General features: G+C 39.2%; 1 protein-coding gene across 1 annotated transcript; it reads left to right on the top strand.

The window, feature by feature from the left end:
* Window positions 1–21716: 21716 nt before the first annotated feature.
* Window positions 21717–48413, top strand: LOC135467080 (cholecystokinin receptor type A-like). Its single transcript, XM_064744840.1, has 3 exons — window positions 21717–22183; window positions 45679–46084; window positions 47827–48413. Exons 1-3 carry the CDS (start codon window positions 21717–21719, stop codon window positions 48409–48411), a joined length of 1458 nt encoding a protein of 485 aa, XP_064600910.1. The 3' UTR covers window positions 48412–48413.
* The last annotated feature ends 23676 nt before the right edge of the window (window positions 48414–72089 follow it).

Raw genomic sequence — 72089 nt, 5'->3', positions numbered from 1 at the left:
TTTTTTGAAAACAGACAAAAATCAGTTGAAATTAAGAAACCACATTAAATACAGCTTAAATACATTCAATATATTTTAAAGTATCGTTAAAGCTTTACCAGCTTTTGGGGGGATATGACAAAAACACACAATCTATTGTTAAATACAAACGCAAAGAACATAGTTCACGGAGCCCACACAGGAGAGATCCATTGGATAGCCAGATATATGAAACCTAAGATACGTTCCCCGTGCAATAAACTATATTCTATGCGTAGATCTTCATACTGACAATCTAGCATGTCGGCTGACCAGACATGTTAGATTGAGATATAATCCAATCACTACAGGTTTTATGGGCGAAAATCGCATGCTTAACTAGCGACGGCCGGCGGGCGAACGATGCAAAGCCGTCCATGGAGATGTCGTATCGAAAAATGGAATTGAATTGGATATTTATACTGTACGTTTCGCAACCACCTACCTGTCCGAAGTTGTAAAACTTGACTTCACCAGTAATCCCCCAGTTTCTCTATGTGAGTGAAGCGCCTGCTCAGCCCTGTTAACATCACCACGACTATGTTGTGGAATTTGTAAAGTGACTGTGTGCAAAAATTCTTCTTCCACTTACAGCTTATGAGAAATTCTTCCACCATGCAGGAACGGCCATCACACTGGCAGCAAACACAGTAAATATGGTAGATGCATGTACTTTGAAGAATGAGTTTATTATCACTTAGCAATAGGGAAGCAGCAACTTCAAGTAGCTGGAGATTCTGTTTGGTGGATTAAGGTTATACGAACGGCAATATAATAAAGCAGTATACCCGAGGAAACATGAAGAGGACGTTTTGGTAATATGGAGATTTATTTCAGATGGACGTTCACGCCATTAAAATGTATTTATTTATTTATTTGATTGGTTTTTACGCCGTACTCAAGAATATTTCACTTATAAGACGTCCAGCATAATGGTGGGTGGAAACCGGGCAGAGCCCGGGAGAAACCCACGAACATCCGCAAGTTGCTGGAAGACCTTCCCACGTACGGCCGGAGAGGAAGCCAGCATGAGCTGGACTTGAACTCACAGCGACCGCTTTGGTGACATGCTCCTGGGTTATTACGCTGCACTAGCGCGCTAACCAACTGAGCCACGGAGAACTCACGCCATTAAAAGGGCGTGCGGTTAACAGTGGTCAGGGTTTCAGAGAAAACATTTCACAAGATTTTTTCTGTGAAGCTTTGCTTGCAACAATCCATCTTTCAAACCGGCACCGCAATGGCATCCTTGCGAAAAATTAAACTTCATTAAACCTAAATCTTGGTGCACGTTAGACGAAATGGAACAGCGCTGGGAATATCGACATTTGATATTTAAAGGCCATTAGCGCTATAATAAAATGGTTTAAACCTATGTTTAAACTATGCTAATTGCAAATGGTTAGTGTTTTTAATATTTACTGCAATATCTATGATCTTTAATTCGTCACTGTAAGTTTGAAAACAGGGTTTAAGGTTTCATTGTATATATTTTTTCTGACTTTGACCGTTGAATTCTGTAACGTCAAAGTCAATGTTAAACTCTCCTCGGAATCATAGTATTAAAGTCCTTCTGTCAATATACAGCTGAGAGAGCGGTATAAGCATTCTGCCACTTAACTATATCATTTTTAAGCCGGTAGTTTAAAGCAGATTGCCTTTCCTTTCGAGTAGTTCCAGTCGATCTCTTGTTTTTTTAAGAGTACACCTTAAGCGTGCCTTATAAAATATGGAACAGGCGGAACAGAATCAGTAACGGTTTAATAGGGTTGCAAGCAATAAAACCTGCTTAGTCATCTATTGATATAGAAACAATATGATGAATGCAATTAAATCTGAGTGCGTGGCTTTAAATAGGATACAGAATTCACGAATTACCAAAAATTATCAATTATTTCATATGCAGGTTCTTTGCACTTGTTCTTCGGTAAACAAGCCGCTTCCCGCAAACATTGTGCTTCAGACATCCTTTAATTGTGACCGGAAATGTGCCATCTATTCAATGAAAAGAAGACTTTTTTCTGTTTTCTGTACTTTACACAAATCAGATAATATATGAATTATATGATTAAAAAGGCTGACAAAAATGATTCAGTAATATGGTCATATGTGTGCTCGGGTGAAGCACATAAATATCCATCAGAGGACACGTCTATGGAGTACTGGCAGGCTGCGTGTGGTCAATATATCACAGAAATTACCACGATTGCAACGGAACGATCTATGAGTACGATTTTTACGCTGATTTTAGGCAAAGATAAAGCATCACAGACTTTAATTCGCTTTCATCAAATCTTAGCGTCATTGTTGGAAGTCAACTTCTGTAGTTTGAGGTTCCACGGTGATTTATGACGATAAATACAAGATCGCGTGCATGTCAAATTTCTTGCAGGTGAAAACTTGAAACGGCTCAGAATATATGGTTCACTTCGCTTACAGACACGTGGGTTTCTACGTTGATCACAATGCAATCATCATGTGACAGAACAGTGGGGAGGAGGGATCTATAGGACCAATGGGGTAGTACCATAGCTCAGTACAACGACTCGGAGCATCTCACCAATGCATGCGGTCGCTGTGAGTTCGAGTCCAGCCAATGCTGGCGTCATCTCGGGTTAGACCCGGATTCCTCACACCACAATGCTGGCTAACAGCAAGCAAATAAATAATTAAATCTTTTGTCCGTTTCACTTCAGACAGTGTAGAGACCCTTTTATCAAGGCAGGCAAAAGAAAGACACAAATCCAGACATGATACTTTTACGATATGGTATCAATTAAAAATGTGGCTTCTGTAATTTCATTGGTCAGATTTCTATCCATTTTCTGCAAGCACTAAGCAGACTGAAAGAACGATTTTTTAACTCACCGAGTATAGGCGTAGTTTACAGAGCAAATAACTGGGCGGCTATAATGTACAGTGTTTTTAGAACCCAGCTGTTAAAACTTACAAAGTGAATATGTGTCTCTGTCTGTGATATTATATGTATATATTTGGTTAGGTCATGTTATTTGTATATGTCTATATTGCATACGTCTGCTCTTAATCAAGAAATCCTGCTGATTTCATAGCAAATCGGGCGGAAATAATTCCGAAACAGGATAGCCATCCGGTGAAACTAGTACAATTACCATTTTCCAAAATAGCTCTCCTCCAGTTAAAACCTCAGCAGTCACGTGTAGTAAAAACGATGTATGACATATAGCGTTTGTCAGCGTGACCTCAACAGAGTAGAAACTTTTGGGAAAACGAAGACATATCTGATTCGGTGCTCACAATATTGCATTTGGTACTCACAGTATTGCATTCGGTGCTTACAGTGTTGCATTCGGTGCTCACAATATTCCGTCATCCTAAAACTCTTTAATCAACATGTTCCATCCATTTCTGGCCCTTTTTAATCTCAAAAGGTCGTACTCTTCTAAAAACCACCGCCGATAAAACTCGTGGCCTCTGCTCTCCTTCAATGTAGCTTTTTAGCTGAAAAGTACCCACTGCCATAAACATTCCATAACACTCTGCTTCACTCTGCTTTAATTTGTACCACCCAAAATGAAGATTTTTTCCCAGGTTTGTTAAAGTGGAAGAAAATCCGGAGGCAAGGTCAATGAATAAATATTGTTGTTGTATATAAAGCGGTTAAATTGCCAATATCTTATTTCAGCTTCAAGATACTGTAAATTCAGATTAGCATCGTAGAATGTTATCTTGATAAAAATCGAAATAAATAATATGCATACATTGTTTACCTGGTCTGTTGTTGGACTTCTGAACTGTTGGTGTTCTTGGAACATGTTACAGCTGCCTTCATTCTTCATCTGGGGGCACGTTACTCAAAGCATTATCATGTTATACAAGAAAATGTTACAACAAGAAATGTTGGTTGAAATATTTACCCGATCAGTTCTAGGTAGCAACTGTTCTATGCAGGCAAATGGAATGGATTAGTTCAGTATTATAATGCATCAATTACAATATCATTTAAGGCTTCGCGAGACTCCCGTGTAAAATATCTTTTACAACTTGCATATCTTATTGCTTTTTCTCCTCAGGTTCCAGAATAGAAGATCGACTGGTCAGGACAACCCAGACATACCACAGCGATCTGTCGAGACAATTGTGTTAACGTATATCGCTTCGTAGCATTTGTTAAATCCTGTATGTGGTGTGACGTTTTCAGTCAACGTCACAAGGTATTACCTCGAAAACTAATGTGTCAAGGTTATTCCATCAAACGCCTTCACTCCAAGTTTCTTAAGTTTTACAATGAGTATCATTCTTTTGTAAGTTTTTATTAACCGCGTCTTTAAATATTGTGTTGTGCTTTTTCATTTGTTGATGAATCAGCCTCTGACCTACATTTTTCCCTCCGAGTACGATATAACCTGCACTGCAATTCAGCCCAGCGTCCTCGGGGCTCCGGTGATTATTTGTTTAGTGTCATTGTACATAGAGTATACTTTCTGACAAAAATGTATCGGTGTTGTATACATGTTTACGATCAAGCCATCCAGATTTTTCTTCACGTTAGTCTATAGATACGAGCGACGGAGATGTAATGGAGTTTATTTGGAGGTCATTTACTCAAGTCTACTTGACAACAGTCATCCACTCTGAAGGATTTTACCGGGTTTGGAGATATCGGCTGTCATGCCATTCGACATTCGTCATTTGTACTCCATTTTCTGTACATAGCACTTTCTGAGCTTGTGTTTTGCCACTTGCTATTTTTTGGGACATTATCTTGGAGCTTCCATCGCTCGTTGTTTCTCTCTGAGATTACGCACATTTTATCCCAGTTTACCCTGAAAGTGACTTTGTATATTTCCGAGGAGTAAAAATTCTTGTCGCTATTCTAAAAGCACACAACACCTACTATCGACGTGTCCAGTACTAAAAAGGAAAAGAAGAGACAGTCAGTTCCTTTTGTTAACTCTAGTTCTGGGGCTACTAACCACTGGGGCCACAAGTAAAGATAGGTGGTGTTGGTCCTATGGTTAAACCACACGTTAAGGAGCTAGGGCAAACTCCAGAGACATAAAGGGGATTCATGTCTGATGATGTGGTTACTGGTAATGGAGTTAGCTCCTCTCTTCGTATACTTAGGGATACTGGGGCTAGTCAGTCTTTGATGTTGGCAGATGTGATTCCTGCACATTCTGATAAGACTAACAGTCATGTTGTGAACCAGGGTATTAATGGAAAGTTTATGTTTGTTCCTTTACTGGATGTTACCCTTACTTCTAATGTGGTTACTGGTTTAGTAACTGTAGGGGTTGTTAATACTTTGCCTGTGGAAGCTATTTCCTTTTTGCTGGGTAATGACTGAGCATCAGATAAAGTTAAGGTGTGTCCTCATGTCTGTAATGTTGGGGAAAATACAGAAAAACTACAGGAGGAGTTTCGAGGTATATTTCCCTCATGTGTGCTCACCAGGTCACAGAAACGAGCTGGGGAGAAGGAAAACAATTATTCTATTACCACGGGGGACTTAGCGGTTGATATAAGTTTGGTTGAAACTTTCTGCATGATATTGATGGTGTAGAGGGTGGTTAGGAATTAGACAGACCTGTGTTCTCTCGATCTGATGTGGTTAAGCAACAAGTCAGATCCTGAATTAAGGGAATTAAGTAAGCCTGCTTTATCTGTGGAAGAAATAGCAGAGGTACCTGTTGGTTATTACATGGAGGATGAGCTGTTGAGATGAAAATATAGACCCCTTCATGTATCAGTTAACGATGATTTGGCAATGTTAAATAAAGTTGCCTTGCCTTTAAGTTACAGAAAGAAAGTACTTAGCATGGCTCATGAGATTCCAATAGGTGGACATTTAGGCATTAGAAAGAGAGAAAGTAAAATCACTCGTCATTATCACTGACCTAAGATTCATAAGGATGCGGTTAATTTCTGTAAGACATGGCACACCTGTCAGCTGGTAGGAAAACCACAGCACAGTGTAAGACCCCCGCCCTTATTTCCCATTAATGCTCCTGGTTAACCTTTTAGTAAGGTACACATTGATTGCGTTGGTCCATAGAACTAAGTATCTTTTGACTATTATGGATACACCTACTAGATTTCCGGAAGCTATCCTTCTGAATTAGAGAACAACTCCTCAGATAGTCTGTTATAGTTTGTCACCAGGTATAGTTTACCTAAAGAAATACAATCTAACCAGGGGTCAGATTTTGTGTGAGGCTTATTTCAGGAACTCATTCAATCGTCGTCGTGTTTCTTTGTCGCTCTGTCGCTGATCTGAGAGCTGAACAAGTTCTCCCATAGTGGTACCTTACACAAGTAAATCTAGACAGAGCGTCTAGGATCTCTGACACTCTGCTTCATGATTGTGTCTTATTCCGCTTATCTCAGGGCCTGGCTAAGAGATCTATATTCATAGTGTTTAATTAGATAACCACCTTCGATATATGAACAGTTGCAATCAATGCTCGACTGAGATACATATTTCGTTACCGGCAACGTATATTCTAGCATGGTGGACGATTTGAATACTGATTTCACTCAGTCGCCTGGAACATGCCTTACTGTAAAAGACGTACAGCATAGAGAGTCAATTCAGAGCAGCGACGAGTGTGACAGTTGGCAGATGGTCAATCGTAACCAGTGAAATATAGCCTCTTATCATTCTAGCTGGTTGTCTAAATGCATAAACAGTTGCACATTACACGCCCCCTAGCCCTTCTAACAACATTAAGTTAGCGAGTGGTTGGGTTTAAGGTCGTACTTAACAATTTTTTCAGTAATATGACGACAAAGGAGTCCTTAAGGGCATGTAATGTGCAGGACTTATTTCCAGCTCTTTTATCCAGTGCTGTTTTACTGAGACGACTAACTGAGGGTAAGTAAGCAGCCTCACCCAAGCCATTATACTGATACGAGTCAACCAGTCGTTGCACTATCCCCTTAATGCTGAACGCCAAGTAAGGAAGCTACAAATTCCTCTTTTTTAAGATCTTAGGTGTGGCCATCCTGGATCTACCGCCTCCCGAAGCTATCGGGGCTGGTCTAACATAATTGAAAACTATTGACTGCTAAGCTTCTTTTTGCACTATTCCGTCCTTTTTTCACACTTTTTATATTTCCTACTTCTTTGGTGGTTTGAGTTATGCGTCGTTTTGTCCTCATTCGTTGACAATTTGATATACGAATGTGTGTTTCGATGCATAGATTAATAAGCTTTGTGTTCTGATTGCAAATATATTCAGTGAGAACTTAATAGTTGGTTAAGAGACATGTGTCAGTTGTAAAACGAAGAATACACGTATACCAATAGATGTTCTAACTGCAGATTTGCATAATTGAACGTTTCCCGGAGAACATGTCTACCAAAATACGGATTCATGACGGAAATACATTCTTGTCTAGCCCATTGTCCGATGGAACAAACAATGACTGATTATGGACCCGGGTGAATTCAAGCAGTAATCTGGTTAAGTTCTTCATCAGCAGTAATACAACGAGCTGTTGAAATCACCCATATAATTGATCTGCGTCCTTATTTCCTGCAGATTCCCCTGAGTGAGTGTCCGTGACAGACCAAAGGCGATATGGATCCTTAATCTCGCTGGGGGAAAAGCTCTAGGGCTACCTCATAAACACAGTCATTCTTGCCATGTTTTTCCAGAGCCCTACCGTAATCAACACGACTGTAGTCAGTCACCACTAAATTGCCTTTAATATATTATTATGGGCAGTCGTGCTGGATATAGTTTGTTACACAAAATCATTTGGGAACCTGTAATGATTTATTTATTTATTTGATTTATTCGATAACTCGAGTTATAAATATCGAAAAGGCACATACGTTCTGTTTTATGTTAAGATTATGACGGACAACGAAGTTAAATAAAATTTCATAAAGACAAAAATTGGCAATTGGAAAAACGATGCAAATATAGACTTCTTTGCTAAGTCATTGCCTTACAGATGCTGCGCCCAAAGAGGGATACATTAAAATTTAGAATTGTTACTGAAGTGAGAAGAGAGTGGATAATCTCGAGAGTGAAGCTATTCTTGTAGATTTTGTAGTAATATGTCGGAGACCACCTATTGTGTGGAATAACAGGAGGTTGTGTCAGTGTGACACACCGAGGTTGGACATTTAACATGTATTAATATTAATATTAATTCTCCAGGAGATTAAATATTCAAGAGAACTGAAAATAACTGGGAGAACCGGAGACATTCTGCAAATTTAAGTTGAGATGACTGTCTAGACCATGCAAATATTTGGGTAACAAAGTGGTTGTTTTAAATTTTGTATAGAATGTTGGTTTTTTTTTTTTTGCTCATGTAAAGAAAATGTGATTACACAGAGAAAATTTCATTTTCTGATGTGATGTAATTTGTTTGACCAGTTGTTACAAATCCATCTGATTGATTCATTTCATGAAAAAAATTCAGCTTTTCTTGAGCTCCGATTTCCAAACCGTTTTTATGTCTTGTGACGGTTACGTAACCACACTATTTTTATTCAGTCAGCTTAAATCAATGTGTTATTAATAGTTTCACTCTTAATAAGTCTGTAATTGCGATGTCAAAGCACAGTAGAGATGACAGATAAATGGCAGTGTTACTTTACTAGGTGGTATACACAGATGTCTGTACCGTCGAGATTTCCATACAGGCGCAAAAACGACGTTAGTTACACGTACATTAACGTAATAGAACACAGTAGGGAATGATGGCCTCAGCACTGTTGCCTCTGTGGGTTGAATGATTCATTCGCAACTGATGAAAGTGCTTCGTTATCGTCTCTGTCGGTGTCATTTCATATTCCGGTAAAACCATTGTTGTGTTTTTGTACGAAAACAAGCACAAAGATAACTCGGATACTATTGTGTTTACTTTACATTGCATGAATGTCTGAATGAATAAATTAATTTTTGTCGCCATCTACCATGACAACATCTTATCGATACACCTAACCACCATCTTAATCCTGGAAAATACGATGTAAATACCAATTAAATAAAGGAACGCCATGCCGCTGACATTGTATGTACATCACATTCATACATTGGCAGTATGTATAATTCACATTCATACATTTACGGTGTTTGTCCCTCAGATCCTACATTGGCAGTGTGTGTATTTCACATTCATACATTAACAATGTGTGTTCTCCACATTCATACACTGGTAGTGTGTGTACTTTACCTTCATACATTGACAGTATGTGTACTTCACATTCATCCATTCGCAGTGTGTGTTCATCTCCCTACATTGAGGATGTGTGTACTTTACCTTCATACACTGACAATGTGTTTACTTCACCTTCATACATTGGCGTTGTGTGTACTTCACTTTCATACATTGACAGTGTGTTTACTTCACCTTCATACATTGACGGTATATGTACTTTACCTTCATACATTCACAGTGTGTGTATTTCACATTCATACATTGACAGTGTGTTAACTTCACCTTCATACATTGGCGGTATATGTACTGTACCGTCATACATTCACAGTGTGTGTATTTCGCATTCATACATTGACAGTGTGTTTACTTCACCTTCATACATGGACAGTGAGTGTACTTCACCTTCATACATTGACTGTGTGTTTATTTCACATTCATACATTCACAGTGTGTTTACGTCACCTTCATACCTTAACAGTGTGTGTACTTCACTTTCATACATTGACACTATGTGTACTTCTCCTTCATACATTGACAGTGTGTGTACTTCTCCTTCATACATTGAATGTGCATGTACTTCACCTTCATACATGGACAGTGTGTGTACTTTGCGTCCACACTGAATAAAGAAATGAATGAATATATGAATTATTGGGACTTAATGCCACAGCGGCATAATCTTAGCCATAAACATGCATGTTACCACATTCTTAAACTTGTAAAAGTATGCAAATACCTGGAATGGGATTTATTGGAACGCCATCCCGATGACTCAAGACACCCAGCTACAGTCTACTGACACCTTGTTGATCAAAGTGCTACTTGGTGTATTTCCTTGCTCTGACCACCAAACTCGAAGTATTATGGAATGTATCAAAATCCTCAAGATAAATGGAGCTTGTTTTAAACCTTAATTCAATATTAACACTGTAATGATGATCGATAGATATATATATCAGGGTTCGAATAGAAATGTAGGGCTCGCAACACTCAGCAAAGCTACTGATCTTCTGCTTACATTGCTCAGTGTTTGTGGCTATCTGAAGCCAGCAGTCGTTCTTCGTCAGAGAGAAGTAAGAACATTCCATTATTTATGACCGTGTTCTTTGGCCTGGGAGTAGAGATAAACAAAAAGCCAGAAACGCGGTTTCTTGTGTTGTCCATTGGAGGGTACAGTGGGTGTTGATGCATACAGGAGTGTCCTCAGCCGCATTGGACAATACTGACAGAGGCTTTGGAGCCATCTTATATGTCTTCACTTCCAAAATTCAAACAGTTCTTCGGACTCATGTAATTAGGCTTCAAGCCACACTGTCATTAGAACGGGGTATAAGGCTGACAAAAAGTTTTAACCTGCCGCATAAGGCAAAAATAATAACAAATGTTGAAAAATTCTTACTACCAATATCATATAGCATCAGGCCTTGTTTCGATATGGAGTTAATCTTCAGTCACTCATTGATCCATTCCTTTTTTTCTGGACCAGTAGTTCTGAAGATGTGACGTATACAATGTTATAGAGTGCTAGAATGTCAAATTTTCTAACGATGGATATTCTAAATATTAATCAATATTTAAGGTCTGTGTCATTAAGGTTTTGCTAAATTTGATGGAGATGTGGACCTTTATACCTGTGTGCAGGGTTACCGATGACTTCGAGAAAGCTGCAGAAAACATACTGTGCCTCCAACTTGTCATCGTTTTTTTCATAATTGAAAGCATTAAGCTCGTTGCTTTCATTTGCCACATGCATGACATGATTTAAAGTACCATTTATTCATGGTAAGACATGTAGCCAGTAAGAACAAGGGGCAGTTTGCTTCTGGTATAGCAGAGAACATATGTCGAGTAAAGTAAGTTTGATGAGGGATCCTGCGGCTGCCTATGTTCAGTTCTTAAGTCCAGTGTAACGTCGTGGGCTTCTAATCACACTGATTACATTCACTGAATTTTCCTGGCAAAACTGCTTGGGCAAGGATATGACCTTTTGAAGATCGAATAAACGAATTAATTGTCATGCGCAAAAGTTGACCAGTTATTAATATCCATCTAATGTATCTTTTAGACAAATTTGGCGAAGGCCCATATAGTTACCGTGTTTACGCGGTTATACCGGACGAAGGACGCCAGACAGAGCAAATACAATATCTCTCCGCCAAGATGGTTAGAGAACACCAGATAGAGCAAACACAATATATTTCCGCCAAGATCTTCAAGATGAACATTGAATTAATACTGATCATTTATGCCAAGGTCACACTTTAAATGTTTTCTTTCATTCATGCAGTTGCCATAGCTGTACCTAATTCCGCTAAACTCAGTGATAGGGGCTCTTTAAGCATTCATGTTTATTACACTAACATGGTGCTTTAACGGGCACCTGTTATTAAAGCGCGACAGAGAGACCTATGCTACATGTATTTCGACCTTGGACTTATTCACGTTCTACAAGTTTGAATTTGCAATTGGATGTCAATCCCAGAACATCGATAGTTTTTCTTGCAACATGGCAATATCAACATGATGCTGTAATAAACACTTCCAAGCATGGACGATCCATTTGCTTCTGCTGTTGAACACGTGCGTGATGATGGCGTTTATTGCCAATGTGATGCAAACAGTTCTGCGGTTTACTTCAATCGTTAATACTTTACCTACATTTGTAAGAAAGCAAAGCCATGACGCTGTGTAAGTGATGTTCATTTCATGTATCGTAGTTACTGCTTGTGTGATAACTGTAAATGTTAATGTTTTCTTCGCAGTCCGTTTGGCGCACACTGGGTTCTCAATGATATTCCTAAATGACAAACAGAACAAGGGCACTCAACAGCGGTATTAGCCGAGAAAAATTGATAGGCATGTCTTGCGGTCGCTGCCAAAATCTTGCTCTAACTAAAGCCGATCAAATATTCAATTAACGCCCTTAGATAAATGGCGCATGAAAGCGGGATCATTTCTCTATTTTGCATGGTCCGTGGCACTCTTCCATTAGTTCCAGTGCGCCGTCTTCCTTGGCGCCCTGGAGATGACTTCACAGATAAGAGTCACGATAAGGCTAAGTAGAAATCGCTGTATCCACCGCTTAATAGGCCGGTTTAGCAAGGGCAAATTCGTATCACGCATCAGATAGTACAGGCTAATGAGTACAGCTAACTCAAGACAAAAAGTATTGGTGAGCAGCCAGCATTAGTCTCTGTTTGAACAATCGTTACTTAGATGGGACCATGCTCACTAATGCAAGGTTTCGCCTTCCTGGGACAGTTCAATTAAATTTCTATTTTATCTGGCATTTAACGTTTTCCACGTAGGTCGGATTACTTTCTGGATTATTAGAAATGGTCAAAATGGTACTAATCTATGTAGCCTACATTAACTCTACAAAACAACATTCGTATTATGCTATGTGAAATGTTGTATGCTGAGAAAGGGTAATATATTATTACTACTAAGGGAACATTGGTTATTAAAATAACTTTAACAAAGAATGAACATTAAATTGATTTAGTTATTTGATTGGTGCCGAACTATAAACATTAAATGGATCCGTTTTAAATGACGTGAGAGAAAATTATCCAATGCAGAAATGACTGTGCCAAGCTGAACTGGCCATCATTTTGCAATGCAAAATAATATGTCACCAATTTGCCCAGAGAACGTCATTGCAAAGGTAGGACTGAACAACAGCCCCCACGACAGGCCAGAATTACTTTGCGTATAGGAACGGTTCCGCATTCAGGAAGGGTATTGTACCCTTGCATGACATTTTTCGCAGGTTTTCGTGTATTGATTTCCATCGGAGTGGTGGTGTCTTGGAGACACCTTGTTGGGATGAAATTATCGTGACAGCCATAGAAAGTGGGAGGAAATGTGTAAATGAAACACGTTAATTTCAGTCTAGGTAAGTCTCTGTTACCTACCGGCTAAAATTCTGAGCCCAGTGTCCAGATCGCTATCAGGCCGTTTTGAATGAAAGGTAGGATCTGGAGCAAAACTTTCGGCAATTTATCCCATTGGTTAACTGGTTTAAGTTTTGGCTTACATCAGATGATATTTAAATGTTTTCTTTTTTTGTTGGAAGGAAATAATACAATGAACAAGGCGATGATGGCGAAGAAAAACTTCTGCGATCTTTACGGTTTCTAAATATAAAACAGCCCAAACAAAATCTCCTTGGTGAAAAATAAATGAATATTGTTACATTGCAATCTCAGACTTAAACAAATTATACATCAAAATCAAATAAACTGTGATTACAAAACTGTGAGAAATTACTTCCCTCGATTGCCTCTTTCAGTTTTGAATTGTAAATTATCCTTAATTGGACAGCAAAATACCAAAGGGTCCTGCATATGGCGTGTACATACCTAGCCTTGTCGCATTTGTTACATTCTGTGTATTGTGTAACGATTTATGCTTGTGTCTAATTCCCGCTTAACCCGAGTCTTGTATTCACAGTATTCAACAGTGACCAATGATGTCTAGTAAATTGCAACAAACATGACTGCAGTTTTATATCTAAATTTGTTTACGCCAACGATATATATGTAGCTGGAATTTAAATGTTTTCTTGAACAATTAGATAAAAATCCTATCTGTGGTAAATTGACAAGATCTTCTATACTCTATATTTCGGTTGGTGTCAAAGCCTTGGAATATGGTTGTGACATTCGTAATTGATTGGGATTAGAGCTGGGCAGCATAATTCTTTGGTCACCTATTAACCCGCATCTTTTGTATCTCCCAGAAAACAGTAAGGTTTGTTCATCTGCCGTAAACTAGTCAAGAGCTTAACCTGGCGGTTGTGTTGTTATTTTTCTCACCTCTTTGTAATGGCTTCGACTCTTCGTCACGGTTGGTAATTACTTCAGGCTTTTGGGAAATTGTGCAACGAGACCGTTCTTCTCCAAAAACCTCTTTTGGTGACCGCACTTATTTTCCTTAAGGATTTGGGATTAAATTGGTAGGCTATTTCTTAGAAGAATCAGGCGGAAAAATGAGACTTAAACGAAAGGCTGGCAAGTATTATTAAAGCAATTCACCAAATAAACACCTCGGCACGCGAAGCCTTGCTCTGCTGTTTTTTCTCCAAAGTTCTTTCCCGGTGTTAAATTACGGGTTACTTAAGAAAATTGAAGTACACGCTCAGCCGCGCTAGATCCACATAAAGTGCAAAGTAGGCAAACAGTATACTTGTTAAAAGGGCTGTATTGTCCGTTTATTGCAATCACGTGGGTAGTCTTGCATCAATGAAACGACATTCCGAATATAATTAAAGACTTACAACCTAGGGAGTAAAACCAGAGCAGCGACGACAGTGTGATAGCTGACTCTTGTCAATTTACCTCAGTCAGGATTTTATATTAACTCTTCATGTAAATGTATTAATAGCAACAATTTACACGTCCCCCTAGCACCATGGCTTAAGCAGAATTAGGTAAACAGAATGCAGTGATATTAATTGCAGCTAATTAAACGTCAGCGGTCTAGAATTAGTCACTAGCCAAGAATTCCTGCCCAGCCCCGCATACTGGTATCGAGCTGAACTGTTCTTAACCTATTCGAAAAGGTAAGTATTCAAGTAGGTATTTAAGTATTCAAGAAATTAATTAATTCACGTCAGCATCAAGTCAATGAAGTACCAAGATTTTTTATTTTAATATCTGATGTACTTAATACTGAATCAATCGCCTTTTTGGATGCTTTACACAAGGGCCTTAATTTATCAATCACCTTAGGATTCCAGATCTATTTAAAATGGCAAGTCCTTGCAAAGCAAAACTCAAAACAGGAAAAACTAAAATTGTGCTTAGCACATTGTTCTGCAGTAAAGAATCGGTGCACTAATGTTTAACTTCCTATAGTGCAAAAAAATTTATTTGTAGTTTTGTTCGAATTTTTAAATTAAGCCTTAAGACGTTTGACAAATACGGGTTCATGTCACTGTAATGCGGACAAGTATATACTTGTATCCGTGAGTCAGTTGTCCCAGGAGTTTGGCAGTATTTTGCAGTAGCAGTGAGGGATAAAGTCTCCGAATAAATCAATAAACATTTCATGCAGCAATGGTTTTGATTGAGGAGTCTTACTGTGCCAAGAGATTCTTAAATGTTGATTCTATGGTCGTAAGTGTGTCCTAAAATACGCAGCAACATGCAGAAACGTAATCTGACGTCTTATCTAAATGAAAACATGAAACATGACTATAACGACAAGGGGTAATGAAATCATTCTTATTATTTATCTGAAGTCGAATAGCAGTTACGCCTTAATGTTCTAGCATGGTATTCTGGTATAGTACACGATCTGAATACTGATTTAACATCATTACTTGCAGATCACTTTGAAGGTTCCGTATTAATGTCATGCTGAAGAATATTTAATTCATATGATGGCGAGCAGCTTATGGGTTGATGAAATTGAGTTGTCCGGGCAAATTGCTAACAAACTTCCTCAAGTATGACGCAAAGAGATAACCACACCAGACTTTTGGAAGACGTGCTGTTCTACAGGCATTTTTAACGCAGGAAACCTAACCACTCGTTTACTGAATTCTGTCCTACTTACGTATTTTATATATTTTCTTAGTTCTCTGGTGGCTTGTATTATACGTCATTTTGTAAATTGTCTTTGCGATTATTGAGTAGGAAAGTCCCTATTGGTTGACGGCTGATATACGAATACGAATGTCTGTTTTGGGTGCATATGTTTACTACTTGCTCCACACATATTGTTAGTGTTAATATTGTTATTTCATTTTGATATCATACTTGATTTGTGAGGTAGCTTTATTAGCCAGCAGTCAGATATTATATATGGGCTTTTAGACGGCATTATTCTCACGTGGCTACAGTTGTAACCTTTATCATCAAAAGAAATGTCGGATGCCATACAAATTGCCTGTTGCCGCTTAAGATATCCCAATAACGAAATCAGGTTCATTTTGTTTTTTCCGCTTCAATTAAGTTTTATAATGACTGAGAGAAAGGCAGAAGAAGAATAAAAAAAGCAGTTGTCTACCCTATCCAGCTGTTAGAGACATTTGTCGTTTTGGAATTCTGATATCGATCTTCTAAAGGCAATCAGAAAACTATGTGCTGTGTAATGAGGCATTGTAGCAGTTGTCTAGCTGATTGCGTGATGTCACATACTTCTGCTATAACGTGTAGTAATTGACCAACCGACCACACCGCCTCCAAATGACCTTTAGCCTGTCAGGAAGCAGGGCAGCATAGCCTTGGTGCTCAACACGGAGGATCGAGTGCACTGTAAAACACTCCCAGACTAAGCTTTTCAGAGTAAATACCACAGCAACATCATGGAGGAGTGGATAATAAACATCGGTTTGTTTGTACAAAAATGGGCCCCTGTATAATATAATTCTTTCGTAGATTTCGCTATGGAACTAAACTTATGATAGTCAATTGCTGTCAATTTTACTCATTTTTTGACTGAACGGTCTTAGCCCTGTGAAAAGAATGACTGAATTTATATTGTGGAACATGTTAACTGCTCTCCCTGCATGGTTAGTTGCCTGCTGTCGATCGGTCAATTGAAGGATGTCCTTCGTCATTCTAGATACAACACCCTGACTATTAACAGGGATAAATCAAATCTCCAATTTTGGATAGTGGTGGTGTGGAGGAAAGGGGAGGGGGGCTTTGCAAACTATGGCCAAGGTCACCAAATAGCCAGAGTCTGATTTCGAAAGACTGTTCATACATCGTATAGGAAGAAAGAAACGAATTAAACACTGATAACGTCGTGTTTCCTATTTCTAAGCACTTGGTGCATGCTCAAGTCTATGTTGACATGCCTATCATTTCGTAGCTTCGGAACACCTGCTTACACAATCTCCTTCTCCTGGATAGAATGATTTTCTACGCATAATAATGTAACACTGCTCGAGGGAAAATATGAGAGGATTATCCTTAAATATCACGTAACGTACAATGTCAATGTTTTTCAGCAATATGTGTATTTATTTATTTTACTGTTGTCTAACGCCATACGCAAGAATATTTTACGTCTGCGATAGTGGTTAGTATTTTGTATGGGGGACACCGTATTGCCCAGAGTAAAATACCAACCTTTGGTAAGTTACTGACGATCTTTCCCACATGTGATGTACGGATATGTATACAATATAGGTGACGTGGAAGACAAGTGGTCAGAAACAAACGAAAGACGGTTCAGAAGAACAAACAAGCGGTGTAGTCCGCCTTTTGTCGTACCATAACGTCCAACAAGCAGTGGAAGCCCCGGCGTCGGCAAATTCCCACTCCAAGGCCAAACCCCTCCATATTGTATCATAACCATTGAACAGTGCAAAATGTGAAGGTATGATGCACAGTTAACACCAACATTACATGTAGCAAACTGATTCATACTTAAAGCACTTCCCAATTATTTTTAGTTTGATTGACTATTTGATAACTATTCTAATTATAACTTACAAGAATGTCCTTCTCACGGGGATGAAGGACATTATATCTGAATAAATGAGATGGCCCTTATGCAAATATTTCATGCAAATTACTGTCATTTTGCAAAAATGCATACAAAGTATCCTTCAGGACATGGGATTTTAACAAGAATACGTTCTCCTTCCAACAACTGCACGGAAGCTGGCGTAATAAAAGTATACATCAATGCCTTAACTGTAATAGTATTGTTACTGCACTGAGGAATAGACCGCCTTTGATTATTGATTCCCTCCCACGTAACGAAAAACGAGAGCTCTGCCATACCTAGGTTTTCCTTGATATGGATGCCTACCCCAAGGAAAGCTGAAAGACAAAAACACCAGGCTATCCAGGCTGAAACGGCTGTTTTATGTTAGAAGTTGTCTTCTTTGATAACACCATGGGGCTGACAGATTCAACACCATTGCTTTAATTCAATATTCACGTTATTCAAGGCTATACTAATCGTTACATACTTTGTGACAGTACAGTTCATAAGAGATAATAACCATTTTATAGCTTTATGGATAGTGGAGACTGTTCATTTTCATGTAATAGAGCGCTGTTACTTGATATCAGGTATCAACGTTAGCTGAATTCATTTATGCAGGAACAGCCGACTGTCTTCATCCACATTCATTTGGTCATCTCACAAAACATCGCACATCTCGCGTTAATTGGTAACCATCGTGCACTCAAGTAACATAACTGTTGAAAACGTTAAAAGACAACGACAACAAATGAGTTTTGAGACTGTATCGTAAGTGGAGTCTGAATGGCTTGAAGCTGGTTTCTCTATATTCAGGGGGTTCCCCCCCCCCCACCATAATACTGGCGTCAACCGTATAAGTGAAATATTCTTAAGTACGGCGCAAAACACCAATCAAATAAATAAACAAATAAATCAATTTATTCTCCCGAATTTTTCTGCCTTACTTTGTAAACAAGCATCTGTGAAAACCAGAAAGCCAGTGGGAACTCTCTGTCCTCGTTTTAACCCCAGTGATTTCACTTTTACGACGGCGTCCAGCATTATGGTGGGAGGAAATCGGGCAGAGCCCAGGGAAAACCGCAGGTTGCTGGTAGACCTTCCCACATACGGCCGGAGAGGAAGCCAGCATGAGCTGGACTTGAACTCACAGCGACCGCATTGTTGAGATGCTCCTGGGTCTTACGCTGCACTAGGGCGCTAACCAACTGAGCCAGAGAAGCCCCCTCAACTATAATGGATGGATGGATGAATGGATGTATGTATGTATGTATGTATGTATGTATGTATGTATGTATGTATGTATGTATGTATGTATGTATGCTTGGGGTTTAACGTCGCACTCTGCATTTTTTCTTGCTCCCGCCACTGAAGTATTATGCCGAAAACACCAGACATGACACCCCACCCAGTCACATTATACTGATACCTGGACAACCTGTCCTGTTTCCTTGCTCTAACCTCTGAGTGCTGAGGCCAGCGAGTACCATTTTCAAAGTCTTTGGTATGACCCTACCCTGATGGATGCCGGGCCTTTTGACATCGAGGCGGTCGCCATTAGGCCACCGAAGTGGTTACCATAATGAGTGTTCCAGGAAAATAATGATCAGCTCAATTTCAAACATAACGCTAATCACAAACCACCAAAAAGTAGTATATAAAGTCATAAGTACTCACAAGAGAATATAACACTCCAGGTAAAATTTGAAAATGCTAGAGCGAAGACATTTGATACTTCTGATGTAGCACTATTTGCAGTAATATCTGGTAAAGGTGTTTGAAATCATCACACAACACACGGCGCCAAACTATTCAAACCATCTCGATATTTCTTGTAACAAAATGAACACTTGATATGGCAGCATGGCGTTTTGTCATGATGCTGACAGCGACGTTAAACCTTAAAAAACATGAGTTGTAGAAAGAAAATCATCGTGGACGAGATGTTTATAATTGCATTTGAGCAACCTGTAATAACGCACCATATATATATATATATATATTAGAGAGCCTTGCCTCCAGGCAGAGACATTCAGGAATGGACACCCCTTTTTTATAGTTGTGTTTTTACTACCACTACCACATGTAGTAGGTAAAGAAAAACAGCTCAATATTGAAATGACAATTAAACTGGCGTGGCGACCTAACTTGGATCTCCTGTGAGGTGAGAAAATGATGGACGATGGTCATATTTGGCAAGAGACAGAAAATTATATCCAATTATAAAATGTTTAAGCGACATTGATTGTGATTGAGATTAAGCTTGCTGTCAGGGGCATCTGTGTCTCCTTGAGATGTCGCTACTCAGAACGATGGTTCACCAGACTTTCTCATCGTTAGAAACCTGCCGGGTAAATACCTTCTATCTCCCCAATAAAAAAATGGAAATTAGTTTTTTTCACTCGAATTGTCACCAAATAAGTGGGTCTTACGTCGACATAATGCCTCGAGCGAAACACATATTTTTTTTCCCGAAAAAGATGAGTTTTTTCTAAACTAAGCTTATGTGAAGCAAGAAACGTCTTCCTAAATTTTAGCTATAATGATTGTAATGTTTCTGTGGCTTTAAATTTATTTAATTATAGTTTATTAACTGGGATGACGAGATAGCCTTGCAAACAGGACCTAATGATAGTCTTGGGTCACCTAGTACACCTATTCCAGGTTTTAAAAAAGAACTAGAAAGCGTAATCTATCTCATTCTTATTCGTGATATTCAAAAGTAATTTCCCCTTTATGATGGCGTACAGGCTTACAGGTGGATGAAACCATGACAGGCGTAATTCACCCGCTTCTGGCAAATACCTTAAGAACTTCCCTGCATGCTTATAATGCATAGGCTTGCAAGTGACATTGGTGGATGTCTATCTTCAACGAACAACCTGCATAACTGGTACCACGAAAGTACATATGCTGAGGCATTTTTATCATTGACAACAGGGGAACGTAAAAAATTAGAAGGCAATTGTCGAGATTGGAACCGCGCTTCGTGAGTCTGCCATTGTGTGTCGCGCACCCTAACACTGACATGACCAAGTCACGTCCCTCTAAAGTATTTTATTGGAAGATTTCACAAAACCTCAATGATCCAAGAAAATTTAGTAAGTAGCACCATCTTTGGAGAGTACTAAATGACAATTGATTGACGTAACGTTCGTTTATTGGTGCTTTAGGTCAACATTCTTCCAAAACATAAACTGACGTTTGTCTGGGTAAGAGCTTTTTATCTGCAAATCACGAATGAGTTTCCTAGATATTTTCAAATAAGAATCCGAACACACTTCCGGAAATTCAGAGTGACAAGTGTGTAGGTGATCGAAGATCCTGGTTATTTTGCGTTCAGGGGGTTCAAACAGAACAGTGAACGTACCAGACTCGGAAGTAGTAAATGTGTCAATAACTGTGTACCCGTACGAGAGGCACTTCAGCGCCTTGATCGGTATTACACAGTGATTGGTGAAGCGAGCGCCTTGATTCCTTCACCATCATACCGCATCACAAGGGATCGAGCGTAAACTGTGAAACATGCCTTGGTTTACGACCAGAAAAACTGACGACGACTTAACTTTTTTCCGCAGGTAGAAAATGATCGATTGGTGATCAGAATACGACGTCACGGTTTGTGTGGTGATGCAGGGTGGAGTGATTGCATTAAGAACAAACCATTCGCTGTCTTACAAAGCTGAATAGGCGTGTCGGAGAATTGTATGAGCCATGTCACTTGACCATCAACACTTGACCAACTGTGCGTTTACCTGTGGACAACTTTGACTACCGTCTCACTGGATCGCAAGCCTAGATGAGAGTGTCGCAGGCTGGCAGTGATAAAAGTGTTGCATGTTGAGATGAAAGTGTTACCAGAACATCAGATGCGTACTACTTGTAGAGAGCCATACTTGTTACCAGTGCTAGCAGGTGTTCTTATCTCCTTGAAGTTACTTTCGAGAACGGACAACAAACAGTTCGGCACGCTAGGATAACAGTGTTACAAGAGCACCAGATCTGTCCTACTTGTAGAAACTCAAGCTAGCAGGCGATCTTTCCCTGGGATGTTACTCTAGTGAACGGACAACAACTGATACGGTATGTCGAAAGAGGAGTCTCTTGCTAAATACGCATCTCCGGACACGTTGCACGACGAAGAATCGCGTTATGGTAACCTAACCTTGCTTTTCAACGTAAGCGTTGAGCCGTCGTGCTATGGTGTGGGATCTTACCATCGGGACTTCACCCAAATCCAAGCGGTTGCCCTAACGTTTGTTGTTGCGTACACTTTGGTCATTTTACTGGCAATCTGTGGCAACGCTCTTGTCATCTGGACGGTTTGGCGCAACAAACACATGCACACAGTGACGAACTATTACATTGTCAATCTAGCTGTGTGTGACTTTCTCGTTTCATCTTTAGTCATGCCGCTCAAGCTTTTGGAGTACGCAGGACCATGCGAATGGGATATTTTTCACAGTGATATTCTTTGCTCATTCCAATATTATCTGTTACCAATATTTGTATTCGCCAGTGTTCTAACGTTGGTTGCCATATCGATAGAAAGGTAAGTATTCCATGCTTTTACAGTTATTTCAACGGTTGTTTTCAGTAAATTTTGTTCAACAATCAAGTAAAATGTGTCAAGATATTCATGCAAGTGAAGTATCTATATTAAAATTATCGATATTGATAAGTATCTGTATCCCCACTAATCGTTGTAATCATAATTGTTAATCAAATTTATAGGTCACCCAATTTTAGCTGTAAAAGACACCTTGAAGGTTTAAGAACTTACAACTAGACAAGCTGATAAGCCTTTCTCACATGTACATGTATCATGTGAATAGACCTCAAAGAATCGATGTAAGTCGCTTTACTCGGCACGGGAATTACTGTGTTTTACCTTTATGTTGTTCCCGACTTGCCATTACCTGTCAGTGGTATTAAGTGCTAATTAAATTATTAATTACTCCATTATTCAATATGTACTCTTCGTACAGTTTTGGCAACATTGTACTTCAGCGGTACTAAGTGACTGCATTTACACTGTGCAATAGACAGAGTATGAAAGGTCAAAATCTTTTTCTCTGTTTATATTGATCTCGATTGTCAAGCACTACTCTCCAATGTGCGACTTGAACCGGTTAAAAACACAATGTGGTGTATTTATGATTGCCTAGATGGCCAGTAAAGCATTTTGCAAAACAACCTGATTCACGCTCCACTACCTCAGTAAGCTGACAGGAAAGTTCTTGGCGATGCGGAACAAGACAACGGAAGAGTTCTTCATTTACAATAAGGCCTTTGACAGTTCCTTGTGTTTTGCGTCCTGTCCTGGCGGAAGCCAGCTGGTGATACGACTGAATGTCCATGCTTACTGATACGGTAGCCAGGGAATGAGTCATCGATTTCCAACGTAATGGTATGGGAAGAGGCATTTATTTAATCATATATTGAAGGACTCGGTGATATAGATTTCGAGATAACTACAATAGGTCCCTCTGGCGTGATATAAACCAAGCTACAAGGCTAGAGATAAAAACTGGTATGACAGCTGTGCGGGATAAGAACATTATTATAACACACACCCTTGCGTGCGTACGTCTACTAATAAAAACCCCGGGTTAAGCTTCTTAAAGGGGAATATGAGGCACATTCATATCAAGGGAAAGGTCACCTTCGCCAGGAAAATTCAGACTCGTGTAAGATGCATTACTTACATGTTTTGGGCTGTATCAGGAAAAACAGGTAAAAAGTCTTTAAATAACTTTTACAAAAGAAAATCCGTGCTGAAAACAAATTCTTATTTATGAATGACTGACGAAACAAATTTTACGAAGCCCCGTAAGAACAGCACCAATTTCAGATGATAGATACTGTGACTGCTAACATTTGATGCGTTATAAAGAGTGCAATGCTTAAGCTTATGCTACCACACAGATCGAAATGTCGAGATATTGTGGCACTTTGGTGAGAGATTTTTCACTAGCTATATCCGTTATTAGTGTGAATGCAAACAATGACAAAATGATTTGATGATCATTTCCTCATCAGGGTTTCCCATGTCTTGCTTCAGATTAGTTTACATTATGTTTGATTTTTATCCAGGATATGTGTCTACTAACCTTTTCTTGGGAGTTCAGCTGCATTGCTGATTCTGATGTTAATGTTTTATTCGGCAAAGGATCACAGATCTGCGGATTGTTTTGTAATTCACAAACATATCCTCACGTGACGAACTTGTTCTTTGACATGTTGATAGAAAGCTGATGGTATTTAACGTGTATAACGACGTGCAAAACCATACCCACGCTGTAGTTTGTTTTTTTTTTTTGCCACCATGGCCACAGTGGCAGTGGACGGCCGCTGAAGTTGCATTTATTCCATAACCAAAGCTAAGAAATAACAAGTACATCGTGCCTCCTAGCAACTGAAAGACAAGCGCCTTAACCAGTTCACCTCCTACGTACAATAACTGAGTAGTTTACTGTCCTTCAGCTAACTACTCCATTAACACAAAACCAATGGTTATCAGAATTTGGGCGGCCGTAAAGCAATTTACATAGCATCACATCATTTGCGGTCTGACATACGGGCGACAATACTGAAACGTCACTGAGGGCTTCACATTGTATTCCTCTCAGATTTTGTAAAAATCCAACTACCTAAATCCAGTTTCCCAACCACCATATGTCATTCTTACAATGCAGAATAAATCATATAAACATGTAATAACTTAGTGATATGTGTATATTTATCTATATACATATTTCAATTTCTTTATGAAGAAATTGCATGTAGTAGCTAGATTGTTGGATCTGTTGTTTTTTTTTTGTTTGCATTTCAATTTCAGAATTCTATTGCGCCAATGTGTCACTTGTTCTTTCTTCTGTAATCCCTCAGGCAAATGTTATCTTATATACAAGACGACTCTTAGCACAATGATAAATATGCACATACCACTAATTATTACATGTTTATATGATTTATTCTACGGTACCAGAATGTATAATGTTCTAATTATCTCAAAGACAAACTTATACTGAAGCATCGTGAAACCTTTTTTCGCTGTTGAAATACATGTCTTTTTCGATCCAAGCTTCAAAACAGCCACACCAGACGTCACCGAGACACCAAATAACGCTCAACACAGACCACCAAGGAAATTAAGTGAAGTACAAAACTAGGACAGATTCATGCAGGTTCGCAGTTTTTAATGATGATGGACAGACACAAGGAATGACCTAAATGAGGAATGAATTAAATCAGTATCCAAATGGTGTACATGTACTATGCTAGTTGTCCATAATCAAAATATATATCTTAGTTGCACTTTGATATATTTGACGACGTCTGCGCTTATGTCCCACACTGAAAATTAATATCTGTGTGATTTTTACGTCGTTTATAAAATAAGGTTGTCAGCTGCATTGCCAGTGTTTGGAAGAGAGATGCACGAGAATAATGACTACACATATGATGGAAGAAAAAATGATGTGGGAAAGATCGATGATAGAATAAGATCCCTGACGTGATGAAAAAATAGGTCTCATTATCTTAAAACAGGCTGGTTTTTTGGGCAAAATAAGCCTCTACTACTTTAGTCCTATCAGTTAAATTGTGCTCATGTCATAATTAGACAATTAGAGAAATAATCGTGATGAGAACTATCGGTTAAATGGCGTTGAATGTTTAAACAGTAATTAAAGCTGTAAAAATGTAAATCAGAAAAAAAAATGACTACCAGTTACATCCTGAGTTTAGAGTAAAATGGCAATGAATCATATTTTTTGGTGTCACGAAAGGTCAAGGCTCACATCTCTTTTTTACTCCTCAACTTGCCATTTGTCTTCACCGAGAAAATACCTTGATTACAATATTCAAGGCGAATTAAATTCACTTTCAGGATATCACCAGAACAGTTGGATTTACATGGAAGGTCAATCTGTTAAAGGAGAATAAAATTTAAATATCAATGAAATACAATTGAAAAGAGTATGCTTTTCCTCGCAGGTGCATACCATAAAAAATTCTAATATGTTTTAACATGTTATTTAATTTTTTTGCAGTTTTAACGACTCTCATTGGCTGAGAGGCAACACACCCCAGCATAAATTACAGGGTGTTAAAGATGGAGGACGCGATGAACTCGGCGATTTATGCCAGATTTGCCGTTTTCAGACTTTACGTGTATGGCTAGGAAAAATGGCAAAATTAGGCCGCAGGCACCATCAGATAGAAAAAAATGTGCTCTTTTCAGCCTATAGTGTCATGTTTTTAGGTTTTCTTCTCCTTTATAATAAAAGCATCATGGAGATTATGAATCGTTCCTAATCTAATACGTTATGTTTCACCTTTAAACCAATAGTTAGTTTCTCTTTGGGCAAAGAATAACCGATATCAAATGAGCTAATGTGAGCTTCGTTGCAACTGATGCACTGAAAACAATCCATCGTTCCATTCAGTGACCCATTCAGTTCAAATCCGAGGCCACTTTGCGGCGGAAGTGACCGGCTGGAAATTGCAATTGGCCATTTCTGCCAGCCATTTCAAAGTAGGTGAGCACTGGACAGAGCCCTATGTTAGTCGCCTTTTTAGTGCAAGTTTTCTCTATTGGCCTGTGCCCTATTCTCTATTCATCAAATCATCTGGTTATTTATTGCGTGGTCAAACCGTTACAAGAGCTATTTGCCCAAGTCATCAGGAGCAAGACTGTGTGGTATGAAACAAATGACATTACACCTAATGAAGAGTGATGGGGATCACTCTCAAAGCTGAATACACTGAAAGATACACCGAAAGAAAAACAGTAATTTATACTATCGACTGTCCCCAAAGATTTCACGGACGTCTGTTATTTTATACGCTCTGAGTTAGAAGGAAATGGGCTTTAGGTATTCCCGTCCTTAATTGTTGTATTGTTGGTATTTTTCTTTGATATCTGAAGCGACCGAGGTCCCTGTGACGACTGTGTATGGCTTGATTTATGGTACCGGGAGTGTCCATTGCCTGTCCTCAGTCAGCGGAAACAGCTTTGATGTGATCAAATCAACATGTCCAGCTGGCTTAAGTGATTGACAATTACAAGTTAATTGATATATGACCGATCTCTGAATTGTTGACTTCAGAAATGCTTCGCAGGGCTTCCATTTTCCGTCTTGTTTCCACAGATAATTGGCATGTTTCATCCGGGGTTCAACGCTCAGACAATTTTCGCTACGTTCACGTGCCCAGGTGAAAGAGTACAGTCATGCAGTGGCTAATGAGGTCTGAGTTAAAACATCAAGCAATGATGTTCCCTGAGGCACAAGTGTCACAGTACACCTCTGCATTGCTGTGGTGATGGTAGTTGGTACACATGTAAGACAAATATGCAACCAGCAAAATGCAGCAATTCACATGGGGCTCAAATCTGTATTTCATTTCGAAACTTCCATTGGTATCGAAGAATCAAGATTTTTTTTCTATCGCGAACTGTGGGTGGAAATACATGTATTTATCGTGGGGATGAGAAGAATAGCACAGGGCCCTTGGTTCAGCTGAGAGAAAATACTTGCCCTTTGTGAATGCCAGTTTGCCATTTTCGGCTCGACTTGCAAGGATGTGCAACTTAATTGTCTCGAAAAGATGTTATCTGCTGCTGAACCATTAAAGCTCAAGAAATGAAGGCAAGAAAGTTTTTGTCCTGTACATTGTCGAAGAGCGTTGTTATGGGTTAGTGTGTGCCTCAGTGACTCTCTAGACACACACAAAAAATATGCAACACACGAGGCCTTATTCTTCGCCTGTTCTCCAAAAAATCTTCTCTGAATTGTGATCAAATAGTGTAGTCCTTCTAGGTCTGACTAATCCAAGCTAATTTAAAGTCTTGAGGGAAAAACAAAGTGGCCCCTCTTGTCGATTTTGGCTTCGCCAAAACAGGACACACAACAGATTATATAGATCAGAGGATCACTATATTTCCCAGATACCCTTGTAAAAAACATAGCAAACTGTTAAAACACTTTCCAAGAGCAAACTTGGAAGATTCGAGCAGCTGGGCGAAGCAAATGACGCATCACACCTGTCTGCTGCTGGAACTGCTCCGGCAGTGATGTTACTTTTGTAAATGTAGTAAGCTTCCAATTGGTCATTCACAGTGTATTCAAAAGAAATCATCAATAAAAAGACACAGTCGCTTTGTCACTTCAGACGTCGGTTCAGTCCCATTCTCGGACGCTAAAGTTTCTTATCCCCCTGCTCCCATTGTTCTGGGGGCTTTACTGGCAACAAGAGCTCCACGGCGCTCTGTTGCGATTTATCACTTACCACTTATATATGCCGCGATCAACTGAAGTCCAGAATTATGCTCTAATGCAATGAATAAATAAATTAATCAATAAATATATAATATTTTGCTTTCGTATTGTTTTATTATTATTATTATTATTTATGGGAAACGGATTGGTTTTTTATGGCATTCTCATGTTTATGCGAGGGCGAAGCACAGACGGTTATGGTTAATTTTACATATGTATGCATATATGTACGCTTGGGATTTTACGTCGTATTTAACAATTTTTCATTCATGTGGCTCATAATAAGCATACTTTTCTACAATTTAAATAACAATTCTATTTTTAAGAGAAATCTTGGTATTTTAAACAGTAATGATGAAGACTCGTTCTAAAGTTAAATGCTGCCCAACGAAAGATTCACACTTAAGAATATATTTTCTCGCCGCAATATGCTAAAATACGATCAGACTGTTCCTCCACATCGACCTTTGCAAATTAATCGTCGTTAAATTTATTAGGTACATTTTATTACCTATAATGTTTACCTATGTAGTTGTCGAAATCCAGTTCAGGAAACAAGGAAACCCCGCGCAGTGGGTAAAGAAGGAAGTTTAAGAACGGTATAGTATGATACCTTCTGGACGAAAAGGCTTTCACCAATTATATGGTCGATTAGATTTGCACAGCTCGTTTCCAACAGTGTGTGCTTTTCACAGTGCTTATTCGGGAACAATGGGCAGCTTACAGCAGTGTACGCGTTCACCTGGCTTCCGTCATATAAAGTTACCAATTGGTTAGGATCTGTAACTTAATGCTAATGTACTGAATATTTGAAGCCACATGGAGAAACGGTGTACCTTCATTGTTTGCTATGCACTGTCTTTGCCATAAGCATATATAACTCTCTATTCACCCAAAAAGCCCTGAAGTTAAGTTTATTCAGCCAGCGTATATAGGTCTCTCGTAAGTCTTCTTTTTCACAGAAGAACCAGACTGCATTGTGTAATCCAGCCTAAAAGCTATGCCTCAATGTTTTGTTATATTTTCTCTGGAGAAAGGAAGTGTTTGAAAACACGCTCATGAAAGGAGGCCCAAATAAGCCAAGAAATTTAATGTGTGTTTTCACTGCATTTGCTGTTATGATATTAAATGGTAGTGGTAGAGCTGGAACCATACCAGGGTTGGCCACACGTGGCGCTCTGCACTGAGAGGGTAGCTCATAGAGTTGATTTGATTGTTGTTTCACGCCGTAGTCAAGAATATTTCACTTATACTACGGCGTCCAGTATCTAAACCATGTACCGAATTATCTAAATTCATCTACATTTCACTTAATGAAGTTTTACATTAACATGTATGAAAATTCGTGTTGAAGATTTGATCTTCACAGGAAAAAAGTTTATAAGTTTGCCAATGTATATAGCTATGTTAAAGAATGATGCACTGAACCAAACGCGGCGTAGATAAAACTTCTTAGACATGGCTCGCCAATTATTTGGTAATAAGCACTTGCTGAAAAGGCATAATGGGCGCCTCGGGCCCACGGTCATAGAAGTGCAGCAAAGGCGAGTGCAACCAGCTGAAGTTTCCGGACGTGAGAGGCAAGCTGCTCTTCCAGGGCTCAAATGAAAGGCCCCAAATCATCCCCAACAACCTAGGATCCGAGTAATTAGCTACTGCCGGGGAATTAACCAGAAACGGCTCACGGAAACCTGACCCCCAATCTAATCCTATGAAACAGAATCGGATGGAAGTCACGTGCATCATGCGTCAGAGCTGTCGATCGACAACGTCAATTATATACCCCGGTCGTTCACAACCTTCCTACTGAGACGCTTGGGCAATGCAATAAAGGCGTGCAGAAAACCCAGCGTTAGCTTGGTATATTGAGCCATCCACAATATACCATAACATAAATGTTGTACTGGATAGTAGCTTCGAAAGACGCATATTCTGTCTTGTTTAGTATTCAATAACTCCGTATTAGCTTTATGAAAGTTTCGTGAATTACAAGGTGAGGCAAAATAGTGGTCAAGTGTGCACAAAATGTAGGCACACCTAATCATTCCTCGTCGTCATATGACCGAAAAATTACTAGATACGACGTCAAATCCTAGGCAAGCATTCACCTAAGCAAGAAACAACTCTATACTCACATGACGACAGTCGTTTTTAAGCTAGGCAGAAAGTTAAACAGAAAATGATGCATAATATTCAAGGAATATGCTTTCAATCAACTGAAAAAATAACTAGGCCAATGAAAAACGGGAAAATAATACTAACTCACATGCAGTGTATATAGGCTCATTCGAAAGCTTTCCATTCTCTTTTTGAGACCTTTCCGGTTTTTTGCGCTTTTCTCAAGATATGCCGACTCCTTTTGACTTAAATCAGATGATCTTTTTTCTGTAGGCAAATATTTTCCATTTAATCATGTCGGTAAAAATGAAGCACTGTGGTGTTAAAGGCGATCGTGATCAAATCGTCCAATAAAGTGTGGTTGCTACTAAATTGGGTGGCGTTTATTGGAAGTTATGCTGAGCGTAATAATACGAGTGGTTACGTTGTGGAAACACCCAGCTGTGCACACTTCCAATAAAGCCTGGCTGACGATCCATTAACGATGGCTCTTGGACGGCCAGTCTGTCTGGAACACAGTGCACAATCCAGAGCTCTGCTATCGATGTGCAGTGTAAAACGTCCAGACGGCCATGGTGATCCCACTGAAAGGCATCCGCGTAATAGACAGGTAGATTATTGTTACAGCGGCAATCCTGTTTTAAAATCACTATGTGAGATTTTAAACGACAATCTCTGTAAACCCCAAGGTCGTAATTCATCGACTCCGTTATCCGTTTATCCAATGGCGTCATTATTTAGCAATAGTGGACCTCGCTTTCGTTTACTCTGCCAATTCGGTTATATAGTTTTCTGTCTTACCCTGATTGAACTATATTGGCACCAAATCCAATTGACCTGCTAGGGGAAAATGGACAACAGCCCTTTTTTGAGGAGATGACGCAAATTCGATACTCAGAACAGTTGACATATGTTCTCTCAACATCACATCATTTGACTAACATATAAAATAAATTGCTGTTGTTTTTTTTCCTTTGTTCAAAAATACTGCTGGAGGAATGTGGACTTCGGGAAAGCTGCTATAAGACCATGTATAATATCTGGGTATAATGGGCTCTGCAGTACGAGTCACTTTTGGTTTTTATTATTGACTGTCAAATTTTTAACGAAAATATCCATCAAAGATTTAAAATGTAGAAAATTCTAAAATGACATAAACTTTCGTTGAGATTTTTTTACCAAGCTTTATTTGTTCATACCCAACGTTTTTATGAGTCCAAAACCTCTCAATGGTGTACATAAAGAGGTTTTGATTTTAATGTAAATCAAAATATATCTTCATCACTGGCACTTTGACCAGTGACCAGACAGCAACATCTGAAATAAAGGGAGGTATTTCACCTTTTGCTAGAATCCGGAATCCGGCATCATGACCAGCTATGTTGAGCGCTGCTTTTGAAGTTAGCCAAATTGAGTTGTTATAATTCACTACACTTCTGGAAGATGAAGACTTCTTTCATCATTGGACAATTTCACGAGAACCATGGGAAATAGAACATCTTGGAAGTCATCGCATTCAATTTGTTTTGCAAATTTTCGTGGTTAAGAACAGCCTGAAGAACTCTTTGCCCTATATCCTCAATTCTGAATGAGATTCGTGATCCTAAAAAAAGGTCTTTAAGACGTAATATTGAAATGTACCGTCCGCCAACAAAGGTCTCGGTTGGATTTAAGCATTGTTCAAGACTGGCATTGGTTCCATAAATACTTGCCTCTTTCAATTACCTGCAATGGAGATGCATTAAAGCTGCGCTCTGCCTCTGCATGTCTTTAAATGGTTTTGCAACAGGCGTTGCCGTACCGAGGCGTACTTTTGGAATGAATGTTGGTGCAGATTTTATGGATTGTTTAATCCACCGAGGTTAAGCTGATTTTTGTAGATTGTAATGCGGTATCATTAGCTGAACTGGACACCCCAGGGGATGTATTAGTTAAAGGAATATTTTAAATACGATCTAAAATACTGTCTCAAGTAATCGATAAATTCATTGTTGATTCCCCATTGTTAAATAGCATAATCGAAGCATTTTTCACTTAATATACGATGGCAAGTTAGGTTTATGACTGGAGGAAATCGGAGTTGCCCACCTGCCACCAATCGCCAGCACGTAATATAAAACAAAAACCTACACCGTGAAACTAGAGTAGCTACGACATTGTGATAGTTGGCAGATGGTCACGCGTAACTCGTGAAAATCGGTCTCCTGTCACCTTACCTCAATCACGGTGTTAATAAATTTCTTCAAGCAAATGTCATCAAGTATTTGAATCTATTATAGTTCGACGTTTTCAGAATTTATATATGTCATAAAGTTAGTTCACCCTTTGGTCCATTGGTGAACTAGAAGGTCATGCAAGATCATCATCAAGCCTGCAGCGACAATGCTTCAGTTCTCTGGCTTACGGGAGACCCGGGAGCCCTAAGACCTGTTCTTATCTCCCAGTAGTCCCGCAGGTCACTTGTCAACACCATCGGCGTAGATATAATGATCAACTATAGCTCCATTTGTTGACAATGCCAGATCACGAGTCTTAAGAATTTTCATTTACAAAATTCTGTATTCCTTAAAAAATAGATGAAAATTAGACGTTTAAATGACGAATCAAAGTATTAACACTGACAGGTCGCCGTGAATGTTAACACGTGTAGATAAAACGGTTTATTCATGATTCAAAGATGACTAATCTCATGAACAAAGTTTAGTGTGAAACCCAACTCATAAACATTCTTCAGCAAATTTAACGAACTAAATACTTAGCTTAATGGGCTGCACTCATTCTGTATGAAACACTGTAAGTACATGCGAAGTTATAGGAAATTTAAGGAAAGCTTAAGATTAGCTAAGAGATGATAGACAAAATAAACGAGGTGACCCCAAAGAAATTGATTTTGACACTCTCAGTATTTCAACTTTAATTAGGTCATTCTTTGAAGAAATGCTCTGAAGATGACTTGAATAAATTCGAAATACTAAGATAATTAACATAAAATTCGTTTGAGTTATTTTGTTTATTTATTTTGCCATGCTGTGTATCCACTAGATTATCGACTATTCAACCCCTTGCTCTTGTTCCATAGCACCAGTACAGATAGCATAGGTTTGCGTACGAGGTCACTCAGAAGCTCAACTTTGTTGAATATGCATGTATGAAGGGAATTTCGTGGTTTTAAAAAGGTTACAAAGAAATTATGGGTTCAGTTTGAGATGTGACACTTTAAGAGTTGTTACCCTCATGTTGTGTTTAACAAATATCTCTTACACAATTGTTCTATATTTTAGCTTTTGATGCTGACGGTTGGTAAAAACCAGCAGTTCCAAGAATCTCAAATAGTTTCAAAACCAATTAGTTTCGAGGGAACTAATTTAATGTTTAGTAATGGATAGCTTATTACCGGGCTGTTCTCAAACGAATTAGCCTTCGTTATCTGCATATGTTTACAACAGATAACACTTCTTTGTAAAATAATCTGAATTCAGTGCTTGCCAACGAATTTCTTTCCCGGTGTACGTGAAAAATTCCTGGAGGGTCAGCAAGGTTTTGTCTGCGTCTGGTCTTCAAAAAGTTAATCGGTGTTTGCTTGGTGAGTGAGTGTAAGGAGATTGGGTGTTGTCCCCTGCTAATAGAGCGAGCGAAAAGCAAAATTACGCAGCTACCTAGAGAATACTAATAGTAATTGGTCAGACGATTTCTGTGTCTTCCAACACTTACGCGTCATGGCTGTCTGCTAATGGATTGAAGAGGTAAACAGTTGATCAAGCTCAAGAGAGTGCATTATACATTCCCTGAACTAAAGAGTGGTATTCTGTAAACGGATAGAGGGGTAAAATACTTTACACCTCAAATTCTGTATGTGTACATGTACTAAACTGTAACCTCACTAAATGTATTCGTTATTGTCGTTTACCCACTGGTTCATTTCATAAAATACTAGACTAATAAAGTAATCTTTAGCTATGATGTTTATAAATTCGCAATTATAGGAGTTTGCTGCTTGACTGGAGGTTTAGATCGGATCCCGCAATTAATTAGAGTACCGACACAATAAAACACTACTACAAATCATCGTACTGTTTTTTCCTGTGAAAGGTTTCTATGACCCGTGTGCTAAATGTGTTCTAATACCCAGTAATACACGTGCAAGTTTCCAAACAATGAGGTAGCAAGCGATGTTTTTTAATAAAATCTAGTTAATTTTGCATTTATTATAAACAAAGCGTTAAAGTTTTATACTGATGACTACCAATATAGTTTTGTCTTGACTCAGAGCTTGACCAGTGTTACTATTTATTTGTTATTGTTTTGGTTGTTTAAGTTACACGTGATTTATGCATATTGGCCTTGTGATTATTGAAGAGAAACGCCCACTTTGGTTGACGTATACGAATGTCTGTTTGGAAGCATAGATTTATCGAGTTCATACCTAACAGTTTTAATTATTTACTTATCTAATTGGTCATTTAGGCCCTACTTAGGAATATTTCACTTATAGGACGGCGGCTAGAGTTATGTTGGGCAGAAACCGCACACAGCCCAGAGGAAGCCTGCGACCATGCACAGGTTGCTGAATGACCTTCCCTCTTACGATCGGAGAAAAAGCGAACATGAGCAAGGCTTGAACTCACAGCGATCGTATTTTGGTGAGAGGCTCCTAGGTCTTTGTGCTGCCGAATTATTTTGATGCACCCATTGCATGCAAGTGGTGTAAGGATGTAACTAAATACACTTTTTGACTTCATATCTCAAAGTAACTTCTGAACTCTCGGTTCACTGCATAATATGGAAACTGTTGTATTTACTTGTCCCGGTGCCAAAGCTGAGTGTCATAATGACCGTATCAAAATTTTCCTTCTAAACAAAATCAAACGCATACGAATGTGTTTTGAAAGGCGGCTTTATGAATTATACTACCAGTATCATTGTTTTTCTTCAAGTGCACGCCTAAATAAAATTTTAATGATGGAGAAATTCCTTGTCTTGATGTCACAGCAGAACTGGCGAAGGCTTAATTCAAACCTGTATACGACGTCAATGGTCAATAGCTAAAATAGCTCTTTCTCTTGCCTGAAGCTGTCCAACGTGTCTTCAGAAAGTGATCGTAAATAAAAAAAAAACTTTCAGTACCTAAGTAATGCACTCGTTTTATTCTATGAATGAATGTTTAATAACGCGACCGCTGTGATTAAATTAACATTTACATTACACAAAGTTTAATACAGAGGACATAACTTACTTCAGGTGGAAATTTGCCGTAAATGGATTGATATAGGTTCTATGTTGTAAAAACATTACCCTACACACAATCCAATACCCTGCTATCTCCGCACGCCAAAACAAGGGCAAAGGGTTTCGATCAGTTTAATTTTGCTTGGACAGCGGGTGATTTACGGCTACGAAATATTACATGGGAGAAGACCACTCTTGCCCGTCCAAGCTGACATATCCTGACAGGTCGCTTATACCACCGATCAATGCTTACACATACGGCAAACTTAATTTCCTTTCGATTATTACACGTTTTTTTTTTTAAATTATAAAGCAGGGGCCATATAGCGACATATGATATTTATGGGTTAACCTTCACATCCTAATCGATTCACTCTGGATGTGGTCTGGTTTCATAACACGATGACCACCAGTGTGTGTAGTGTTCTGCCAGGTACGCGACCAATGTGCCATTAAGCCATAGTCTTTCAATTCACATGCGCTAATTCACATAGTGAAGTTATATCAAAACAATTTGTTTGTGTTTAGATATGTATTAAAAGAGATGTGTGACTGATTCCAGTTCTTTTGTGTGATACGTATTTAGCCGTAAAGATTACAACTGGTTTGGGCTTTTCCTAGTTATTCATGTATTAAGCTGTATTTTTCTTCTTTGCGGTTTATTTTTTAACTTAAGGGGAGATTTTGTCTGAGAATGGAGCCCTTATGGGAGTGAACTGCTATCCTGGAAATTAAAACAGGGATGTCAAAGTAGCTGACAGTCAGATGTACATATTTCTGTTGGCCTGATGGACGAAAATCTGTGCACTTCCTCCAGAGTCTATGTAATCATGTATTCCTCTGGGTCTACAGCAAGATTGGCTCTTGACATTTCAAATTCTCCCACATGTATCGTCCCACATTTTCAGGTTAGTTGGCTGTTTTGCGCAAATCCTGTCTATGGAGACATTTTATTATCCGCTCCTTGGAAAGTACGCTCGAATGGACGAAAAAGATTGATCGTCATAAAACGTACTGAAAATATCCTTTCTTTGGCATACACATTCACCAAAAAATAGTTATTTAAACTATGAGTTTCTAAGTCAAGAAAACTAATGCTAATATCCTAATGTCTAATAAATTATTCAACCCAAGTCATGGGCATTAAAATCAATTCTACGACACAACCATTAAAGATGACAGACATGTTAAATAATTCACACCAATCACAGAGTGGATAACTCAAAACCATCGTCATTTCTACTCCAATGGTTTGCCATAAAGTTATACAGTCACTGTTTGTACACAGAATCCTGCGTGCAATCCGTTTTATGTTCGCCGAACTCTGAGTAAACGTTGCGTACTTTGTTCAGTGTCAGTGGTGAGTATATTATAGTCTATTTCATTTAGAGAGTCGCCTACATCCAGCTGTCTGTAAAATCAGTTATACTCACTACCAAAATTGCATTTAGCCAGTGACACGTAACAACATAAGCTCTACTCATTGATATGTTGAACGTCCATATCATTGCAAAGAAAACTTTTTCTAATTCAGAATGTTAAAGTCCATAACCTCGGTTTCGACAGCAAGAATCCATTGCCTCGGGGGAAGTCATAATTATTCAAGAAAACAGTGGATATTGGGTGGAGTTCAACACATTTTGACGGAGGTCGACTAGAGTTACCTGAACTCCTATCGGTTTTGATGTAGGTCCTGTTTCTAACACTGTCATATTTGAAATTGTTAACACGTTTAGTATAATATAACCTTAGTAAACGAATTAAATTTCATTTCCTGCAATATATGGTCTCATGGCATTATGGTTTTAAAGCTTGATGTTAGGAAAATTTGTTCTAAAACACAATGTAATCTATTCGCTGAGAGTGTGGAGTAAGCTGTGGTACTGCGTGGAGTTTGTTTAACCGCACGTCGGTGCACCTGTTGTAAAAGAAATTATTCTCCATGCCCATTCCACAGCATGCCACTAGTTTTTGGGATAATTATGATGTCACTCGAGGCAATGAGTTCTTGGCGTCGAAACTGAGCTTCTGCAGTTTAACGTTATAAATTAGAAAAAGTGTTCTAATTTGATTTTCTTTGCAAGAATATGGACTTCCAACATATCCTTGTGTAGAGCTTGTATTGTTTCGTGTAAACAGACTATAAATGAAGCAATAGTGGTGCTATTCCTGTCATATGAGATACCATTTTCGCCAGTTACACAGTTAAATTTTAGGCATTCGCGTTTAGAATTCAGCTCCGTTTCCATGTCATATCGCCGTTATTTGAACGACTCAAACATTGATATACAAGGAAGCAGTGTACATGTGCTCGCTTTTCTTTCCGTCAAGGGAATGTTTCAACATTATTGGAGGAAATCTATTCGTAACATTGTTACTGAACGGCAAAGTTTGGAACAATACCATTGATCGTAAGTTTAACATGAGTAAGAAAAACAACTTTTCCAAAAAAAGCACAACCTTTAGTGTGTCTGCATTTATATGTAAAGGGAATATTCTCATTATAATTAATGGGGCCTTCTATGGCCGAGGTGGGATAGCTTGCCAATGTGGCGCTATAACCACGGAACCTCTTACCAACGCGATCGCCGTGAGTTCAAGTCCAGCTCATGCTTGCTTCCCCTTCGGCCTTACACGTGAGGGTCTGCTAGCAATATGCGAGTAAATAAATAAATATTATGATAACAAAATGCAATCATCCTATTATATACACGTGATAGTCTTTACGTACCTCTTTATTTAAACCAGATTCTGTTACAAAAAGTTTGCCCATTCATTTACTCTATTTTTTTTAATAGATGTAATATATTTATTTCATGAGAGTTTTACGCTGAGCATGATGGATACTAAAATATAGTGAATTTTATCGGTCTGTCAGGGAAACTTCTTATTTATTATTTATTTGATTGGTGCTTTACGCCGTACTCAAGAATATTTCACTTATACGACGGCGGCCAGCATTGTGGTGAGGAGAAACCGGGCAGAGCCCGGGGGAAACCCACGACCACCCGCAGGCTGCTGACTGACCTTCCCACTTACGACAGGAGAGGAAGCCAGCATGGGCTGGACTTGAACTCACAGCGACTCTCGAGAAAACCACCACTCCTCATCAGATACTTTATGAACATCTTCATATAAAACCGCAGCCAAACCAACGGCTGGTAGATTTGAACACCCAAGTTGATCCAAAGATAGTGGTATTCCTGAATAGCGTCAATGACGTACTTTGTAATATATGAAATGGTGAAATGGGAAATCATGGCCAGGAAAGAAACACTTGTTTGCTCATCGTCAACCACAATGGTCGTTCCGGGTCAGTAATCACAAGACCAATTTCAAAACGAACAAAAAACACCTGAGAACTAAGACAGTGTATATTTAGTAAGAACTGGAGACGAATTCATGCAAAGATAAACACTCAAACGGTTCCTCAATGATGATGTAAGGGGTGTCTAAGGCGTATGCATTAAATCATTTTCCAGATCGCGTGGTATCAAAATAAGTATCATAGTTAAGCTTTGCTTGCAATTGTTCATGAAATTGCCTTCGTCACAATGTACTCTAACGTGAACAACTAAACATTACGTTGGTCAGTGAAACAGATGACATTGATGTACGGTCAAAATGGATATAGTCAGGTTGCGCCCGGTAAACAGTTAATTGGTAATTTGATGGCATTAACCGCTGGCTGGATGAACGTTCTCAACAACTTCATCAATGTCACTTTAACTTAACAACTATTATGCCTATATCTGTAATCTCCATATTTTAAGTGCACAAATACCAATGATATATCTATCCTCGTTCCTAGGCCTTGACATCCGGTTAACGCACGCGTCTCCTAGGCAACTTCATTCTAATATGTATATATCCAGGATTACCTGTCGATAGTTGAAGACAACGTGATAAGACACAAACTTCAGTTATAATTGCACTGTTTTCTTCAGTCGTGGCATGGGCTTTGCATAGATATTGATATTTGTTTTTCTGCATTGTTCTCCGTGATCTTTCTTTTGCAGTATTGTAGCCATCTGGTTGGATACTCTTTTGATGCGTATAAACATGCTGACAGTTTCCCCATAATTACTGCTGAAAGAAATAGCTTCTAGTTTCCGGTTTTTCTTTCTTTCGACAAAGCGTCAACGTCCTCGTTATTCTATAAATCTGCATTTACCACCAGTGTTTCAATCGATATCCAGTCTAGTTTTCCGCTTCTAGGGAATATGACCAATGTTCTGACTTGAGCTCACATACTTTAGCCTCACCAGCCAAAATCGGAAAAATTGCAATTTGTTAGCACTCGCCAGGTGCAACCTGCAACAACTGCATATTCACACTGACCACATATCCACGAGGGAACCTGGCAACGAACCACTTGAGGTATTGGCTACATATCAGACCAGGCCCTGTCATCTACACCCAACGATGCGAATTAGTGCATAAAATATTTTAAACAACACACGAAAAGGAACGCTGAAACGAAGAGTTTTGTTTTAGGGGAACTAGAGAAGACTATACAAAAGGGATAAACATTGGTCGTTTTCATACTTGAGGCATATACAGTTTTTTTGTAAATAACCTCTCTGGCCTACGCATATTTCCCTTCAACTGTTGCATATGTTCGGACATGACGTCATCGATGAACTTACTGGGAGCACCCAAAATTCGCCCTACAGAGTTGTTTTGACGTTAAGATATAATTTTCGTCAAAAATTGTACTGTAGTTCAAGTCTAATCTTTTGTACATCCTAAACTGTACATTAAGAAGCATAAACCAACAGCTTCAGGTACCCTTCAAAAGAACAGATCACATTTAAACAAAGTACGCCTCAGCTAAAACGCCATTTCTTGCAGATTCTAAATATGGTCTCAATTATTTTTGGCATTTTGTTTACCGTGATTAAGACGGAAAGATGTATTCCTATGGTGGACTTTTTGGATCATATTACATAGACTTAAACACAGTGACGTTACAGATTCTTTTGCTTTCATTGCTTCTAAGCATGCGGTTACTGTTATATTCCCATATAAATGCAGTCACCGTACTACATATAGTACATATATATAGCAATTAGAGGATGTTTAACTGCTAAAAACAATCTGTGTTGTCACTGTAATTCATCTTGTTCAGTATGGTCTAAAAAGTCCACCGTAGTACCTCAATGTCTATTTCCGTTTTAATCAATCGGAATAAATGCCAAAATATAATTAAACTATTTTGGAATCAGCATAAAATAGGCTTTAAAACGATGCATATTGTGTTTAACGTGATCAGTTCTATTAAGTTCCTATTTTATTTTACAACACAACTGTTGTTCATTTGATTGCTATGTCTTAGGTAACCTGACATCATTTTTTATGGAAGGAAATGTCCGTATGTGGTTATCTTGGAACCGCCCTATAAAACGCTTTTCTTGCTACCAGGTAGCACTTAGGTACGTAGCTGCGACTAGCCGTTACATTACGGAAGTAAAACGACTTGCAGCTGCGCGGCTTCTAAGCCGTCTTCGTAGTTGGTTTTCGGCTTTTGTTTTCGCGTAGAGCTGATTCAGTACAGTGCATGACGCCATGTATTTATTAACCAACAACAGCACCTGGATGTGTGGCTGGGACCCTAGCAATTTCTCTGCCTTCTTCCGGACACTGAGAGAGATACAATAGCTCTACAACGGCAACACCATGAATTCTTCATTGACATTTGGTGCTGTGTAACCAGGCGATAAGCTACATACAGCTGCTGCAAATCATTCGCTACAACCTTCGTAACGATCGTCGTATGCGTGTATTAAAGCATACGTATGATCCGTTAATATACATCAGGCTGCTGTATCTTTGATTTATTAACTTGATTGGCGCTTAACATCATGTGCAAGGTCTTTTTTAACTTACCCGACGTCGCTCATGTTTATTGCTGAATTAAACAGGAGCGATCGGAGTAAACCAACAACATTCGGCAGGTACGGGGACAACCTGACGACTTAGAGATAGCACCGGCCACGATGGCTCAGTTGGTAGAGCGTCGGCTACGGTGGCGGTAGATCTACGGTCAACCCTGGGTCGGGTCACACCTAAGGCCTTAAAAGAGAAAGTTCTAGCTTCCTCGCTTGGCGTTCATCGTTAAGGGAATAGTGCAACGACTGGTTGACCCAGATCAGTATAATGGCTCGGGTGGGATGGCTCAATTGCGTTCTAGAAGTCGTCTCAGTAGATAAAAGAGCATCGGACACCCGTCGTGCAACAACGATGCACGTTATACGTGCATGTCTCTAGGAACTTCTTCCTCGTCATATGACTGAAAAATTGTTAGGTACGACGTTAAATCCTAAGCACTCACTCACTTACTATACAGAGATAGCTGGATTCGAACACAAGCTGGATAAGGACCTGACTTATGGGCTGTTAATATAAGCGTCATGTCTGACATTTGTTTGCCATTCACATACCATTCGTAGCGCTCCAAGTCGATAATCGCAAGATCCATTTTCAAAACAACGTTTAACACTAGCTCCCCAGGTCAAAGGTATATAAAAAATTATACAAATAGGAATAAAGCCGGTAACACACAAGAGAGAAGCGGTCATCAGTTTTCAATGGTACCGGGCAGACAGTGGATATTCCAGGCATGAATTCCATATCAAAGTTGAAATTCGTAGTCCATGAATGAGTTCCAGGTCAAATAACAATTAAACAAGGTATCTCAGTCGCGCCTTGATTGCAGCTGTTCAGAAAGGCATCGTGCAGATGTAATGTGCATGGCTGCCTTTACGGCCCCTAGCCCCAGGTAAAGCGGTATTAGCTACAGTTCGAAACTGATGAGCGTTACAGACCATAACCGAACAGATTGTGATTTCCCGTTAATATGTAAGGATCTCATACTACACATGTTTTTGTTCATTGATAAAGCTAAAAAATATCCAGGTCAAACTTGGAATATACATGCCTCTGCTTATATCATTTTAACGTATGTATCAAATGTAAGCCGTAGCAAATGTTTTTGTTCATTGATGAACCTAAACTATGTCAGAATCAAACTTGGAATCTACATAAAAGATGCTACTATTAAGTTTGACGTGTCACTTGCATGCCGTGGCGTCTATTGTTATTGATTAAACTGTACAGAAGTACTGTATTACTGCTCTATTTATTTATTTGATAGGTGTTTTACGTTGTACTCAAGAATATTTCAGTAATATGACGGCTGTCAGCATTAAGGTGTGAGAAAAATGGACGGAGCCCGGGGAAACCCACGACCATCCGCGGGTTGCAGCAAACCTGGCCAGGTACGGCTGGGCAGGGAGCCAGCACGAGCTGGACGAACTCACAGCGACTGCATTTGTGGGAGGCTTCTAGGTCATTGTGCCACGCTTACGTGCTAACCACCTCGGCCACTGAGGCCCCTACTGCTCTACATAACAGATCACTGATAATTGTAAGGTAGTACACTCTAGCTTGGAACAAAATAGCTCCAGTATTTCGGTGTTTTATCTTTTATCTATTATTTTCTCACGGGCTGTATTAAATGACTTTAGACGCGTTTCCTGGCCTAGTTATTAGCGTCCTAGCGCAGTAGAAATGACCAAGATGCTTCTCACCGGTGCGATCTCCTTGAGTTCAGTCCAGCACATCCTTACTTCCTCTCTGGTCGTACGTGGGAAGGTCTGTCAGAAACGCGCGGATGACCTTGAGTTTTCCCCTGGCTGCCCAGTTTCATCTTCCCAATGCTTGTCGCCGTCGTATACGTGAAATATTCTTGAGTACTGCGTAAAAGTCCAATGAAAAAAGTGAATAAATGTTAAATGATTTTAACGTGTTCATATAAAGTGACTTTCGAGAATTATGTCACGATTTTGCACATTTCTGTTTGCATATCTTCATTCCAAGGTAGTATATACTTGCAACCACTGAGTTGCATAAATCCACCCCCCATTTATTCATTCATACAGTTCCAAGCGGGCAACAGTGCGCTCTACCAACTTATAACCGCGAAGCAGGAAAAGCATTTCAGATTGATTGTCTCTGATTATTCTGCCAGTCTGTGATGTATAGGTGAGGTGATATTGGACAAACTTTCCGCCAAGGTAATTTTGACCCAATGTGTCTGGCCTATTGTTCCTTGCTGCTTTTGCAATGACCTTTTTAGGCCAAACTGGTACCGTTTTTACTCATGCAATGGAAGTGGACAATGGTCACTTCGTCTTGGACCCAAATCGCAATTGCGTGGGAAAGGATACTCCATTCATGAACTCATATTACTGCCCATTTCCTCATGGTCACATTCGGATTACTAGTCCCTCATCAGGTAAACTCATTCCACTCCAATACAGACTGCAGAAAGGCTGACATCCCGGCCGGAATACACTCACAACAATGCCAAATGAGCTTCTTGGATCCACAAAGGACCATTTCTACTCTTCCTTGATTCTCACTGGACCTACAGGCCTTGTCCTAAATTGTTACTGTCGCTTGTTAATAGAAGACGCCTCGCTTCTAGCAACAATCAATATCACCCATCTGAAATTGCAATTTTCTATTTGATCTTTTGAAGCACAAATTTTCCTTTTTTCTTTTACCGTGTTATTTTGGAGACTAACGTGACCTTATCATCAGCATGTGATTGTACTTATCTGTGGCATTCTTGCGTTCTTTATTTCAAAACTGTTAAAGGCTGGTCGTGGCTCATGTGACTTATAGATGCGTGCTCTTCAAATGCTTGAACAGTGCTCAGGCTTAGACAGGAAATCCTTTAAGAGTCCTCTTCCACTGCTCCCAAGACCTTCGTAACAAAGGTCTGTGAAGGGTTCACGTGTTTCCGTAAATCACTTGGACCTGGTACTTTGAAAACACACTCATAAAAGGAAACCGAATGTAATGTGCATTTTGATTGCATTTTCGCTGTTGCAATAATAAATGGTAGTGATATGTGCCGGGAGACTTACGACCAAATCCGTGTCAGATCATAGCAAATGCCTTAAAAATGGTACGCTGCTTCTGTTTAGCGGCATGGACTCATCTTGCCACAAGAACACGCGGTATAACTGCACACGTCTAATGATTCCTCGTCCTCAAATGACTGAAAAACTAAGGACGACGTAAAACCCAAAGCAATCACCCACACACACACATTCAGTATACAAATGACATTAGACTGAAAAAAAGAAGTCAGCAACGGACATATACAGTTGTAATGATTGATAGCTGATCATCAGCCACTTGTCATTTTTATACGGGAGTCATAGTTATATTCTGACCTTTCATAACAATGTCAAAATAAAGTTGGAGAACTCGTTTTTCCGGTTGGAAGGCAATAAGCGGAATGCAACACGGTATTTCACTTTCAGACATATTTCATAGGAGATGGCTTGAGGTGCCAATAGACACCGTCCATAAAAAAAGGTTTTCTCTCCGTCTGTCCACACTCAAATTGGCGTATGGTTAACATTTAATTACATCGAGGAAAAAAGTAGCGTGATGTCCGTGGCCTGAAGGATTCCTTCAACAGCTTCCTCGCGTAAGGTGTTCTGTTACCGTGCCGCCTCTCGCCCAAATCAATATCCACGGTGCCCTGTACAACGTGTGTACCAGACTAGAACAAGTCTAATTAAATCTTCCACATCTGATACATTATAATACTCTATATCACTTTTCAGTTGTTCTTTAATGTGTAGCTTAACACAAAAACAAACTGCTCTCTTAAAATGCAAATATTTAAATACTAACATTTTTAAGGGTCCAAATGACCCAGCATGTTGTATGCTGCAATATGTGAGTGGTATCATATAACGATGTTATACCCGCCTGCTGATTGTCCACAAGCTGTAAGATAATGTTAGATTACAGTATATTTTAGCCTTTATACTAGAAAACACAATGTCAAATAGTGTTAGAAAAATAGTTAGGAAAAAGACAGTGGTAGGTTAACTTGCCTATGCCTTTAAGAGTTAAATTTGTATCTCTGCACAAAGTGTTATTCTAATATTACAAATACTTTCCCGTCACCGCCATAAACAAATTGGTGGATTTAATATTTTTGAAGTTATACAAAACTTTCGAGTTTTAAGAGTCATTGAGCAGAATACATATACGACAGTTATACAGACAGAAAAGATCTTAGATTACCCAAAATGAATGTCACCCTACCAATATGGAACGTGCAAAGCTGATCCCGCATTTAAAAGAGCTGTGAATTATTTTGTCCGTTTATGTAGTACTTTTTGGTGTATGCGTGGTCAGAAAACACGTAGGTATAGTGCGCAAACACCACAGCCTTAAAGTGAAAAAACGGTGAAATTTTTTTACCCGGGGTTGGACCTCTTTGTTTAGACCGTTGCTGTTTCCCATTAAAAAAAGACCATAAATTAACAACAAGGTTGTTTCGTCTCCGTTCCTCTGAGTGACAGATGTTTCTGTTTCGTTACAGGTATTATGCTATTGTTCACCCTCTAGATGCGATGAAAATTCACAGTACATCAAGAACGAGGAAGATACTGGCTGCCACCTGGATTATTCCCATCGTTCTTGCCTCCCCTTATGTGTACTGCAGAAGTTTCCCTGTCATCATCGTGAGTGAATACGGCAAGATATCCCGTCAGATCTGTAATGATAAGTTTGACGATATCGACCTAGCCATATTCGGAGAGGAAAGTGGCAGGTTTCGGCGAGGATTTTTTATCTTTCTCTTTGTGTCCATATACCTCATTCCAATGACAGTGATTGTGACAACGTGTGGCCGGATCGTTGTCTCTCTGCTTACGCCCATAGAAGCGAAAGGGTTAACACCAAACAGAACGGAGCAAGCCGTTCGACATGAGGAAAACAAGAGAAAGGTAATCTAAAGATTGGGGTTGACTTCACTGAATGAGCGGTTTAAAATAAAGTCAATAAACCCGTGGGCTGTGAAATATTGATTTTATTGTAGACGGTCTTACGCAGCTGTCAGAACAAATTTGTAGTCAAAAAAATTAGAAATATATTCCTGGTACTTGACAAACTTTGCATGAAGTTGTTTTGGCTCGATAAGCAAATCATGTAATGTATAGATAAAAAGTAACACTAACTGGCTAAACACATACAATGTAGTACTTATAAGCAAACATTGTAGTCTAGAGAAGCATTTCTTTTTTCACTTGTTTTTCACTAGCTCTACTACATTCAAAACAAAGAGCAGGCTCTAAGCCAGAAGGTAGCCAGTCGCCTGGTGAAGAGAGATGGTTTTCTCCAGATAGGTTTCCACAATACATAAACATGAACGTTTTTACATTAGATGCCGCCGTTGTGAAGGTGAAATATTCTCGTCGTGAGAACGGCGCAAAACACCAATCAAATAAATAAATTATATTACAGAAATAATATTCAGTAAGACACAAATCAGATAATGAGCAGAAGCAACTGTGAATCGAAACAATTTTTACTTTGCACGATGATCATGTATTCAATTTATTAAACGAAAGTGAAAAAATCCGTTTGTTTCTAGCCTCCAGCAAGAAGCTCGCCCTTAAATCCAACTTTTAAAACAATGACCAGACCACAGATCACAGCATATAGAATACAAAACACAATAGCGTTCCATTTTATAATGGCACAAATTTACCTATATTTTCGAGATAGCCCACTTTTCCAATTAGAACAGAGGAGTAAATATTTTTCAAACAATTTGTCACGTAATTGCCGAAGGAATGTGGTTCACACCTGGCACTGCCGTTAAATGTCGTTAAATGAGTGAATGTGATACAAACATATCCTTGAGGTTTTACACCTCTCTAGAAGTGCCAGCAGAATATCTTTACGTTGTCTCCGTCTGCTGAACAGATTCTTAATATTTTGGATAGGCGTTGATTACTATTACTAACGTCGGAGGTAAACAGGGAATATCTGCAAACTAAGCATATTAAACAAAGGCCGGTTTAAAAGTTTATCTGAGTGCTTAGTTTTTTGTATAGGAAGTAAAAATTTGGACAAAAAAAAAATTGTCTGAAAGTATATGAAGTTGTCACAAGTCAATGTGGATACTATGGAATCAGCCGCTGGCCCAACTTCCAGATGCCCTGGTGTGAAGACCATCAGAAATTTGCACAACTGCAAAGGAAGACACTTTGCTCTGATATAGTAAAGAAATGTTGTCACTTGAGACGTCTTACAACTCATCAGTCTTAATCTCCACCAATGCCTGGGTCATAATAGAGATTAAACTTCGCTTAACGCTAAGCCGTCTGAAACCTCAAAATCGATGCCAGGGTTTGTCCAGACATTAGTGAAGCGACGTCAATAGCCTCTTTTCAGCTAAACTCCCAGACCTATTCCCATTATCTGACATTTCAGTGGTTTCGTCTCGTATCTGATAGCCAGAATAACTTGAACGTTGAATCGATGGTACTTGCTCAATGTACGCCTTAGTGCGGCAAATCCAATCGCACTCAATAATGAGCCAAGGTTTCCAATCACACTTGATCGTTGAGTAGTTCATCGTCAGAACAGATAGAAAACGTCCAACTTTCTTGTATGCTTAAATTGTGTGTGTGCGTGTATGTGTGTGTGTGTGTTTTTTTCTTTTATTTATTTCTCTTTGTAGGTTGCCCGAATGGTGATCGTAGTCGCTCTGGCATTCATTTTGGCTTGGTCTCCACAGTACATTGTCAGCATTATTAGCCAACTTCAAACAGAAAGCTTCTTACGGCAGGGCAACTTCTTCTTCACAATGCTGATGACTCACCTGTTCGGTTTTACCAATAGCTGCATCAATCCATTCATCTATACATTAATGAGTGTCAAATTCCGAAACTGTTTCAAAGCCGTGTTTTCGAATATCAGTGAGTGCTGTCGACCAGATAACCCAGGATTCCACGATATGCTGTTTTGTCGTCACTACTCGGACAGGTGTGAACCTAACACGGTCTTGAATCGGAAGACGAAGCATTCTTATTATGGATCTTCTACCAACATCACCTGTGCCGAAGGGGATATTGTGATTAACATGGTTGTGATGAGAAACGGAGACGTGGGTCAAGGACAGAGTTACCAGGCCATGGACAGTCCCCACGCCATCCCTTCATCCGACAGTCTGGTCAAATGTGACCGGCATGGTCAATGCTTTGGCAACGAGCTTTCTATGGACGAGGATGATTGTGCTAAAGCTGGTCTTCTCCAGAACAGTTAATGTGGAACATGTCACCGACCGCCTTCTTCAGAGCAGTTAAGGTGGAACATATCACTGACGGCCTTCTCCAGAACAGCTAATGTGGAACATGTCACTGACGGCCTCTCCAGAACAGCTAATGTGGAACATGTCACTGATGGCCTTCTCCAGAACAGTCAATGTGGAACGTCACCGACGGCCTTCTCCAGAACTGTTAATATGGAACGTCTCACTTACGATACCAACATGGCTCTTTGTTTAAATCCTCTTGGTGAACTAGAAGATGGTGTATAATAAGCGCATGTTGTCATTCATAATCGTGACAGATTGCACACTTCAACCGCTTAACTGTTTATCCAAAGGAATCGTAGAGTGCATGTGTACACTGTTTAAAAACTTAAACCCGGCCAATATTTACAACTACATATTACTCAATATGACTACAACTCCATGTAATTCCATTGATTTGTCAAAGTCCTTCATTTCTGGCTCCATAATTCCATGAATGAACTGCTGAAATCACGCTGCTCTCTTTAACTTCTTTCAAATACTACTGACTCATGTACATACATTGTCCGACATAATTTAATATTCTAATCTATACGAGATTGATTCTCTACACATGTCATTAACGAGTTCATTCCTGTCAAAATAAAGTATGTATTATTTGGATTATTTTGTTTGTGGCATTTATGGTATGGTACAGACAGGTGATTCGGTTTATAATTGATACAGGGTTAAGATATAGTACAAATATTGTGGTTGAAATCTCACGACTAGGACATGACAGTGCGGTGGTAAAGGTTTAGTCTCCCGATTTGGACATGACAGTGCGGTGACAAAGGTTTAGTCTCATAATTAGAACATGACAGTGCGGTGGTAAAGGTTTAGTGTCGCAATTAGAACATGACAGTGCGGCGACAAAGGTTTACTCTCACTACTAGAACATGACAGTGAGGTGACAAATGCTTTAGTCTCCCGATAGGGACATGACGGTGCGGTGACAAAGGTTTAGTCTCACAATTAGAACATGACAGTGAAGTGACAAACGCTTTAGTCTCACGATTAGGCCATGACAATGCTGTAAGAAGGTTTAGTCACATGATTGGGGCATGAGATGGAGGTGACAAATGTACAATAGGATTTTTTGTGGTGTTTTCGACAACGAATACTTGAGTACTGAAGTGGCCATTTTTTGACATTTTTGTGTGTTCGTTTGATTCCTGAACAATTAACGAAAATAAAAACTGTGTCTTCTTGTAGGTGGCCGGAACTAATATCAACACATTTCTACCTCTAGGCAAGGCCATGCAAAGGTCAAAGACCAGTATATTTGGCATATTCGTCTTATACTGAGCGGTAGGCTTACAAAGATTACTGACAATAAAATTTAAGCTTCCCATTGAACCCAGGATATACAGTTTACGAGACAGAAGTACTTCCCACTACGCCACGGCAGACAATCAACTTCTAAGGTTATACCTAGGCTTAAACTCTCCATCCAAAGAATAACAGCTTGGCCATAGAACTGATGTTCCTTCATGTTTACTTTATCCAGCAAGTCAATATAGGGAACACTTAACAAATATAAGTTTAGTGAACAACGAAATTGTCGTATTAGTTCTAATAATTTTATTCACAAAGCAAACACAAAATTTAATCCCCTGTTATGACAATGGATTGTTCCAAGTGGCAATCAGTTCAACCGAATGGTTAAACAAGGATTTGATGTAATGTTTATGCATGACGCTCATCCATCTAGCCTAATAATCTAAAGTCTCCTTAAAATGAATTTTCACTCTTTCGTATATGTCAGACACTTCTTAATTTAAAACAATTAAGGTGGACAATATTTTTTGCAAAAACAGCTTGGTTAAAGACATTTAAAGTCGTCATTTTAAGCTGCTTATCAAATTTAAGATCAGTTATACTTGCTAATCAATTTACTTTTTCCTTTTCTTCAATTTTGCCTTGATCTCTGCAACCATGTGTCATGTTCTGGTCCACCGCTGTGCAGACTGTGGCTACTTAGTTATTTTGTTTAGCAGTCACACTTTGTCCTTAGAACTCAAAGGCATCAACATTTAGGCAGTTTTGTCACGTCAAAGTGATGACTGATTAAACATTAATATGAAAGTTTGGCTTTTGGTTAAACTAAACAATGTCTTTATTCAAACGGGAACAGACCTATTATCAGCGCCCCTTTGAGAATTGACCGAGTAGGTATTCAGGGTGAATCAAAAGCTATCAGTATAAAGTACTATCAGCGGATCTTCGTCAATGCCCTTATATTGGCTTAGACTGCTTTATTCCGGGCTGATGCGGCCTTTGTTTGTCGTTAAGGCTTAATAGTTGCCAGTAGGCTTCATCAAAGCATCCCACGATGCTTTGAGGTTGTGCCAATGGGGACTTGTGTTTTAATTTACGGACTTGTTTATTTTATGGTTGGAAATGGCTATGGACTGAAGTTGAAGGCTCATGATTTACAAAATAAAGCGCTCCACAGGATATAATATCAAGTGATCGATAATTCACATTATGGACCACATTATGTATACTGAGCAATGGACCAGAGTGACACATGATCGGGTTGCCCTTGACCGGAGTGGCAACAGTGTGCAGAGAGGACCAAAGGCGGTAAGGTGAATTCTTAGCTCACCGCTGAAACCGTGTGCGTCAAACATCGCAATTGACATGACTACGACATGTCATAGTCGAAACATTGCATAAAAAACATTCTTCTCGAAAGATATTACAAAAAAACTTTCAAAACTATTTTGTATCACACAATTAGAAGGATTCCAGCAACATCGAGATTTATTATAAGAATAATACAAAGGCATATATACAGTAGTTTAATGACATATACATGGAGTCTAATACTATGTTTCATACAAATCAAGAAGATTGAAATAATCATTTAAAATAGCTCTATCAGCTCAAAGTAATTCTTGGCTTAAGACTAACTACAATGACGTTCCGTGATTTGGACCAAGCAGGCTGTGATACCTTGTTGGCTAAACTACAGCTGTATGGCTTTACTTATCTACAAATATCATTTTATAAATTTGTTCACGCGTGAGAAGATAATTCGTTGACTTCATGAGGAGATCTGGCATGGCAAATGTTTTTATATAGACGTTCTTCGGTGGTTCCACTTCGGACCTTTTCTATTTACTACGTACACTACAGAAAATTATTTATTATTTATTTATTTGATTGGAGGTTTTACTTTGACTTCTTGTTTTCATGTGACCGAAAAATTGTTAAGCACATTGTAAAACCCCAAGCACACATCGAACATACGCCGTAAAATTTAAATTTTACGCCAGCGGCGAGCCAACGGTCACCCGCAGTTAACTACCAGACCTCCGCACGTCCGACCGGAGAAGAAGCCAGCATGAGGTGGACTTTAAGTTACAGCGATCACATTAGTGAGAGGCTTCTGTGTCATTATGCTGTGCTAACACGCTAAGCACTAGACCACAGAGGCACATAGTAAGTATCAAGGTGTTATCAGTGATTCACCTATAAATGACATGCATTGGTCAGCGCAACTATAAATACGGTCGTCGTCTAGACAGGTTTATTATGTCTATCCGGTGATGCAACTTTTATCAAAAGTCTTCGAAAGAATTAAACAGTTTTTAACGTTAAATTCTGAAAAACGTTTTTATGATTTTATTTATAATATAATTTGCCGCATTTGTCATATTGTTCAAATGTATGTGATTTTGCAACTGCTAAAGTAATGATCTTGGGGCAGCACAATGTGGCACTTGCCCTGGTAAACACTTGCCAATGTGAAGGTATCTCTGATGTAAGCATTAATTCAAGATGTATCCATATTAGTTCCAAACTAGAGGTCTTCCAGATTGGCTGCGAGTTATGTTTTTTGATTAAAACTATGTTCTACTTTGGCCTGAAAAGTACAATATATTCATGCAAATGTGAAAAACAATACCTTTATTTCAATGGACAGTTCATATTTTGAGTTAGAGTAAACGTTCTGAAAGTGTCCTAGAGCCTTCTGAACAAAGCGATAGTAGATTTACTATAATTACCATGGTAACCTGTGTTTTTAACATGTTCCGCCATTTTAGCTACAATCAACAGCCTACGGTCGCTTTGTGCAAGCGACGTCAAGGTAAGAAGAGAAACGTTTAAGCGATCCATTTAGAATACCTTATCGACATAAACGTTCGTTCATCACGGAGGTTTTTGCGATCCCTACATTTATCTGTAATATAATTTTTACATTAACGTTCTTATCCTTCATGCGTTTATTATTTGTATGTTTCATGGAGTGAGCGAGTGCTTAGGGTTTAACATCATGCATAAGAATTGTTCAGTCACACGACGAGGAAGGAGTGCTTTAGAGTGCATGTAGGTGTAATGTGCCTCCTTGTTGCAGGACCGATTTCCACCAATATTTATATCCATCTAGTGCTGCTTAACTGAGACGATTTACTATAGGCAAATGAGCAGCCCCGCCCCAGTCATTATACTGATACGAGTCATCCATTCCTTGCACTATTCCCTTCATATTGAACGTCGAGCAAGGAAAGTACAACTTTCTCTTTTAAGGTTTTAGGTGTGACCTGACCCAGGATTAAACCTGGATCTACCTTCCCCTAAGCCATCGGGGTCGGTCAATATTTTTCACGGAATGTTATTATATACTGTTCTTGCCATAGTTGTTATTCTTCCTGATCTCAATGAAAATAGGTTCTCACCTATGGACATTTGGGTAGCTTTAAATAAAAACCATCTATGTATATATCTAATTCCGGTGACTTTCTCTCAAACACTTGGGTTTCCTCTGGCCATAAAAATGACCACCATTATACATGTTAAAAATTCTTCCGTACAATGATAAACCACAATCCGCTTAATCAAAATGTAAATTCACATGGTGTGGGTTTATGTCACAAGGCATCCAGGCCTGATTTCCAAGAAAATGGCGCGTGAGTCACAACGTCCTCTTACAGCATGAGTGAAAGCATGAGTAAAAAGAACACAAACAGGACTTCCAGATGTCGCCTTGCTAAATGTAACATCATAACGTTTCCAGTTCAAAATATTTAATCGCTAAAAGTAAAAAAGATTGTCAAAAATGTTAGACAGCTATTTTTGATTACATTTCTAATAACAAAATTTCACAAAAAGCAATTTAGAGTAGACGAAGGATGCAAAAAATTGAGGAGTTGGTGTACTTCAATGAACTTGAGAAGTTCCTAGAGGAAACATGTGTCATTTTGAGTCTTTGGAACAAGGTGGGACAGGTGATTACATGGTGCAGTAGGACATGTTTTACCTTTAAGAACAAACAAATTTGAACTAGAAACTTCTCTATTGTAAATCATGACTAAGATATAGATTACATCCACCTTCTTGTAAACACTCACCCTAAAATTATCCTCAGGCATAAATATTTGCTTTAGGCGGACTGCTTGGCTTTTTATTTAGTTTTACAAAGATGTGTAATTTCATTTTCTTGAAAATGTGTTCAACAAGTAAGGATAATCTTCTTGTTGTTACCTGCTGAATCATTAAAACGTGAAGGAAAGAAAAGTTATTGACTACTATATTGTCTCTTCATAAATAGGCCGACTACTTTAAAGTTCCACGTGACTTTGGCTTACTGTCACCATAATAAATAGTTTAAAATTAAAATACCTTACAATTCCTTTGTGCAATAGGCAGAACAAATTTGTACAATCGATTGTCAAACCGACTGCCGGATTTCAGTCGATTGTAGTTCTGTTCAAAATGCCCAAACCTTACTTACGTCTAGTGTCTATATATACATAGCTAAAGCCTAGAAACTGATGGAATGTTGTCCAGATAAAATGATCTAGAACTTGGTCGCTAGATCAGTTAATTGGTGTTTTTTCGTACGTTCCTCACTCTTTTGAGAAAGGAAGGACAACGATATTATCCATGTCTGTTAGCTATAAAAGAGTTACACGGAAAGAGTCTTGACGCACTGCGTGTTGGCAACATTACTACCGAGACCTTGTGTGCGGTCAATCTCCCGTTATCTATTGGTACGATCGAGAAAACCCGATGCTTTCACTCAATATCAGCACTATCTCATTTCCCAAACAAACGTCTGATCATTACTTAATTGAATCCTTTCTGCTACGCAAATTGAACCTCATTGGTGTCATATTGATTCATTGACGTACAAGAAGGCAGGATTTCCCAAACCACTTCCCTCTATAGTTAGGTGGGAACACTTAGACTGGATTCATTTACGGAAATCCATCATATGTCTGCAGGATGGAACTCACGCTGTCTAACTTCGACTCGATCAGGTTAAAGTGACATCTCAGAATAAGATGCCCGCCAAAACCGAGACAACATCAAGAAATGTCTTTCTTTGCTGCTAAGCAGAAATGGCGATTCCAGACAGATTTCCGGTGGCATATTGGCATCAGAGATTGCTGTACATGGGATATTAGATAAGCCAGGAAATAGTGATCAATACTTTCTTTATTATCCTAACCTTTATCCCTCTGGATTATAACTTTAAAGTTCTGAGCCTAGTTTTAGTTTTCATTTTTTCAGGTGTAAAAGCTAATACAAAGCAATATATGTACCTTTATATCACAGTAAGCAGCGTTAGCTACTGCCGCGAGATCGTTGGCTGTAACAGGGGAGATATACACATGATTCGCGTGAGAATTACTGCAGCTGTATCGTCGTAAGGACAAACAAACCCCACATGACATTGGAACCCTCATTAGCACGATTCAGCAATTTTTATTATTTGCAAAGTGTTATCATGGTGATGAGTTATTTTCATAACCCATCCTCAAATTTATGTATTGTACATTATGTAAGAACATGTCACATGCGTGTGTACTATTTATATTATTGCAATTTATTTTGAATGTTATTGCCAAGCTCTAGCATGCGCATGAATTATTTCCAACATTTAAATATTTTAAATTTTTTATGTGTTTAATTACTGACTGTTGGTAATCTAATTTTGATTCACAATGTTTAAGTATTAAAAATGTTTGACACATTTCCATGCGCTTTTGTTGGAAAACACATTTAGAGCATAAATGAACAGGTCAATGTTAACATGAAATGTCGCAGTGAATTATTTTGTGCACAATTTATTTACAATAGCTGACAGAGTTCTTGCGTTTTTTTTCAGTAGCTTCCAGCAGTAGTATCACGAGAAGACGTTGTTGTTGCCGCGCTGTTTACGCAGATGTGCATTTTTCACCTGTGCATGCATGTAAATCCATTCCGTATGCGCTGTTGTAATATCTACCCATTATCTATCACAACATGTATTTTGTTTAGATTGTTAGTTTGTTTTTTGTTATTGCTTCTTTTTGGTGTTGTTGTTGTTTTTAAGAGTGATGATGGGGTGGGGTGTTTTTTACCTATTTCCTAGGGATACAGTTTCGGTAACATATCTAAAGAGCTTCGGACCACCCGATTCCACTTCCGCTATACTACATTAGTAACGAGCTGTCGGCATGGTTATCATTAAGATGTTGGCAGATGTAACATTTCAAAGGTTTTCTGAAACACCAAGGCGGCACTTTGATAGACAGGACAATGGGAGCAGGTGTACTTCTTCCTGCCCTTATTTAATCCCCAACCTCTTTTCAGATCAACTCGGAATAAGTTCAGTGCGTTAGGCATATGCTTTGTAAGAGTGCAAAGCGTGCCTCGAGTTGTTTGGAAGAACATGACTGGTCAAGCGAAGGTTAGTTCATCTGGTGTCCCAGTGGTACAGACATTCCTGACATGAATTGTTGGTGATAGAGTGGGACTAGCTCTGGTTAAAAGAGGTTCCAACCAGCTTTTACCATTTTCTCAGCGCAACGGTTTATTCCAGAACTACCTGTGAAGAAAACGGCTATTTTTAATGAGGACCAGTGTCTTCTTCAGTCTAGGTACGAAGTAAGGACACGCCTTCAGAAAGCTCGTGTAGTATGTGGAGTATATAGGTCACCAAACGTCTTTTTTCACTTAAATGCCTTTTTTATTTCCAGTTTTGCTGCCCGAACGAACAATTTTATTTTTTCTTTCAGAATTACACGGAATTCTCCACCTGTCAAATAACTGTCATTTATATTTGTATTTTAATTATTTATTTATTTGATTGGTGTTTTACGCCGTGCTCAAGAATATTTCGCTCATACGACGGCGACCAGCATTATGGTGGGAGGAAACCGGGCAATTAATTTATTGGATAGTGTTAACATTGCGATATCAAAACATATGTATTTTCAATCCACTTTTATAAACTAATATTTTAAAAAATAGTTGGAATGATCGCGTGTGAAGGCAGCAGTGATACCTCTATTACACAATGGCTATTCTATAAAACAAAAGAGCGAGTGGAAAAAAGTACGTTATAGTTTAGCAGAGAGAAACTGAAAACCTGTAACTGAGACTTCCACGCCGTTGTGTAAACTAACGCAAAGCTAGCGCAAAGGAATGACACAGGAGTCTCACGCCAATAAGATCTTTATGAGTTTAAGTCCAGCTCACACTGCCTTCGCAACATGCGGATGGTCGTAGGTTTTCCTCGGGTTACATAAGTGAATCATTCTTGAGAACGACGTATACAGTCAGTGAAAATAAAGTATCATAAATGTTTCCGCCAAACTGTAAACAAGAAAAAGGAAATCTGAACAGCCCTGGTGCATATATATGCGAATGACACAAATCAGATATTCTCGATGTATAATGCTCTATCTCGGAAACCTGTATAGTATAATGCTCTATCTCGGAAACCTGTATAGTTCTCCAGAAACGTTTCATACATGTTCTTGTAGAAGTGACTGTGGCGTTAATGCTGACGCTAAGAAATATGTACCGTTCACATCATAAAGTACAAGCATGTAGAGTAAATGTAAAGATTTCCTCTTACTGTTGAACTGTTTACTTTTTGTATTTTTTTCCTCTTTGTGTTTCATCATAATTTTGTTTACTTTATTTCCTACCATGCCGGTCAATTATGTTTTTCCTGCAAAAGTTGTGAGTTTAATTCAATTTATCCACATCTAGTATAGATACTAGTCCTGAATATGTATTCCTGTTTTGTATAACCATAAATCTTTTTTATTATTATATTTTTTTTGACTCCATGTTATTGTATTACCATATATTTGAAGCTTTAACCTATGTATATATGTGATCATACTAAGGATGTTCTTTCAGGTTTACCGGGCCTTTAACCTAGTCAGATTATATTGACACATTCACACGTACACGACATGACACGAATTCATTTTTAGCAGGTTTCCGCTACTCCACGGATTTGACCCCTGGATACCTACTGGCTACATACCTAATGGGCGAACAATGTAAGCCGCACAAAGGCGATGTACACTTCTGCGATAAAACAAAATGAGAGATAAAAATCAAAGCAACAAACGGGGAATTACCTTAAAATTGCTTAAGGCATTTACAATTTATTTTCCTTTTTTTCTTAGAACTATTCTTTTCGTCATTTCTGAAATTTCTACTGGCTGCTCTTCAATTCCCTTGGTCATTCTTGAAAATCCATCAATCTACCTTTTTTGCACTTTTATGGAAACAGTCTGTACGTGTTATATGTTATCAATAGTGCGTTTTTATCCCCTTCTTGTATTTACACATATTTTGTTATTTATTTCAATTTTGTTATTTAACATGTCAACATGTCAGAACATTTCAATTCTATCAGTTTCAAGGGCCGTTGTTTCTTGTTATTGATATCAATCTGGTCATATAAAGATGGTGTCTCCCATGTACAGCAAGACGATCCCAATGTAATGGGTCGCATTAGTTTATTATTTATTAATTTATTTGACCGAAGGTTTACGCGATACTCAGAGATATTTTACAAAGGTGGCGACCATTATGGTGGGAGGAAACCAAACAGAGAACGGAAAGCACCCACGACAATCCGCTGCCTGTTGGCAGACCATCCCAGGTTTAACCGGAGAGGAAGCAAGTATGAGCTGGACTTGAACTTACAGCGACGGCATTGTTGGGAGACTCCTCAGTCATTCTTTTGCACTAAAACGTAAAACCATCAGGCCACAGAGGAACATGTAGTCTTATTAGACCCCAGTGGACCAAGGTGCGGGTCATCTGGTCTGCCTGGCACTTTGTCTATTCTTTTTAGATAATCGCCAAACCAGAACAGGGAGCACAAATGACACCATTTTTATAAGTCTAACGACCTTCCATTTTGGCTACAAGTTAAAAACTAAAGTAGACGTGAAACTTTGCTAGTCTCCTTTAACCGCTTCATCTTTCTCATCACCTGAATTCAACAAAGTACAGTACCAACACATTTAACATAGCGAAGCTGTATAATCCATCATACCGTCCACGAGTTGGTAACCCGCAGCATCAACTGAACATGACATTAAGACGAACGACTGTGTTACTTCCGCTTGTTAAAAGTAATTACTCGTCCAGACTTGAAGCCCAGAGTGACGTGTGGCCAAACAATCTACCTGCTTCCGTGAGCCTGAGTGGTTCACTGATCGCCTGATTGGAGTAACTATTCCACGACATTTTCAAAATCACTCGCCTCGGTTCAGACCAATGAGGAAATCACACAAAACCCACTGTCAACTATAAGCAACCATAGGTCCATGGTCGCAACTACTGAACTGACAAACTGGCTGGTTTATGGTCTTTAATTTCCATTAACAAATGATCAGTAGTTGAAAAAAATATAGCAATGTAATACATGTGTATATTTTAAATAACACAACACTTGGACTACTACCCTGTACTACCGCGAATGGTTAATTACCGTTAAATATATAATTGTAAAAATATCTGGGGGACGTGTAAATTGCTACGACATAAGAGTTAGAATAAAAACCTTGACCTAGGTAAACTGACAAGAGGCTGTATTTTGCCGGTACGTGTGATCTGTAGCCAGCTATCACTCTGTCGTCGTTGCTCTGGTTTACTCTCTGTACTGTATGTCTTTAATCATATTGAAAAGAGAACGAAACGTCTATATGTTCACATACAAAATTATTTCATTCCCACTGATTTTAACATCGTGCTCAAGAGATTTTCACTTATTATATAATTGTGAAGAAAGGTCAACTGATGAATCTACCAACCCTCTTCAAACTTACGTCTTCACCTTAGTTCAAGCCACTCAAATGCTAGTTAATTAATGAGTCGTTCATTATTTCTTGTAACGTTTTCTATTCAATTTATAGGTATGTATGCGCGTATGTGCGTGTGTATGTATGTACGTATGCATGTTTGGGGTTTCACGGTGTAATCAATAACGTGAAGATGTGTAAATATACTGTGTCTTCTAGTGGCAAGGGCGAGTTCATGCAATCAGATACTTCCACCACTGAAGTATCATGCCGAAGACACTGGACAAGTATAATGTTAAACGTCTTTGGTACGGACTCTAACATGTTTTGATCTTGGGTCTTCCGACTTCGAAGCGGACCATCAGGCCACCGAATGATGGCCAGTTCATATGTACTGGTCCAATCACATCCATTTGACAATGCGTGTTGAATGTAAAACTGTTATAACGGGTACAGTGCTGTATATGCCTTAATTTAATATCAGTACTATGTCATTTTCCAGACATAGGTCTGATCATTATATGATTGAATATTTTCTAATACGCAAACTGATTCCCATTCGCGCTATACTAATCTACTTCCGTATAACAAGGATAGATTCTACAGGCCGTTATTTTCACAGAGCGGTAATGACATCTGGAATGAATTTACATTTTTTGAAATCCGTCACATGTTTACAAGTTTACAAATCACGCTCTCCAACCGGTTCAGGATAAAGCACCATATCAAAAGTGAGACAAAAAGGAAAACATATCTTTTTTTGCTGTTGGGCAGAACGGCGAGTCCAGACAGATTTCCTGTCGCATATTGACATATCGCCACGGATTGCTGTGCACAGAATATCAAAATAACCCTGGAAATTGTGACAATGCTTCCTTTGTAATCACAACATTTCTGCTTCCGGGATACAAACTAAGCCGTATCAAGGAACTCAATGAGATTTTTTTTCAACTCACAGGTCTTTGGTTATGCAAAAAGGCTAAACATTTTCTGTTACGCCATACTAATTCTTTAATTAAGGTTCACTCTAATATCACATAACTGGAATTTCAATTCACAAAAATTCTCCATGTGATCCTAAGATTCACATGTAAAGGTGAAGTCTACCCAAACGTGGAGACATTCTTCGCTATAATGCAGCGAAAAACAGCCAATAGACAACTGGATTTGCAAATAAAGCTTGTCATTTTGTATTCTAGAAACTAGAAACAGAAAAACTGAAAGGTAACAGTGTGTTGAACAATTTAGAAGTAAGTCAGCAAAGTGTTGTACGGAAATCCCTTCACTGGACATTAAATTCACTTCATCACCAAGGCCCCATCTGTAGCCATGTATTTTTGCCGAAGGAGACGGTCCTGGGCTGGATATAATTACACGTTTCTCAGCAACCAGTTCTCGACGCTTTTATCATTAAAAGTGTGGCAGATGTAACGATCCCATGGAGAGTCGATGGCGGCGACAAGATGACCAGAACTAGATCAGTGGGGATAGATGTAATTTACTTTCCCAGTCGAAATTTAGTTCTCCAGCGCTTTTCAGTTCTGCTCGGGAAAGTCTAACAAGCAGTGGACATCTGTTTTGTAAAGGTATAATGCTTGTCCATGGCTTTCTTAAAGAACGTGGCTCCTGTTGAGTCGGATTTCTTCATTGTCCTACGGGAACTGTCTCGTTTCTGGTCACCAGACGCATTATCTTTGTTCACAATGAAAATCTAGCCACTATTTTCGTGAGAAAATACATTGACAAAGTCGTCCAGGCGATGATAAAAAGGTATCCGTCTTGCTGTGTATTTGGTTTGAATCGCAAAGTCGTCAGCGCTATTTCCCAACACTATACATACATCATCTGTGCGAAAAAGAACAGCAACACGTTTTAACGGCCGCCATATTAGCATATGCGTTCAGAATTGAAAGCTCTATCCCTTTTGATCACACGTTTGCGGCAAATCAAATTCGTTGAATGACTGTAGTTTACGGTCTGAGTCATATTGCTTATTACAATGTAATTTAGTTATTAAGGGGCTCACTCACTGCTGTGGATCACAGGTCACAGGTCATCTGTCAGTTTATGTTTTGTGCTGAGCCAGAAATGTAAACTGATAATATTTTTTCAGTAACAGTCCACGTGTTTACACATTGACTCGCCATACAGTTAAGGTACACGCATCACGTACTCGGAGTATTCATCTTTTGAATGATCAAATTGAAGTACACAACATGTTTCTTTTTCGTTTCCACAAGTGTTGTCCGAGTGAGCAAAAATACAGAAAAAGTCAGTTCCTTACAGCGTCAAAGGTTTAGGGGCTCCATGGTTCAAATAAGAGCCCAATCCATTCGGCTTTATCATCGATAGAGGGATATAGAATAGACTGAGGTTTTACACACAAGCTAATAAAAGAAGAAACAATGCACTCAAGGCCAATGTAACGGAGAAGAAGAAACCGACGCAACCGATAGCCTGTACATAGAAAAGGTTTTCGTTTACATGACTTATCGGTAGAATTTTTCTACTAAATTTGGAGACTCAGACGCCAGTCACTTCCGTCCTCTTATCTTCACAGATATTGGTTAATCGACCCTTTTTCACTATCCAGAAATGCTTCAGTTGTGGAACGCTAAAACCTTTAATATGCCCTCTCTAAAATACAAACCAGCAAACAATTAGAAACTATGAAAACTTTTTTATTTGTAGTTCCAAACATCAAAGACTAAACCAAAAACTGATGTATCATACGAACCTCCAACAAGAAATCACCAAAATAACGAACACTATAGCGCACCAGTCAGGTTTATGGAAGTGCCGTAACATGGTCGTGCGTTTTCCCCTGGGTTTTCCGCCCACAATAATGCTGGTCGCCGTTGTATAAGGGACATTTTCTTGAGTACGGCAATCAACACCAAACAAATGAATAAGTAAATGAGTCCGTTCAGCTGGTTCCGTACCCCTGAGTGGTTCACTGATCACCCATACTTTTACCCACAGCACTGTAGTATTCTCCATCCATATGCCTCACCGATAACACGTTGCTACGGAAATAGCGCCAATCAAATAAATCAATTAATAAAATTTCCTTCTTTAGTTCTAAAAGTGTAAGACTCATTACAATAACGTGATTAATCGATTAATACACGTTATCCATTTTACCTACGTGCAGTTAAAAAGTGAACAACACGTGACTAATATTTATGTCCACTGAAAGACCACCAGTCAAAGTATCTTAAACAGTAAATTAAATATTTTTTAGATTCTTTGTCATCCCAGTAAAAGTTTATTGAAACTTCGTGTTGCCACAGCTTCAGCACGCCTCCATTACTGACAGCAAGGTGACGTCATGTCTACTCTAGCTCTCTAACGTCTAAGGTTTTTTTTCCATATAATAATCCAGGAAGTAGCCTAAGGCAGACTAAAGTTGTTGACTTCATCGATGCAGGGCCAGGTGATAAATAGCTTTCTCGGAAACTGGACATACTGGAAGTATGTTTTTTCCACTGCTTAAACTGTTCACACAGTAAGCCCACTATATCGTTTATACAGTGTATAAGTAGCATGCAGATGCACGGCCAAGGTATTCCTGGTTCAGGTAGTAGCTTCAGGAAGGGTTGAGCTGGTACCGGTAATTCTAACCCCTATTAAATGATGATAAAATTAGTATAGGATTATTGTACAACTGGGGTCATGCTCAATTCTGACACAAAAGGAAATAAATCTAAGCACCACTGAGGTGGCATTCGACTGTCGCTGGATTTTATGCTTCAAGTTTGTTATGATGGCTTGTAAGATGAGAGCAGCGTTGAGCTAATTATCGCAGACGTCAGAGAAAACACCTCGGTTTAAACATGACGTTTCAATAACTTTACTGTATTGACAATCGGCAAAATTTAAAATCTTCAGTTCTAATAAATTCAGAGACAAAAATATATCATAAGATTTAATTAATTTTAATCATTGTCCGATGAGATGCCGTCTCATTACCATAAACCTTCGGCATCCCTTATGAATTTTTCACTGACCTGATATTTGTTATTTAGCAGCTTCATGCTGATTAAACGCTAACATGAACGACAACGCATGTATATGTATACTTTGAACAGTGTGTCTAAGTCAGCCTAAGGTCCACTGGGGAGATGAATGCTGTTTGGGCCCAGATGGTATGCTGCTGTCTGACATAATTTGTGATACCGTCGTTGATATTACACGGCTTTTAAATCAACTGATTGTAGATCTGTGGTGGTCGGTAAATGATAAAAAATCTGTCCCACAACGCTGCGTGAAATGGCACCTTCGGCTACGTGTAACTGAATAAATCGTTGAAAACGATCTCAAAATGATGCTTTATCATTTGTCACTCCATGCACTGAATGTGTAAAGACTACGTCACAGCTTAGGCCGCGCAGTCTGATAGCAACGTGTTTGATTGGATAAAATTCTCAAAATATCTGCCTCGTTTCACACCATCCCTTTGTGCAGTATTGATATTTTGTTCTACATGTTATTCGGTGAAATCTCTTTAAAATAATAAAGTATGATCCTTTTCAGACAGCTTGACTATCCTGCTTTCAACTGAAATATGTTTTAGCCAGGTGCTGTCTTTTCCTTTAAGGCGCAGTGTGATCTGTCAGAAAAATTGAAATGAAACCATAAATAAAGCAGAAATTTTCAGTGGCTCTGTTTTAACCTTTACCTCGGAATAGACGCCAATTATATCACTGTCACATTTGCGTGTGTTTCTATACAATTCGTGCAAAAAAGTGCAAAGTCAGCACGCCGTGCTGAGATACAGTTTCTGTCTTCACGTCCAACCTACTGTATCAATCAGTAATTTATGCGGTCAAAAAAATTTAGATTTATTTGTGCATGTGTTCACAAGTTTAGAAATCGTGCTGTCTACCATTGATTGTGTCGAGTGGATCATGTTAAAGTACCATCTCACAAGAAGAGTCTCACTAAAAGTGACACAGAATTAACAGATGACTTGATTTTTGCTACTGCGCACAAAAGACAGCTTTTATGTCGCATAATGACATCTCGTCACCACGGGCTGCTTTGCCGAAGAAAGCAACATAAGGTGGGGAATGGTCACAATGCCCTCTTTGTATCTCAACATTTCTCCGGGATATTAACTAAGCCTTATCGGGGCACTGAGTCAGTTTTACTATTCAGATGACCAGAGCAAGATAAGTGGAGGTCGACGTAATTTTCTCTCACTGTTGAAATTTAATTCTCCAGCGCTTTTCAGATCTGCTCAGGGATGTTTAACAAACAATGCGCATCTGTTTTGTAACGGTATAATGCTTGCCCCTATCTTTCAGAAAGACAAGAGGCCGTATTTCACCGGTTACATGTGACCATTTTCCAGCTATCACACTGCCGTCCCTCCTCTGGTTTGGCCGTACGTCTTGATATATGGCGATTTACGCCATCTTCCACTCGCTTTTTTGTGCTTGTACATGGCCTCAGACCACCATTCTAAGCGACAATGTTAACGTTTAGCGCTGTATCTATCTCAGGCCCAATGATTCCGTGCCCAAGAAGGCCTCACACCCCCCATTAACTTTCCAATAACGACAACGTTAACGTTTAGCGCTGTAGCTAGCTCAGTCCCAAACATTCCGTACCCAAGAAGGCCTCAAACTCCTATTAACTTTCCAATAACGACAACGTTAACGTTTAGCGCTGCAGCTCAGTCCCAAACATTCCGTACCCAAGAAGGCCTCAAACTCCTATTAACTTTCCAATAACGACAACGTTAACGTTTAGCGCTGTAGCTAGCTCAGTCCCAAACATTCCGTACCCAAGAAGGCCTCAAACTCCTATTAACTTTCCAATAACGACAACGTTAACGTTTAGCGCTGCAGCTCAGTCCCAAACATTCCGTGCACAAGAAGGCCTCACACCTCCATTAACTTTTCATTAACGACAATGTTAACATTTAGCGCTGTAGCTAGCTCAGTCCCAAACATTCCGTACCCATGACGGCTTCAGACCCCCATTAACTTTCCATTAACGACAATGTTAACGTTTAGCGCTGTAGCTAGCTCAGTTACAAACATTCCGTACACAAGACGGTTTCAGACCCCCATTAACTTTCCATTAACGACAATGTTAACATTTAGCGCTGTAGCTAGCTCAGTCCCAAACATTCCGTGCACAAGAAGGCCTCACACCCCCATTAACTTTCCATTAACAACAGTGTTAACGTTTAGCGCTGTAGCTAGCTCAGTCCCAAACATTCCGTGCCCAAAAAGGCCTCACACCCCCATTAACTTTCCAATAACAACAGTGTTAACGTTTAGCGCTGTAGCTAGCTCAGTCCCAAACATTCCGTGCCCAAAAAGGCCTCACACCCCCATTAACTTTCCATTAACGACAGTGTTAACGTTTAGCGCTGTAGCTAGCTCAGTCCCAAACATTCCGTGCCCAAAAAGGCCTCACACCCCAATTAACTTTGCATAAAGGACAATGTTACCGTTTAGCGCTGCAGTTCACTTTCTATGTCGGCAGCTGGGTGGGGTGCCTAGCAAGGCCAATTGAACGTCACTCGCTGCCTGATCACCACCTGTCTCCTTGTGTCCTCTCGCCCCGAATTTCAAACTTTCATCATTAAAACTCATATCTGCCCAAAGCTTGGACCATTTCCATCATTTTGATACCAAGCATGCGAATCTACACCAAAAGTGGCAGGCTGACAGCGAAAACAGACTTTACACCCCAAAATACACAGAATTACGAAAACGAAAGTGACAGTGGGGTCCTGATTGCACATGTGTGTAAGCGTTTTCAAGCCAGCAGGCGGGGCGGGAAGTGGTCACTAGTGTGCCGTCTGCCACTACCCTGTCCTAACTGCTGGTTGGGACAGTTGTGGGGGCGGTAGTCACATTTGTCATTTGCCACTGTTTACATGTTTCCATATATTGTTTAGCTTTTGTTTGTGAAGGCCTTGGGGAAGAACAGTTTTGTACAAATTGACTGGGTTACCTCCAATAAATAAAGATGTTATTACTATTATTATTAGGTTCCTTCTGTGTCCTGCGGGAGCTCTCTCCTTTCTGTTCACCAGATTCATTATGTTTGTTCAAATTAAAAAATTGAATCCATTTCGTGCGAAAACATAAAATCCCACTGGCAAACACAATGATGACACGGTTTCAGTCTACCTATGTGGTCTCTGGTTTAAAACGTCAACGTGGTCAGCGCTATTTTCTATCAGTACATATACAACATCTGCGCATTCGAGCAACAACACGTTTCAAAGGTCACCATATAGGCTAACTGAGAGGCCTATCACTTTTGAAAACCAGAGACGTACAGAGAAGCACACGTTTGGAGCACATTCCAACCCGTGGGATGACTGGGGTTTACTGTTCGTTTAGTATAGATCATTACAAAGTATTTTAGCCGTCAGGTGTCAGACTCTAATATCACCGGTGCCGATTACACGGAGGTCATCTGTCAGCATTAGATTTTGTGTTGTGTAAAGAATGGAATATGCCTGTTAACGATAATAATATTATCTAACTGTCCACGTGTTTGCACAGTGGGTGACTTCCAATTCTGTGAAGATGAATGTGTTTTACATCTCATCACCATTAATTTATTAGCTATAAACTAATAAGTATTGGTTATACAAAATGTACTCCTTTTTTACTTTTCATTGCAAAAATTGATGACTGAGTGAAAAACATCAAGGTTCTAATAACCTTTTAGGGTCAGCTCCACTGTTGTCATTGGTAGTGTGAAACAGAATAGATTGAAGTTTTACATATACGATTGTATAAGAAAAAAGGTGTAAAATCAATTGCAATGGAGAAAAGGAAACTGAATCAGTATAGTTCATATGCCGCTACCCATGCATGGTTAATGGCCTCTATATAGAAAAGGTTTTCTCTAGCATGACTTATCGGGAGATTTTTTCTACCAGATACGCCAGTAACTCCCACCCTCTTATCTTCATAGCTGATATCGCTGAATCGGGCCTTTGTAACGGTATAGAAATATTTTTTGTGTGGGAATCATTCGATCTTCGCTATGCCCTCTCCAAAAACACACACCAACGAGCAACTAGAAACACTGAAAAACATTATAATTGTGATTCGAAGGATCTTCAAGACATAAGGATCACTATCAAACAGCCTGGCTCGTAACACCAAATATCTAGACCAAAAATTCACCTATCAAACAAATCTCTAACAATAAACCATAGATATAACGAACACTACATGTGTCACATATGCCGCACCAAATCAGGTGTATGGATAGTGGAAAGTGCTATGCCTTGGTAATTACCTTACCACGTGGACAAACGGCCAATAAGTCGTAGTGCTTTAAAAACACAACCAGTCAGTATATAAGTAGCCCTGTGGGTATACAAATCGCCTATCAACCGCTTATTGTTTGATTCCGTTTATAATCTGACACCAGGCATGATACCGCACCCTGCAGCCATAATATACTGACACCGGGTCTACTAGTAAAGGTTCTATCCCCATTCTCTTACGCCAAGCAGGAAACTATTAAAAGTGTGGATTTTAAAATTCCAAGCTTTTACATAGCCCTCTCACTAAGAGGCGGACCTTCTAATCCCTTGTCAATAAATAAAGTTGATATGAAGAGAAAATAAACTAAGTAGAATACGTCTGGTGCAGATTTCCCCGTGCGTTAACTGACCATTGTCAACCAGAAAATTCATCCAATATAAATGTCACTATTAATGTCTGTTAATGTCTGTCCCAATGTGTAAAGGAACATGGCGGCACCCACTGTTAACGTCTGTCTCAATGGTAAAAGAACATGGCGGTTAGATGGAGGATTGCGGTACTTCTGTGCACTGGCAAGTTAATTACTAGTACAGATTTGAACCCAGAGTGACATGCATCCAGAGACCTCAAATGGTTCCGTACTCCTGAGTTGTTCACTGATCACCCATTCGTTTAGCCAGGCACTGTAGTATCTTCCATCCATATCCCAGACCGACATCTGTTACTACGGGAATAGCACGAATCAAATAATCAATTAATAAATTTCATTTTTTAGTCCGAAAGTTACATTACAATATGAACTAGAACTGCATGCAATTATACGGCTTCCAAGCGGTCTGTGCACACAGCTTTTAGCGTCCAGTTTCTCCACCACAGACCATTCAAATCTATTAGTTCTGTGCTCTTTTGAAAAGATCCCAGTTTGTCTAATGCGAGCAAAACATAAACGTAATCCATATTAGACAGTAAACTTCGAACGAGTGAACTGCAGGTAACTTGATGCCCTGATCACGAATCTGGTCGTATTTCTTCCCTGCAAGATACTTATGTCGCAAATTGCCATCAAAAATCGAAAATTTGCAATTTCCCCCATATTTGTATGTCACATGACAGAAAAACTAATACAGCTGTAATGCTCAAACTTGCTGGGTGTGCATGCTGAAAATCTGTGAGCTGTCTTAATAAATATAGGATATACAGGGCTTTGACAAAAGGCCGATTTAACTATATTTTGGCACATTTACAGAGTATGCTATATAATGCATATACACTCTATTCGTGAGTAGGATGAATGTAGAAATATTGTAAGTATGCCAACAGACGCAGTTTGACGTCCTGATCACGAATCCAGTATTATTTTCTTTTTTCTTTTGCGATGTATATTTTTGTTGCAATTTGCGATCAAAACGCGGAAAAAGCGCAAATTTCCCGATTTCTCTATATTTTGGTTGATCTGTCTACTGACCAATTTTCGGTTCATAGCTATTACGGTGTCAGGACACGTGACATTTGAAATATGACACTGAAATGAGGTATAATTGCAATTTTAAGAAAACTATACATCGGAGGAAAAAACTAAAACCACGGTTGTATTCAGCAGGCCAAAATCCATCTAACTACTATCTTGTTTTTTCAAAATTCATCCATTGGTCATCACGTGACTAAAACGACTTAAAAGCGAGCTTCCACATTCTCAACCGATTCGCATAACATTTTCATTCCTGATACCCCTGTAGTCTTTACATGCATATGAAGTTTCAATGCAATCGGTTAAGCTGTTCTGGAGAAGAAGTTTTTTAGATGTCCATACCGCTCCAATGTAACCGAAAAGTGGGTCAAAGGTTGGTAAAGTTTTGTACTCAAGCACGTAGCCCTTGCGATTGCTCAGTGAAGTAACCCAAGCGATTTGGTAATGAACATGTGCAGAAAGTTAACAGCTGTGACAGGCAGTTTTCTCGCCAAAAAAACAGTTGTCAGAGAAGAAAAATATTCTGAGCAAGAACAATAGTCAAGCGAAACTTGGAAGCCTAATATTCGAATTATACTTGGTTATTCGTTCCGCCCTGCGTACAAACTCAGGCGCATTGCGAGTCATGGTCTGTCACAGGAATGCAAATGAAACCTTCAATTAAGCAGAAATTTCAAGAGGCGCTGTTTTACCTTTGATCTATGTAGACGGTGCCAAGATACAGTTTTCAGTCTTCATGCCCAACCTACCGTATCAATCAGTAATTTATCTGGACAAAAATGGGCTCTCTTCTGGGCAGATCAGCAGGAACAGCTTATAATCTGTATACATAAACGCTTGATTTATCACAGCTATTGTCCTGTCATATAAGCACTGACTCAGAGATAAAGTGTCAATGACGACGTCATACATCAGACAGCTTAATTTCAATCTGTAAACGCCTGTTCGCGTCCAGTGACTGTTTCCCGTCTCCATGAAGAAGAATATTACATGGCCTCGCCTGTTAGAGCAATCGGTTTTCCGCCGGTCCGTTTTCAATAATGACTCAGATTAGCGCTGTCTGCATTAGATTATGCGGTTCATGTGAACCGATTGTGGGGTCCACTAATGGTACAATGTGCATCGACACGTATCGCTTAATGACTAACCTCTCAGATGACCAGCAGGTGGCTGTCTGCAAAGAAACCACATACATGTAATATCTCATCAGAGCCCTTACTTCAGTTATTTTAAAGTGTTGATGTCATCACGTGCTTAATAGAATTTTACACAATCGTCTTGACTTTCGGTCATACAGCTCTTTCCCTGAGCTCTAAGAGAAATTCCTAGGCTTCGTCTGACGATTATAATAAATTTGAATTTTCAAATCCGACATTCGTATTTATTCCATGACAACAACAACCTAGAATATCAGCTCTCAAAAAATATGTGGCGAGATACTAAACAAACATAAGCTATAATTAAAAAAATTCCGATAGTAGCTGTTCGTGGCTGACCCCACAGGTCAACAATTGGAAATATAACCCCAACCCGCGGGACAGATGTCCTGTATGTAGCATCAGTGTGTTTTATTGAAAATCAGTCTCAGCAGATTTTGTGTGAACTAATTTATATGCGCGGGTTGGACGTGGTTCAGTTGTAAGGTGTGCGACTTGGGTTTACTCCCACATTGACCTACATTGGTCTTTGGGTCTTGGTGACCGTTTGGGCGTGGCGTCGTTGGACGTGGTTCAGTTGTAAGGTGTGCGACTTGGGTTTACTCCCACATTGACCTTCATTGGTCTTTGGTACTTGGTGACCATCGGGCGTGGCGTCTCACCTTGTTGAAGTTCGCTTGTCTTCCGCTTATGTGGCTTGCAGGTCACTTGGTCACATGCTTGCCAGTAACTTGTTGTTTACACTCCTGCTTTCTTAATCCATGAAACGACCGTCATCGTATCAGTAAAAAATTCATGAGTATATTATTTCATCTAATATGGTTTTGGCGATCTGACATGAAATCTATACATATTCATCATAAATGCCACAAAACACTACATAATAATTTCAGTCATTTCAACTATACAATCATAGCCATGGTTGTTGAGAATATTTTCCAAAAATCTTAACATGCCTAAAACAATTACACTGAACAGTTTTTTCGAAATTTTAACAATATAAAGGCAACTTTGTAAAAAAAAAACGCGATAAAAATGTTGTTGATTTTATTTTCTCCTTATTAATGGGGAGACAATTAAGCGTGGCAGTTATTCTGCTATGTTCAGTGACCATCCGGACAGTTCAGTAAATACAGGCATATATGTAATACTATATGGAAAATAATCAACGAAAAAATACTGTGGGGGCTCGCTAAGGCTATCTTGCTCACTTTTATCCCAGATAAATACCACAGGCCTCATAATCTCTTGTTCAACCATGTCATGTATGACAGATATCAGTCTATTCCCCAAAGGCCTGCCACAATCCTCCTAGAGTCTAGGTGGGTGGTGGATTTAAATATGCTCTACATTGGCCTCAGGGTATACTTTTGAGCTCCTCTTCAAGTACAGCTTTCTTTGAAAGCAGAGAAAGAATGTCATTTTTTCAGGGTTGGATCTTTTCGCAATATTTGCCTGCTAGAGTTATCTCCCATACATCACAGCAGGCCGAGGAAACCAATAGCACGACTCCTGTAAGGGTACCACTATCGGAGAGTAAAGATGAGAAAGTACTGGCTTGTTTAACTCTCCGATCAGCGATAAGTCTTAAACTAGATCAAACAAAAGACACGAGGACGCTTGAAAAAAATTAATACATATAGCTTAACAAATAGTACAAGTGACAATAATATACAAACCAAAACAAAACACAAACTCACAAAGTGCTAGGTAGAGA

This window comes from Liolophura sinensis, chromosome 6 (assembly GCF_032854445.1).
Source record: "Liolophura sinensis isolate JHLJ2023 chromosome 6, CUHK_Ljap_v2, whole genome shotgun sequence".
In the NCBI taxonomy this organism is placed as follows: domain Eukaryota; kingdom Metazoa; phylum Mollusca; class Polyplacophora; order Chitonida; family Chitonidae; genus Liolophura; species Liolophura sinensis.
Note: the sequence above shows the minus strand (reverse complement) of the source record. Positions and strands in the feature narration are given on the sequence as shown.

Excerpts from the sequence above, each read along its gene's own strand:
- LOC135467080 (XM_064744840.1), top strand. The coding sequence starts at position 21,717 with ATGTCGAAAGAGGAGTCTCTTGCTAAATACGCATCTCCGGACACGTTG. Across the intron at positions 22,184-45,678 it reads GTTGCCATATCGATAGAAAG|GTATTATGCTATTGTTCACC; the intron begins GTAAGTATTCCA and ends GTTTCGTTACAG. Across the intron at positions 46,085-47,826 it reads ATGAGGAAAACAAGAGAAAG|GTTGCCCGAATGGTGATCGT; the intron begins GTAATCTAAAGA and ends TTCTCTTTGTAG.